Source organism: Eptesicus fuscus, chromosome 22, assembly GCF_027574615.1.
Source record: "Eptesicus fuscus isolate TK198812 chromosome 22, DD_ASM_mEF_20220401, whole genome shotgun sequence".
Lineage (NCBI taxonomy): Eukaryota > Metazoa > Chordata > Mammalia > Chiroptera > Vespertilionidae > Eptesicus > Eptesicus fuscus.
The window spans coordinates 43235827-43293682 of NC_072494.1; the positions used below are offsets into that span (position 1 = coordinate 43235827).

Below are 57856 nucleotides of genomic sequence, written 5' to 3' on the forward strand. Positions count from 1 at the left end.
GCTGGAAGCGGGTCCTGGCGCTTCCCCAGATGCCCTGCATCACATTTCTGAGCCTGGAACCTGTGTGGGGTGCCCCTCCCTGGTGCCCGTGGTGGATTTGTGCCTCCAACATCCGAGAGCTGCTAAGGACACCATGCAGGGAGGTGGGCTCGGGGAAGGGCAGCAGTGACCTGGGACTCCATAGGGAAGAACTGAGTCAGTCTCTTGACCCAAAGCCAACAGGTGAGAGCTTGGTGTCAGGCTCTTCCGGGAGCATTCCAGTGACGCGGGGACCCTCCTCATTCTGCGGGACAAGGTGGAGCAGCTGCGCCAGCGCGCAGGTCATGGCAGCTCAGCAGTGGGGCCTCCCAGCCAACTCCCCGAGCCCTGGTCTTCAGACCCCAGGCCTTGTGCAGCCCCAGCAGAGAGACTGGCCACTGTGCCCCCGCTGGTGACGGGACTCGGTGGTGGGACGGGGCCTGGTGTGGGCAGCAGGTGGGAATGTGGAGTCAGTCCGCTGGTCTGTGCCATAGACTCTGTGGTACTTCTCACCTATGTCCCCCTCCCCACCATCCCGGGCTGGCCACGCCCACACTCGCTCAAACAAAGGTTTCCATGGCGCCCAAGGTCACACCTTGGCTCTCTGCCACCTCCTGCACCTCAGCTCCAAGCCTGGGGCCCCTCAGCCCTTTGCTTGGCCAACCACCAGCTTACTTCAAACGCAAGGAAAACAGGAAGATTGTTGTAAACTTCTGTTTTAGCTACAAGTCTCCAGGGAAAATATGAGGAAAAAAAGAAAGTCTCCTGACCACATCCTCGTCCCATCACATCCCATTTCCCCTGTCGGCGTGGGCGTGTGATCCCCAGCCAGGAACCACGCGGCACGGCTGGTGGCCATCTGTCCCGGAGCCTCGCGGCCCCAGATGGCGCTGCCTCTCTGCTTTCTGGGAACAATCTCCTCTGTCTCACGAAGGGAGGCAGAAATGGCCCGGGGAGGAGGGTAATGAACCCCCACCCAGGGGACCCCCAGAAACACGCCCTTTATCTGTCAGAACCACCCTGCCCTTCCCCATCAGGGCTGGCTTGTTCCTCTTGGTTTCAAAATGTGTGTGTGTGAGTGTGTGTGTGTTTGTGCATGTGTGTGTACATGTGTATGTGTGCACATGTGTGTACATGTGTGTGAGTGTGATAGTGGATGTGTGTGAGTGAATGTATGTGACTTTGTGTGTGTGTGCACGTGTGTACATATGTGTGAGTGTGTGTGTATGTGTACGTGTGTGTGTGCATGTGTGTGGGGGGGGATTTTTCAAGGGCAAGAACTACTTCCTCCTCTTCCCATGGTCGCAGGCCTAGGCCCGCCCAAGGACGATAGACTTTGGGCCCTGCACCCAGTGGTGACAAGCGCTTGCTGATGAGTCACCAGCTTTCTCGCCATCCCTCCCAGACACTCTGGTCACCACGGTGTGCCTGGCTCCCTGTCAGTGCCCCAGTCGGTTCTGTGAAGCCCATCCTACATGGACCCAAGCACAGGCGCTTGTGAGCAAGGAACTGGGGGAAAGGCAGGACAGGACGAGGCGTGGCCAGTGCCTAGGACGGTCCATGTAGATAGAGCCTGGAACTGGCCTTCGGGAGACTGGCTGGCAGGTGAGTCATTTAACCTTCAGGACCCTGAGGTTCCTGGTGGTGCATATTGAACCCTGAGCCACTGTGACACGAAGAAGGTCTCATCTCGTCATTGTCATCGCTCAGTGGTTAGCACAGGATCTCAGCCATGAGCAGCAGCAGGCACTGGGGTGGGGGTGGCGGGTAAAGCACAGATTGCCAGCTGCACCATCCAGCTTCTCATTTGGTGGGTCTGTGTGAGGCCCAAGAATTTTCACTGTAACAAACTGCCTGGTGATGCCCATGCTGAGGGCCAGGAGGCAGAGTCCCAGGGCTGCTGAATGCTGATAAGCAGGATCCTGGGAAACATCTGTGCACGTGGAGGAAGGGCAGCAGGCACCCAGGAATATCTGTGTACGTGGGGAAAGGAAAGAAGGAACCCAGGAATCATCTGCCCCTAAGCGAAGGACAGCAGGGACCAGGGAACATCTGTGCCCATGGGAGAAGGAGAGCAGGGACCCGGAACATCTGTGCACATGGAGGAAGGTCAGCAGTAACCCGGGAACATCTGTCACATGGAGGAAGGACAGCAGGGACCAGGAACATCTGTGCACATGGATGAAGGACAGCAGGGACCTGGAACATCTACCATGTGGGGAAGGACAGCAGGGACCCGGAACATCTGTGCACATGGAGGAAGGACAGCAGGGACCAGGAACATCTGTGCACATGGATGAAGGACAGCAGGGACCCAGAACACCTGTGCACATGGAGGAAGGACAGCAGTAACCCGGGAACACCTGTGCACATGGATGAAGGACAGCAGGGACAAGAAACATCTGTCACATGGGGAGAGGACAGCAGGGAACATCTGTCACGTGGGGAAGGACAGCAGAGACCTCGAACATCTGTGCACATGGAGGAAGGACAGGAGGGACCCGGAACATCTGTCACGTGGGGAATGACAGCAGGGAACATCTGTCAGGTAGGGAAGGACAGCAGAGACCCAGAACATCTGTGCACATGTAGGAAGGACAGCAGGGAACATCTGTCACGTGGGGAAGGACAGCCGGGACCCGAAACACCTGTGCACATGGATGAAGGACAGCAGGGACCCAGGAACTTCTGTCACGTGGGGAAGGACAGCAGGGACCTCGAACATCAGTCACGTGGGGAAGGACAGCAGGGACCTGGGACATCTGTGCACATGTAGGAAGGACAGCAGGGGCCCGGAAACATCTGTCACGTGGGGAAGGACAGCAGGGACCCAGAACACCTGTGCACATGGATGAAGGACAGCAGGGACCCAGGAACTTCTGTCACGTGAGGAAGGACAGCAGGGACCTCGAACATCAGTCATGTGGGGTAGGACAGCAGGGACCAGAAACATCTGTCACATGGGGAAGGACTGCAGGGACCCAGAACATCTGTCACGTGGGGAAGGACAGCAGGGACCAGGGAACATCTGTCACATGAGGGAGGACAGCAGGGACCCTGGAACATCTGTCATATGAGGAAGGACTGCAGGGACCCGGGACATCTGTCATGTGTGTAAGAACAGCAGTGACCAGGAAACTTCTGTCACGTGGGTAAGGAGAGCAGGGACACTGGAACATCTGTCATGTGTGTAAGGACAACAGTGACCAGGGAACTTCTGTCACGTGGGGAAGGACAGCAGGGACACTGGAACATCTCTCATGTGGGGAAGGACAGTAATGACCAGGGAACATCTGTCATGTGTGTAAGAACAGCAGTGACCAGGGAACTTCTGTCACGTGGGGAAGGACAGCAGGGACACTGGAACATCTCTCATGTGGGGAAGGACAGTAATGACCAGGGAACATCTGTCATGTGTGTAAGAACAGCAGTGACCAGGGAACTTCTGTCACGTGGGGAAGGACAGCGGGGACACTGGAACATCTGTGCACATGTCGGAAGGACAGCAGGGGCCCAGGAACATCTGTCATGTGGGGGAAGGAAAGCAGAAACCCAGGAACATCTGTGCATGTGGGGAAGGACAGCAGCAACCTGGGAACATCTGTCACATGGGGAAGAACAGCAGGGACCCAGAACATCTGTGCACATGGAGGAAGGACAGCAGGTGCCCGGGAACATCTGTCAAGTGGGGAAGGACATAGGGAACATCTGTCACGTGGGGAAGGACAGCAGGGACCCGGGCACATCTCTCACGTGGGGGAAGGACAGCAGGGAACATCTGTCACGTGGGGAAGGACAGTAGGGAGTCAGGAACATCTGTCACGTGCGGAAAGGACTGCAGGAACCCGGAACATCTGCCCCTGGGGGAAGGACAGCAGGGGCCCGGGAACATCTGTGCACATGGAGGAAGGACAGCAGGGACCTGGAAACATCTGTCACGTGGGGAAGGACCGCAGAGACCCGAGAACATCTGTCACATGGGGAAGGACCACAGAGACCCAGGAACATCTGTCACGTGGGTAAGGACCACTGAGACCCGGGAACATCTGTCACATGGGGAAGCACCACTGAGACCCGGGAACATCTGTCACGTGGGGAAGCACCACTGAGACCCGGGAACATCTGTCACGTGGGGAAGGACCACAGAGACCCGGGAACATCTGTCATGTGGGGAAGGACCACAGAGACCCGGGAACATCTGTCACGTGGAGAAAGGACCACAGAGACCCGGGAACATCTGTCACGTGGGGAAGGACCACAGAGAACCGAGAACATCTGTCACATGGGGAAGGACAGCAGAGAACATCTGTCACGTGGGGAAGGACCACAGAGACCCGAGAACATCTCTCACGTGGGGAAGCACCACTGAGACCCGGGAACATCTGTCACGTGGGGAAGGACCACAGAGACCCGGGAACATCTGTCACGTGGGAAAGGACCACAGAGATCCGAGAACATCTGTCACGTGGGGAAGGACCACAGAGACCCGGGAACATCTGTCACGTGGGGAAGGACAGCAGGGACCTGGGAACATCTGTCACGTGGGGAAGGACCACAGAGACCCGGGAACATCTGTCACGTGGGGAAGGACAGCAGGGAACATCTGTCACGTGGGGAAGGACAGTAGGGACCCGGGCACATCTGTCACGTGGGGAAAGGACCATAGAGACCCGAGAACATCTGTCACGTGGGGAAGGACCACAGAGACCCGAGAACATCTATCACGTGGGGAAGGACCACAGAGACCCGGGAACATCTGTCACGTGGGGAAGGACAGCAGGGAACATCTGTCACGTGGGGAAGGACAGTAGGGAACATCTGTCACGTGGGGAAGGACCACAGAGACCCGGGAACATCTGTCACGTGGGGAAGGACAGCAGGAAACATCTGTCACGTGGGGAAGGATAGCAGGGACCTGGGAACATCTGTCACGTGGGGAAGGATAGCAGGGACCTGGGAACATCTGTCACGTGGGGAAGGACCACAGAGATCCGAGAACATCTGTCACGTGGGGAAGGACCACAGAGACCCGGGAACATCTGTCACGTGGGGAAGGACAGCAGGGACCTGGGAACATCTGTCACGTGGGGAAGGACCACAGAGACCCGGGAACATCTGTCACGTGGGGAAGCACCACTGAGACCCGGGAACATCTGTCACGTGGGGAAGCACCACTGAGACCCGGGAACATCTGTCACGTGGGGAAGCACCACTAAGACCCGGGAACATCTGTCACGTGGGGAAGCACCACTGAGACCCGGGAACATCTGTCACGTGGGGAAAGGACCATAGAGACCCGAGAACATCTGTCACGTGGGGAAGGACCACAGAGACCTGAGAACATCTATCACGTGGGGAAGGACCACAGAGACCTGGGAACATCTGTCACGTGGGGAAGGACAGCAGGGAACATCTGTCACGTGGGGAAGGACAGTAGGGAACATCTGTCACGTGGGGAAGGACCACAGAGACCCGGGAACATCTGTCACGTGGGGAAGGACAGCAGGAAACATCTGTCACGTGGGGAAGGATAGCAGGGACCTGGGAACATCTGTCACGTAGGGAAGGACCACAGAGACCCGGGAACATCTGTCACGTGGGGAAGGACCACAGAGACCCGGGAACATCTGTCACGTGGGGAAGCACCACTGAGACCCGGGAACATCTGTCACGTGGGGAAAGGACCACAGAGACCCGAAAACATCTGTCACGTGGGGAAGGACCACAGAGACCCGAGAACATCTATCACGTGGGGAAGGACCACAGAGACCCGGGAACATCTGTCACGTGGGGAAGGACAGCAGGGAACATCTGTCACGTGGGGAAGCACAGTAGGGAACATCTGTCACGTGGGGAAGGACCACAGAGACCCGGGAACATCTGTCACGTGGGGAAGGACAGCAGAGAACATCTGTCACATGGGGAAGGACAGTAGGGACCCGGGCACATCTCTCACGTGAGGAAGGACCACAGAGACCCGGGAACATCTGTCACGTGGGGAAGGACCACAGAGACCCGAGAACATCTATCACGTGGGGAAGGACCACAGAGACCCGGGAACATCTGTCACGTGGGGAAGGACAGCAGGGAACATCTGTCACGTGGGGAAGGACAGTAGGGACCCGGGCACATCTCTCACGTGAGGAAGGACCACAGAGACCCGGGAACATCTGTCACGTGGGGAAGGACCACAGAGACCCGAGAACATCTATCACGTGGGGAAGGACCACAGAGACCCGGGAACATCTGTCACGTGGGGAAGGACAGCAGGGAACATCTGTCACGTGGGGAAGGACAGTAGGGAACATCTGTCACGTGGGGAAGGACAGTAGGCAACATCTGTCACGTGGGGAAGGACCACAGAGACCCGGGAACATCTGTCACGTGGGGAAGGACCACAGAGACCCGGGAACATCTGTCACGTGGGGAAGGACAGCAGGGACCTGGGAACATCTTTCACGTGGGGAAGGACCACAGAGACCCGAGAACATCTATCACGTGGGGAAGGACCACAGAGACCCGGGAACATCTGTCACGTGGGGAAGGACCACAGAGACCCGGGAACATCTGTCACGTGGGGAAGGACCACAGAGACCCGGGAACATCTGTCACGTGGGGAAGGACCACAGAGACCCGGGAACATCTGTCACGTGGGGAAGGAACACAGAGACCCGGGAACATCTGTCACGTGGGGAAGGACAGCAGGGAACATCTGTCACGTGGGGAAGGACAGTAGGGACCCGGGCACATCTCTCACGTGAAAAAGGACCATAGAGACCCGGGAACATCTGTCACGTGGGGAAGGACCACAGAGACCCGAGAACATCTATCACGTGGGGAAGGACCACAGAGACCCGAGAACATCTATCACGTGGGGAAGGACCACAGAGACCCGGGAACATCTGTCACGTGGGGAAGGACCACAGAGACCCGGGAACATCTGTCACATGGGGAAGGACAGCAGGGACCTGGGAACATCTATCACGTGGGGAAGGACAACATGGAACATCTGTCACGTGGGGAAGGACAGCAGGCACCCGGGAACATCAGTCACTTGGGCAAGGAAAGCAGGGACCTGGGAACATCTGTCACGTGGGGAAGGACAACATGGAACATCTGTCACGTGGGGAAGGACCACAGAGACCCGGGAACATCTGTCACGTGGGGAAGGACCACAGAGACCCGGGAACATCTGTCACGTGGGGAAAGGACCACAGAGACCCGGGAACATCTGTCACGTGGGGAAGCACCACTGAGACCCGGGAACATCTGTCACGTGGGGAAGGACCACAGAGACCCGGGAACATCTGTCACGTGGGGAAGGTCCACAGAAACCCGGGAACATCTGTCACGTGGGGAAGCACCACTGAGACCCGGGAACATCTGTCACGTGGGGAAAGGACCACAGAGACCCGAGAACATCTGTCACGTGGGGAAGGACCACAGAGACCCGAGAACATCTGTCATGTGGGGAAGCACCACTGAGACCCGGGAACATCTGTCACGTGGGGAAGAACTACAGAGACCCGGGAACATCTGTCACGTGGGGAAGCACCACTGAGACCCGGGAACATCTGTCACGTGGGGAAAGGACCACAGAGACCCGAGAACATCTGTCAAGTGGGGAAGGACCACAGAGACCCGGGAACATCTGTCACGTGGGGAAGCACCACTGAGACCCGGGAACATCTGTCACGTGGGGAAGCACCACAGAGACCCGAGAACATCTGTCACGTGGGGAAGGACCACAGAGACCCGGGAACATCTGTCACCTGGGGAAGCACCACTGAGACCCGGGAACATCTGTCACGTGGGGAAGGACAGCAGGGACCAGGAACATCTGTCACGTGGGGAAGAAAAGCAGGGACTCGGGACATCTGTCACGTGGGGAAGAACAACATGGAACATCTGTCACGTTGGGAAGGACAGCAGGGACCCGGGAACATCTGTCACGTGGGGGAAGGACAGCAGGGACCAGCGAATCATCTGCACCTCGGGGAAGGCATGCAAACCCGTGAAATGGTCTGAGCCTGCCGGTGTGGGTGCTCCTTCCTTGCCGGGCACTGCTGCCGTGGTCAGCGCTGCCAGGCTGGGCTGGAGCAGAGCCTCTCCCCGGCCGAGGAGATGGACGGGTCGGTAGTCAGTGTGTGCGCAGTGCCCTCTGAGAGGACCCGCTTCCCCTGCTCTCTCCTGAGTCTGAAATAAGTTTACAAGCGGAGACAGCATCAGCAGGCTCACTTCCTCCACCCCTACCTTTCCCTCGGCCGAGTCAAGGCAGCCCGTGCTGCCTCCTAGCCAACGCTGACTCAGCAGAGGGAGTGCCCATGGTGGGAAAATGAGACATTTTGGGGGCTAGCAATCTGAACCTGTGCCATTAACCTAATGCACATTCTTGTTAGCCTATCGTCCACTGCCCCTTTGACTGTCTGGTCCTGCAAGACCTGGATGCTCACATGTTAGAGAGGCCATGAACCATCCCCGGACGGAGTTATCAGTGCTGGCGCCAGGCCAGGCCTTTGGTTGTGGTCTCAAGGCCCCAGCACATGGGGCTCTTTAAGAGCTTGCAAAGGCGACCGGAAAACCCTTCCTTGGGAGACAAAGGGCTAGAAAGATATAAACAGGGAACTTCCTGTATGCTCAGGATTTGGAGAGAAACAGGATGAGTCCTGGGCCGGTCCATGTGAAATGTCTGGAAATAAATGGGCTTTTCCTGTGTTACCTGGTAAATTCCGTAGCACCACCTGCCTTCGTCAGGGTCACCGCTTGCTCAGGCACTGATGCAGATGACACCCCGGGACGTTCCTAAAGGACCCACATCATTGTCCGTTGGCCGCAGACCACCCCATCCGCCGGGAATCCCATCTCTGCATGGACCCCAAGGCTTGTGAGAGCCATGCAGTCACTCCTGGAGCGGGCAGGCGAGCGGATTTGGGAGAGAGCTGGTGGATCCACACGTTTGCTGCTCTGAGAGCTGTGGCCACGCAGCACCCACGGTGGGCTCAGGGCTGTGTCCACTCCATGCCAGGCCCTTCAAGGCAAAGGTCCTGGCTGGAGATAACCATGGCGGAAAGCTGTGGCCCTGCCCGCCTCCTCCCTCAGCTGGTAGCTCGGGGTACCCCACCCACTGCCCTTTGATGGGGAGCTTGTGCCGGGGTGCCCACACCTCTCTCCGGTGGGTGTGGGAATCGTTTTCCTCTTCTCTCCACTCTTCTCTCCTACCCACCCCATCTACAGATGGGCACTTTCTTTATTCCTGTGAAAGGTTGTCATCATCGCCCTGGCCAGTGTGCTCAGTGGGGTTGATGGGGGTTTAGGGGCAGTGGGGGGCAGGGATGACAGGGGTTCAGGGCCAGTGGGAGCAGAGACAGTGGGGGGGGGGCAGGGACAGTGGGAGCAGAGACAGTGGGGGGGCAGGGACAGTGGGAGCAGAGACAGTGGGGGGGGGCAGGTGTAGCATGGGGGGCAGGGACAGTGGGGGGCAGGGAAAGCATGGGGCAGGGACAATGGGGGGCAGGGACAGTGGGGGGCAGGGACAGCATGGGGGCAGGGACAATGAAGGGCAGGGACAATGGGGGGGCAGGGACAGTGGGGGGCAGGGACAGCCCTCTGCTGGGACACAGGCTCTGCGGGGACAGCCCTCTGCTGGGACAGCCCTCTGCGGGGACAGCCCTCTGCTGGGACAGCCCTCTGCTGGGACAGTCCTCTGCTGGGACACAGGCTCTGCTGGGACACAGGCTCTGCCACACTCAGGGGCAAGTGTGACCCCTTTGTGGGCGCGGTAGGGCCACTTCCCAGGGAGGAGGAGCGCCCAGGGCCTGGGTAGAGCGGGCCTTCGATTTCCGTCTGTGGCCCTGGAAATGGGGCTTTCATAGGAATGTCACGGGTGGCAGGCTCTACACACAGGGAGGGGGGAGGGGCGGGGCATGAAGCACATGCTTTGAGCCTGGATCCTGGGAAGGTGCTTTCCTCGCAGTGAGCTCCTTCCAGAAGTCATTGCCAGGGAGAGGCCGCCTCACAGGCAGGTCCCCTGCTACACGGGGGAGGGGGGCTTCCCCCACACTAACCATGTGGATCAGGACTCTGCCCCGGGGTGGCATCTGCCCAGGGAACGGGCCGTGCCCTCCTAGTCCCACGTGCGGCGAAGCCTTCTCGCTGTGCAGAGACCCAACCTCAGTCTCAGCAACAGGGCGCCACAGTGGAGGGTGACATGCGGGTGAGGTGTCAGGCAGTGTGGGGACAGATGCTGCTCAACCCCTGTATCCCCACCCCACCAGCCCTGCCCACCGAGCAAGCCAGGCCCCATCCTCCCCGCCCACACCGCCGCCAGGGCTGCCAGAGAGCTTCCCGAACCACGATGTCACTGGGACACCCGTATTCCACCACTGTCCCCCAGATAAACTCGGACTCTCCGGGCACTCGGGGTCCCCCACTCCACGCCCTGTCCCAGGGCTGCTCACTGCTGACCAACTAGCACGGCCTAATCCGTGCCTGTCTGCAGAAGCCACCTGCCCGCCCGCACCCACGCCCTCCACTCTCCCAGCCCTGCCTCCACCCAGTCCCATCTCCTCTGGCCGCTCCTGGCCCGCGCGCTACACGTGTCCCATCAGCCTCCCCGACGCCACGCAGTGACGTCTCAGGTGCCCACACGGACGACGTCTCTGCTACACGGGTGACTTAACAGGAAGAGAGCGCATCTCCAGCCACTGCTGTGAAAACAACAGATTCAGTGGTGTGTGTGGTGCGTGTGTGCGCATGCATGTGTGCATGTGTGTGTGTGTGCGCGTGCGTGTGTGTGTGTGCACCCACACAGGCATCTACACGGACTACTAGGTTTCCCCTTTTATTTTGTGATTCTGTTGTTGAAGTTCTCCACTGACATGTATATTTTCTATTTAGAAAAACCACATTTTTCACGTAACTCAGCACCTATTCCTGGAGCACCCTGCGTGCCGGGCACTGCTCCAGGTGCAGGGGGTTCTCAGAGGCGCTCCCTGCTCCCAGGAGGCCCCAGTCCCTGGGAAAGAAGCCAGCAGGACCCCAAGGGGATGCTGAGCTGTGGCATCGAGATGTGAGGTCCTGGGGACCCCCAGGGGCCGGTGCAGGCTGCTGGGGACACCACGCTGGAGCCCCGATGGGAGGGGCTGTATGGGCAGCGTCTCCTGAAGAAATGTCCGCGCTCTTGGCGGAGGGAGAGCCGTGTGCTGCCTCATGGGGCGGCCGGTCCTGTGTGCGGACAGGGACCAGCTCGCAGGGGCCGGGATGTGCCAGGACGGCATCCTGTGTGCTGAGACCGAAGTCCGCTCTCTGCACAGCAGGGGCCACAGAGGGTGCCCGTGGGAGTGTGGGCAGAGTGTATGGGAGCCCCGGTCTCGGTTCTATAAGGACCCACGTGTCCAGTGAACCCCTGTGCCTGCTGCATGACCTCCCCATGGAGCTCAGGCTCCCCGGGAACCACAGCGGCTGCCTGTCGGGCCCTCTTCCCAGACAGCGGCGTCATTGCCCTAAACGCATTGCCCACGGTTCTCTTCGCGGAGGCCACACTGTCGGGGCGAGGTCGGTGCTCCGGGGGTCGCACTGCTCAGGGACCCGGACCTCATCGTGCAGCATTCCCGTGTGGCTGACCCAGGGAGCAGACGCCCTTCCCAGCCCATGGCAGCCCGCTCTCTGCCCCCTGGACGGACCCTTCCCAGGCAGGGCCCACGCCATGGGCCCCCTTTGTGGGCAGGCTGGGGTGGCTGGGGGTGGCCGGGGCCCTGACAGCGTCCACGGGGCTCCGGTGATAACACCTGAGAGAGGAAAGAGATGGTTTCCGGGGGAGGGGCGAGTGCACAGCTGCGGAGCTGCTGGCGGTCTCTGTAGCTGGTGATCATGATGCTTTATTTCAGCCCAAACAAGACACCCACTAACCCCACCAGCCTGGGTGATGCTCCATCCGGGCAGGAGGCCCGACCACTGAAGGGCTGGTTTACATCTCGCTGCCGAACCCCCGTCTGTGAGGGAAGAAGCTGAGCTGCAGGGGTGGGTTGGGGCTCCTCCATAGACCCCCCACACAGGGAAATGGCCGACGCTGCTCTGTGGTGTCACTGGCCAAGGTCCCGACTGCCCAGAGGAGTCCCAGGTGGATGGAGGGGAGACCGAGCGGCTGTGTGCCTCCTTGCGGTCACTGGAGGCACGAGGAGGACCCTGGCCACGGGCCAGGCTTGGCAGAGGCGAGGTCAGCCTGCTGGGGGGCCGGGCCCCACTGGGGAGAGCCGGTGCGTGTGGGGAGATGCCTGGTCCGGGCAGGGCCTGAGGTCGCGCTGCTCCGGGAGAGGCAGGGAAGGGTGATGGGGTCACAGTTAAAAGTAAAACACTACCTGCCTGAGGTCTGGTTCTGAGCTCAGGAAATACAGGCGTGTTGCTTTGCTGTTAATAATAATAATTGCTTGGGGAGAGCCCTTGCTTGAAGGAAAAGAAGCTCAAAGCAATAGAACTATCTTTAAATTAAACAGCAATGGCACAGACACGTCAGAAAGAGAGACTTTGAGTAAGATCTGCGTGAGTCCACGTTTCGCTGGCAGTAGGGTGCTCGGTTGGGGATTCCACGGTGGCTGAGGGAGACGCCCTCGGGCAAAGGGGAAGTATGCCCCGCCAGCCACCCACAGGGCGTGCCCACAGCCTCGGACACTCAGCAACACTTTTTGCCGCCTGGGCCCCTTGCCCGTTCCCCACCCGGCAGTGGTTCCAGGTGGGGATCAGCCCCTTCGCTCAGCGGGCGGGGAACCAGCAGCCGTGTCTGCTTCCAAGCCACCTCAGGGCCACCCAAGCAGGGCACCCTTGGGCCCAGGCCAAGCAGCCCCAGGCGAAGACAAGTGCGTCGGCGGGTTCTCAGCAAGAGGCGAGCTGGTGACCCGTCAGGGCGGCTCTCTCCCTGCTGGCGGCGTCCTGTGAGGACAGAGGCCCTTGTCACTCATCCTTCATACGGGGACACCACTCCCCACTTCATTCTGGATAACGTTTCCCAGCTTTCAGCTAATACCGGTCACGGGGTGCCTCCGTGACCTCTTCATGTTCTTCGTCTCTTGCACCTGCACACACCCACGCCACGCAGGCCAGGCGTCCCAATCCGCTGATAGACAGCTCCACGTGGGAAGGTGCTCCTCCGTCGGATGGACATGGCGATGGCAGTCTCCTGGAATGTCACGGGCACGGCCGTCTCCCGGGGCTCAGAGCCTGCGGGGGGGTCTCTGTGCCTGTGACGTTGCCTAGGCGTCGGTGAGGTCTTCCTGTTGTCACTGACCGGCCTGCCAGGGACAGAGGGGTGATGAGGGTGATCGCTGCTGGCGGAGGCTGCCCCCTGCGCGCTGGGCCCGCGCAGGAGTCCTGAGGGCTCCGCTCCGAGAAAAGAGCCGCGCTTCGGCCACGCTTTCCCTGGGGCCGTGCCTCTGCGGATCGCCCTCCCGCTGGGGCGCAGATGTGAGCGACCACAGGTCCCACCAAGACCCATCACTCGTCAGACGGACATAAATAGCAAGAGTGACAAACAGAATTAGGAAGCCTGAGTGATAGAGCAGAAATCACACCAACGCCCCTAACGGCTCGCGTGGAGGAACCGGATCCCGAAGGGGACGTGGCCCTGGCACCCACACACCTGCCTGCAGCCGCCCACAGCAGGACGCCATGGGAGCTCCGGAACAATTCTCCGGCCGGCCACTGAATTTCTCCAGACGGCAGGCCTGCTTTCCATTCCGAAATCACCTAACCATCGCTTCCTCTCAAGGCGGTCCGAAGGATCTCTGCTGAAAACGGAAAGAGGGCGCTTACATTCCACTGGCTACGCTTCCGAAGCAAGGGGGCTCGCTAGTCCAGATCCCACAGTCCGCGCATTTGCTTGGCGGTCGGTCGGGCCTACTGTCCAGTCCCCCGCGGCTGTTTTCATCTCTGTGATACCGGCAGACCGCCCTCCGAGGGCATCTTGTGAGCATGTTGCCTGTGGGCCTCCTGTTAGAACCCTGAACACTGGGCGCGTGATGCAGATTAACGCAGTCAGATCAGACGCCTCCCTGGACGCGGGCCTAGGGAGCCACCTGCAGGTGGCACCCATTGCGGGTCCCGGTGTTAGGGACACTCGGGGTGAAGGACCACAGACTGTGGGCCATCTTCATGGCTAGGCACTTTGAACCACCACATTGAACGTCTAAAACATTCATGTTTATTTGAACACTTTCCTGGGTTATTTATGCTGCGCCACAGAGCTGATCTGCGCATGTAGCTGAGCTGACATTATATCCACTTTTAAGAGAAAACATTTGCTAGAGCATTCCAGTCCACGGCTTAGCCATCGCTGTGAGAGCTTCCTGGAGGGCCACCGGGCTGTCGTTCAGCAGACTGCAGGACTGGGGAGCCGCGGTCTTTCCCGAGAAGCCCTGTGTGAGCCTCGAGGTGGATTCCTTCGCTGTCGGTGCCTCCCATCCCACCCCCACTTTTGGAAACTGTTATCCTATATAATAAAGAGGTAAAAAGCAAATTGACCATCACACCCTCGCACAAGATGGCTGCCCCCGTGTGGTCACAAGATGGCCACCCACAAGATGGCCGGCAGGGGAGGGCAGTTAGGGGCAACCAGGCCAGCAAGGAAGGGCAGTTAGGGGTGACCAGGCCGGCAGGGGAGGTAGGGCAGTTGGGAGGGACCAGGCCTGCAGGGGAGGGCAGTTAGAGGCGACCAGGTCAGCTGGGGAGGGAGGGCAGTCAGGGGGGACCAGGCCAGCAGGGGAAGGCAGTTGGGGGCGACCGGGCCTGCAAGGGAGGGAGGGCAGTTGGGGGGTACCGGACCGGCAGGGGAGGGCAGTTAGGGGTGACCGGGCCGGCAGGGGAGGGCAGCTGGGGACAATTGGGCTGGCAGTGGAGTGGTTAGGGGGTGATCAGGCTCGCAGGCAGAAGCAGTTAGGGACAATCAGGTAGGTAGGCAGGAGAGCGGTTGGGAGCCAGCAGTCCCTGATTGTGAGAGGGATGTCCAACTGCCCCTGTGGGATCGGGCCTAAACTGGCAGTCGAACATGCCCCGAGGAGTCCCAGATTGGAGAAGTTGCAGGCTGGGCTGAGGGACCACCCACACCCACCTGCCTCCCACCCCCCAGTGCACGAATCTCGTGCACCATGCCTGTAGTTAAATATAATGAGGAGCGGGTCTTCACCCCAAGTCCCCACCTTCCATGTTCCTGGACCTAGTTTGGGGCCCAGCAAGTTGCTCAGCTTTGGAGGAACTGGGGAGCCTCTGGGGTGGTGAGGCATGGTGCCCGGGGCCGGGTGGGCACGGCTGCCTCACCGCTGCGGGCGCTCCCACTCTGTCCACTGAAGCCAGCAGTTCACCCACTGTCCCAAGGCCGCAGGTCCCACCAGGAAGGGTCTTGCTATTTAATTCGATTTGCTTTAGAAGGCGCACACACAGCAGCAGCTGCGAGAGTGCGTTGGTTAACCTGGTAACTAGTTCACGTGTGAACACGCGCTCCACCCGCTCCTGTGTCCTGGGAGTGTCACCGGGACCACAGACAAGACCCGTGGGGACAGGAAAGGAAGGCTCTGTCCTTAGGACTCTGGTCAGAACTTTGTGTTTTGACCAGGATTTCGAAAACCTTCCACAGAAGAAAGCAGGTATGACCGGCACCAGGAAAGTTACAGCGTCCAAAACCGGACCCAGTTAGGCAAGTGTCAGCGCAGGGCCTGGCGCGGCTAAGCTGGTGAACTAGTCTCCCACGTCTCGCTGGCCAGCAGGTCCCCCGGCCTTGGGCTTCCCTGTCAGAGCGGCCAAGACGCCGCAGACGACACACCGTGCCGGCCTCTTCTCCTCGGTACCCAGTTTAGCTTTCCCAGGGCTGTCTTGCAATTGTCGCATGGACCACGAACAGTTTTTGAGGGAGCGGGGAGGGACCGCTGCTTTGTGGCCAAACCCAGGCACGTGGGAGGAGACCGAGGAGCACGGCAAATGGTTTTCGACGTGAGATTCAGGCCACAGCCTTCCTGGGAGCGGGGACCCTATGACTTGTTTGCAATCATGAGAGTGGACTAGAGGTCTGACTCTGGGAAAAACAAACTGGCAAAGTAAAACTGTGTCATGCAATGGGCCCCTCACTGTGTGGAATCTGGTTGGAGAGGGGGGCGCCCTCACACAGGCCAGAACCCAATATCCGATATCCGTGCGAACCTAGAGCAGAGACCTCTCACCGGCGCCTAAGGAATGCACTCCTGTCGCAGCGTGCTAGGGGCAGGGCGGGTAAGGAGACATTCCCACCCAGGAAGCGTCTAGTCTGTGGGAAGACAGATGAGCTGTAAGGCGATAACGTCACGTGTGACAGACAAGCTGGACACACACCGCGCAGACATCACTCTGCCAGGTCTGTGCTCCCAGACGCACGGAGGAAGGAGGAGCCTCAGGTCACGTTGCAAATGACAGGAACACGGGCAGGAGGGGGCGGGGGGGACACGTGTAATTATCACAATGTACATGAAAAACATTTCTGGATGGTCGAATTACTGATTTTCAGTATTTTGTGCTTTTGCATTTTTCATTCTCTACAAGTTCTTTCCTTTCCGCAGAGGCAAAGCCATTTCGAAAGTTCTGGGGTCCTTGCACCAGTGGTCAGGTCGGGGAGCTTCGGGGGAGGGGTGGCCTTGAGCTGGAGGTCTGAAGTGGAGGGGCTGGCTAAGCCAAGGCAGGGGCGGCCAGGAGGGGGCCTCACTCTGAGTCTCAACTGGGAAGAGGGTGCTGGAGGCTGGCCTTTGGGCAGATTCCCGGAGCCCAGCCCCTCTGAAGGCCGACGGGACTCCCACCACGACAAATCCATTCCCAGTGCTGCCACCAACTTAAACATCTGGGGCAAGCCAGGACAGCTTTGAGCGCATTTTACAAACTCTAAGTCACGACTCGAAGTAGGAGCCGGTCCCTGCCTGGTGGTGGGCAGTGCTGACACGCAGCTGACCACCAGCTCGCGGCGCCATGGCAGGCTCCCAGCTGCCTCTCCCCCCCACGCCTGCTGAGACACGTGCAGGCTCTCTGAGCCCAGAGCTGCTGGGCAGCAGACAGTTACCAGCGGCAGCTGTAGGAAAAGTCAGCCTCGGAGCTCAGTCAAGTTGCATACTGAGTGTGGCCTTCTTTATCTCCAACGAGGACAGCAAACCCCAACCCAAACTCGGTGAGACCCGACAGCCCCGCCCGACTCCTGCCCTGCTGCGGAAAGCTGCACCCCGTCTCCCGGATTGCCAACGTCTGTTCTGAGGACACAAAATGCATTCTTTCCTTAGGATCAGATGGCAGATCTATAATTAATTAAACCCACCACAATATTCCGGCAAAATCGCTTCGCTTTTCTAAAAGGTAAATGTAATTGGCCATTCTGGTATTTGGAAGAGTGCTCTGCCCAAAATCAATTCCTTTAGTTTCTAGAGAATAGAAACCAGAGGCAATCTCATTTTAATTATATCTCTTTATTGCTAACAAAGGAATGATTTATGCAATTAAATTAACTGGCTAGAAAATTATTCTCAGCTGGGCTGTCCTGATTCTTTGCTGTCTGAATCACAGGCTCTCACACTGCGTGTGTAGATTAATTTTTCTGATATGCAAACAATGCCTCTCGTGTCCGCCTTCTCCTTTTTTATTTTATTCAGAAGTTCCCTTTTCTTCTTGCCAACGACATGAATAATATTTGTTGAACTGCTTGGCTCTGACTACATTTTTTTTTTAATGTTAAAAAGATGAAAAAGATCTTTCCTTTCCAGCCTCATTACCCCGGGCAGAGAGGTTGGAGGGCCTTGTCTGCGGTCCTAGGAAAGCAGAAAAGCATGAAGCATGGCAGACGCGTGGGAGCTGCGCCGTGGGGAGCGGTGTAATGAGCAAACGCCTTGGGAACCATCCCTCCTCCTCGCTTCCCTTGTCCCTCCGCCGCCCCCACCCACCCCAGGGCCTCCCTGTCCCGCTACTCCTACAGGTGCGCCCAGGTAAATGCTGGGGCTGTGCCACCACCGGCCAGTCCACCTGTGTGACCTCCGTGAGTGGACTGGATCCGTGAGTGGACACCGGATGAGGTCCCGGGGGAGGGGCTGACGGGGGAACGCAAAGACATCCACTGAGCCGACGGCCAGGAGGGCAACGTTCGGTAGAAATTCTTAGGGCATGAGGTCCGTTCCTGCAGTGGGGAGGGAGACTGGGTGAGGACATCACCTGGGACCGATGGCATTGTTTGGGCCCACGTTATTTCACTCTTTCCAGCTAGGAGGAGGTGAGGAGTTGCAATACGAGGCGGGACGGTAAGTGACGGGAGGAGCGAGGTTTCTTTATCTTCTAAAGCACACCAATAGCAGGAGCTGCCCCCCTGCTCGGCCTTATCTGCGAGGCCAGCATCCTGGGGCCGGGCAGGATGCCAAGTGCTCTTTACCGGCACGGCCTGGTCTGCCGCGTGGAACGCTGCCGTCGGGGGGAGGGGGTGGCAGGTAGGGACAGCACAGGAGCCAGTGGCTGTGACTGACAGCAGGTTGGGCGGCTCTGTCCTCTGGTTCACCCCCACCCCCTGCTGCCCCCACCGTGTCAAACCGCACGTCTACACCAGAAAGCACCATAGGCCCGTGAGCCAAGGCTGTCAGCGGTAGGTGGTACCTAGTTTGCCTTCAAGGACCTCCCAACCCTGGATGGAACTTTTCAGTGGGTTTAATGGACGCAGTAGATTAAACAATTGCAGCTCAGGGGCAGGCTCTGCAGTGGGCTTGAGTCCCGGGGAGAAGACGCGAAGGCGCCACAGGGGGCGTGGACGTTCGCAGACGCGGGCAGACGTGCGGCAGCCTGGGGCTGACACAGAAGCCTGGGACCCTCACCGCTGGGGTGGTGCCCAAGGGCAGACGATGGTGCAGACCCCACGATTCCCGTGGCTTGGACCCCAGAGAAACGCTGCCGTGCGGAAGCAATTCCATGTGCACAGCTGCCGACAGCTGCAAAACAGACACGAGGAGGGAGCAGCCTGAACCGGGCAGGAGGTGGTGAGTGGCGCCAGGACATGCTACACAGCATTGTCCATGGAACGGAGCTCCACGCGGAACCCTCGCCGCCGCGCGGAAATGAAGTGCCCGCCACGAGGGTGCTGGCAGGCCTGCGCCAGGCGCTTCTGGGTGCTGACAAGGCCGTCACCCTCGCGTTGCTCCCATTAAATGAAACCAGCGGCAGGAGTGTGCGCCCCACACCGTGCCCGCACGGTGAGGGGTAGGGGAGCCTCACGTGGACGGTTGTGGGGAGACGCAGCCAGGGCTGAGGTTGGGGAGTGAATGTCTGTTAGATTAGGGAGGCACCCTGTTGCAATGCAGCAGGCGTGTGTCCTGAAGGGAATACCTTTCTCACGGGAAAACAGACGCCGTGCGTCACGTAGGTCACTGACGTCACCGCCGCCAGTCCCAGGACCTGCTGCCCCTCGGCCTCCCTCTCCAGAAGCTGTGCTCGGGACAACCGTGATACAATAACCCAGGAAGGGGAAATCGAGTCAGACTCGCAGCTTTGGCTGAACACTCATCTTTTTATTAACTTTTAAAATAACTTAAGATGCTACTTAGAACCTATTTTGAGTCTAAATTCTTTCTCACACTTTTTCTGAGTTGCTCGGATCACTTTAAAATTGTCAGCTTTGATGTTTCAAATCCTACACCCCTGGAGGCGGTGTGGGCAGCGCCGAATTAACTGAATGAAGTAGGTGGCAGACCCTGAATCTGAACTGGAATTTCATATAAAACTTTTCTCGTCTTTCTAAAAATAGGAAACAGCCCGTTAACCTGAAGTCAGATGCATTAACTTCAGCCTGCGAGACGCACATTTCCATTTCCCGTGCTTCGTCGTGAAATGGATTAGCTCCTTGCAATGTCAGTTGAACTTGAAGTTAGGCATTCGCTCTACACAGGCTCGGCACATACCTGTGCCCCGCACAGCCGTTTCCATTGTGGTAATGAACTTCAGTGTTTACACGTTGAGAAGGCTTTGGGAAAAAATTCTACATTGTGTAATTTATTCTTTAGTCAAAACAGCCAAATAGGGGGTTACATGTGGATATGTTTGGGGACAGAGAGAGATGAGTGAAGCTGTGAAACTGCTGGGCCATATGCTGATGTTTGGTGTGAAAAGGTGAGCATTTGTTGTGGATTAACGTGAACCTGGGTGAGGGGCTGTTACTTGGTCGCAGGAGAGAAATGGCTGCTTCCTGAGTGGCACAGAGGTGGGCAGGTGCGAGGTACACTTCGCCAGGACTGTCAATGTGAGCCGGGCTGGTGGCCCCAGGCAGAGCGGAGAGGTGCGAAGCGGTGCCCTGGTTGGGGGGCTGTTAGTTGAGTGTCATCCATACACCAGAGGGTTGGGAGTTTGATCCCCAGTTGGGAAGCATACGGGAGGCAACTGATTGCTGTTTCTTTTTCCCCTTCCTCTCTCTCTAAAATCAATTAAAAAAACAAAACCTTTTGTTTGATGTAGTCCCATTTGCTAATTTTTGTTCCCCTGGCCCCAGAAGACATATCCAAAAAGACATTGCTAGGAGTGATGTCAAAGAGTTTACTATCTGTTTTCTTCTAGATTTGTGGTTTCATTTCTTACCTGTCTTTAATGCATTTTGAATTTATTTTTGTTCGTTGTGTAAGCACGTAGTCCACGTTCACTTTCTTCCTGTGGCTGCCCCGTTTTTCCAGCACCACTTACTGAAGAGTGTCTCTGCCCCATCGTGTAGCCTTACCTTTGTTGTAGTCTGACCACAGAAGAGAGGACTTATTTCTGGGCTCTACTGATCTGCTTTTATGCCAGAGCCATACTGTTTTGATTACTGTAGCTTTACAATATCGTTTGATATCAAGGAGCATGCTATCTCCCACTTTGTTCTTAAAATTTCTTTGGCTATTTCAGTCTTTTGTGGTTCCACATAAATTTTAGAATCAGCTGTTCTGAGAATGCCACTGGTATTTTAATGCCATTGCTTTGGGTAGTATGGAAATTTTAACAATATAATCCTTCCAATCAATGAGCAAGGGGACAGCCTTCCATTTATTTGTATCTTGTTCAAATTTCCTTCAGTCATACAGGTTTCAGAGAATAAGTCTTTCACCCCTTTGGTTTAATTTATTCCTAGGTATTTTGTGTTTTTTAAAAAAAATACATATTTTATTGATTTCAGAGAGGTAAGGAGAGGGAGGGAGAAACATCTATACATTCAAAAGGCTAAGCAACCATCCAACCGTCCGGTAGGTATGACGCGCACTGACCACCAGGGAGCAGACGCTCAACGCAGGAGCTGCCAAGCCGCGGTGACTTGGCAGCAGTGGTTCTGGAGTGACGCACCAGGAGGAGGGAGCCCGATTCCAGGGTGCGTCACCCGAGAACCAACCTCTCGCAAGAACCACCCTCTCGCAATCCGGGACTCCTCGGGGGATGTCGGACAGCCGGTTTCAGCCCAATCCCTGCAGGCCAAGCCAAGGGTCCCCACCTGTCGGAGGGACCCAGCTCACTCCACAGACACCCTTCAAGCCATGGTGCTGCCCTAGGTGTGGCTGGCTGGGAAAGGACCACAGGAGGTTGGTTCCAGGGCGTGTCTGGCCTGGCTTGCCCAGTCCCGCCCCGCCAGCCACCTCCTAATTAATTTCCTTTCAATATGCACAAATCTGTGCACCGGGGCACTAGTCAATGATAAGAGATAATCACTGATCAGCTGCCTCCTGCACGCCCTCCGCTGGGGATTAAGCTCAGAACCCAAGCATGTGCCCTGACCGAGAATCAAACTGTGACCTCCTGGTTCATAGGTCAATGCTCAACCACTAAGCCACACCAGCCAGGCTATTTTATGCTTTTTGACAGAACTGTAAATGGAATTGTTTTATTAACGTGTCCTTCTGATAGTTCCTTACTGGTGTACAGGAATGCAACTGACCTCTGTGCACTGTTGAGACAGGAAGGGCTGGGCCAAGTCATGAACAGCTGCATAGCTTTATTATGAGTTAGGAAACGTCCATATTAAATGCATTATCCTACAAACAATAACCTATGAGTGTACACAAAATGACTATGAGCTAACGTTATTTAGTACTTCTGATGCTTCCATTAAATTCAACTTCCAGTTACAAACATTAAACTATACAAGCTATGTACAAACCCCCTGCCACAGGTGCATCAGGTGGGCAGCGTGGCCATCCTCTTCCTCAGCTCAGCTGCCTTCCCCTCCAGCTCAGCACAGCCCTCCTCGGCCGCCTTCCCAATGCCTTCATGGTACTTCTCCAGAGCCCCTTTCAAGGTCAGAAATATTTCCTAAGTGGAAAGTGAGATGGAATGAGTCTATGCAACCATCTAACTGAAAATGAGTTACAAGAATCATGGTCTGATTCCTATTTATTAATATCATGTGCACGCATATGCGCGTGTCTGCTCTCAATAAAATCCCTCTACAAGCCAGACAGACACGTCAACAAGTCTGCTCCTCAGAACAACGAGCCTGGCCTGTCACCACGGCCTGGGTTCTGAGACATGAGGACTTAACTGTCAAGGAAACTTTCACTTCGCTGTTCTCCATGGCAAACACCAGGCACACACCTAGATGGCTGTGGCAGCTAGAGCCTCCGCGCTGGAGCCGCCATCACTGAAGGCCTGTACAGAGACTCACGACGAGCCCACAGGGCTGGGAAATGCCCCAGGGCCTCATCTGGTCAGGCTGCTCCACCAGCAAGAATGAGTTTTCACACAAACCCACATGCATGTGCTGAACATAAAGAAACATGAAAGCAAGTTTTCAGCCTGAAGATAATTTCTTCCATCTCATACTTAGCCAATGTATTTTTGATCTTTTATTACTTATTTATTTTTTGAATTCTCAAACCTTGTGCTGGGGCCCTGACCAGAGTATGCTGGAGGTTCTAGGCCCCTCGCCATTCACATGCGTACAGGCAAGGACACAGCAGCATTACTAGGTTAAAGGCCCCTTGGCCCTACACATGCGCAAGGGCAATGCCTCAGCAGTAGCACTATCTGTACTGCGCAAGCGCACCCTCCTGTAACCTGCTTATGTTAATGTAGCACGAGTCACTACTTGGCACGAGGCCTCTGTGTGTGTATCAGGTGCCCCTGACCGGCCAGTTGTTGGCTGCTTTGTTCACAATAAAGCATGTCCCACCTACCTGCTGTCACTCATGTGTTCTTCCAATTTCCTGCACCCAAGGGGGTCCAGTCCCTGGCTGAGGAACTTGCCCCCAACACCTTGACATAAGAATGAGTAAGATTCTGAAAGGTTAGAGGAGGGGTCAACCTCTCCTCTGGAGAACTGACGAAATCTTCAAAATGAGGGTGGCATAACTGACGTTTGAAGCTGGTGAGATTACCTGAATCAATTTCTCATCAACACTCACCTGGGACTTCAGTTTCTCCCTCTCCGTGGTATCTTTTAGTTGCTGAATGGCAAATTTAACTTTTTGGATTTCCTGGTTAATGGTGGTTATTCGCTCATACACAGCACCTCTTTTTTCTTGAACTTTATTGCAATCTCTAGAGAAAATGGAGACAGCCAATTATAATTCCTCTTTAGCATCTAAAAGGCAAACATTTAACTCTGAGTTCAATTCCAAAGTGAACATGTGTATCTGACACACCTCAGCCTTGTCTCAGGAATAAAAGCGAACAGGTGACGACCCCAGTGTGGGGCTACACGCGTGCTGGGCGCCCACAAGCCACATGGGTCTGAGGTCCCAGTCCCCGTCCAGCGTGTGCCTCGCATCCACTGGTAGGAATGTGAGTCAGGGCAATTCCACTGTGAGGCAGCTTGGCCACAAACCTAACGCCCAGGCTCTGCCCTTTGTTGCATCCACAGGAGGAAGAAAGCAAAGGAAATGGTCCCCCGACCCCTAATATGCCTTTGAGAGGCTCCACAGTGACACCAGACATCCCTGACATCCCTCTCAACTACTCTTAGCACCTCAGCAAGGACGGGAAGGAGACTGAACCAAGGGCCCAGCACACAGCTGACAGCTACCACGAATGCTAACACGGCAGCTCTTCTCTGAGCACAAGACCCACGGTGCTGCCAGGCTGCGACAGGCCGGTGCACTGGGAGGTGGGCCAGCTGGCCGACAGAGGAGAGCACTGAAAAATTATGCAAATCACAGAACTGTGACCCTGGAAAGAAACCCAGTGCAGCAACATCTCCAAATCTGGACATGGCCCCTAGGACCCCTAGCTGTCTCGTCCTTTCCCGCCCTCCCTGGGGAACGCCTTTCTGGAATTGTACGGGTTTTGGAATCCCAGCGCCCTGCCCGGACTGCTCCGTACTCAATGACTGTGCGCTTGTACTGCTTGACGTCCTCGTGCTTCTTGTTGATTTTGAACTGGGCTGTGGCGAGTTTTTCCTTCTTCACATTCATCAGTCTGCGCAAGGAATTCTCTTCTGTCTTCAGTTTCTTCAGCTCTGACTCCCCGCTCTCAATCTGGTCCTCCAAGTTCAGGTTCTGTGTTATGAGATGGACTTCAGATCAATGCGACCAAGTAGGGTTTACAGACAGAATGAACGACTCTTTCTAGAAGAACTGCGCTCAGACATGATCTGAAAGGCGAGGGGGCTGTTTCAGCCCTGCACCTGCCGAAGCACGCAGACTGCACAGAGACACCAGAAGGCAGGGACAGAGAGCGCGCAACATCCAGGGGCTTCCCGTGCCGCTTTCTCAGCAGAACTGGAACAGAGGCGCGTACAAGCCCAGCTGAGAGGCGGAGGAGGAGCAGGGAGGAGGGTGGCCCAGAACTGAGAGAAGCAGGGACCTCCCCCTGCTCTGCGGCTGCCGAGGGCAGACAGGCGAGCACGCGGTGGGGAACCAATACCTCGGGCCATCTCCTGCGCTAACCTCTACTTCCTCACTTGAGAAATCCCTCACAAATGCAAGGGGCGTGGCCTGGGGACAGGCAGGGTGAGGATGAGGAAGGTGAGAAAAGAGAAGGGTGCTCAGGTTTCTAGCCAGAGAAGCTGAATGCTGGTGCTGGCCCTCCGCCTGCAGGGCAGACACTGTCACTGACTTTCGTCTCTAGATCCCAGGGCTCACTAGGTCACCTGGAGGAGCACTTCCAACAACTGTGAACACGAGTTTAAAACTCCCACTACTTTTCTCTGAAACCCAGAGCAAAAGCGAGGTCAGTGACGCCCCATCCCCGTCCCTGGGGAGAGCTCTGCCCCAGCGCACAGCCCCGCCCGGCACTCAGGGACCTGCTTCTTTAGGACACGGTACCGGAGAGGAGGCCAATCCCAGGCACCGACACCGTAATTCCAGGGAGGACACAACTCACCTCCTTTAAGACACCGGCCAGCTTCTCCCTGTTCTCCGCCAGGTCCTGTATTTTCTTCTGATACAGCTGCACCTCCAGCTGACAGGAGGGCAGGCCGTCCACCGAGTCGCGGTACACCTCGTACTTCTCCATCACTTCTTGCTGGAGAGAAAACGCAGAAACCGGGTGAGAGCCTCGTCGGGACACGGCAGTGACGTCAGTGCTCGCTGGGCAGTGATGCTGCCGCGGAGCAGCAGAGCGCACTCGGACCCGGCCGGACGGCACAGTCACGTCGCATCTGCGCCCAGGGGCGCGGACAGAGAAAAACTACCTTCATTCACCAGCCCTCCCACTGAAGCACCTCCCAAGGTTTCTCCAATGATCTGAAAAGACTCCATTTCTGCCATCACTCCCACTACCGATTCCTCCCAGGCAACTGCCTCCCCAGTTATAATCTTAGTCCTTCGTGTAAAGATGACTACTCCAGCTCATTTTTAAAAAGACTAATTCCTCTTCTAAAACCAGAAATGAGCACTGCTGACCACAACCACCCTAACAACGAGGGCTTCTCTCCTGCCCCAGCCCCTTCTCAGCCAGTGGTCGTCATCAGCAAACTGCTGACCCCTCTCCCTGCTCGTTTTTCCGTGGCCTTTCGAGCTAACAGCACCTTGCACGTCGTGGACATAACCCATCACCTGTCACATGCACTACAGGTATGTCCCCTAGCTGCACTGCTCTCTACAGCTTTTGGGTTTCCTATCTTAATTTTAAAAATCCATCCCAGACCAAGATTGTATAAGTGTTCTCTTAAAATTTCTAAAATTGCTGAATTTTTGAATTCAAAATTTCAATCCAGTTAAAATGTATTTTTGTAAGTGCTGCAGGTGTAGACCCGACTCCCTCTGCTTCTAAGTGAATGGACATTGAATGAGAACTGTTTGCTAAATAATCCCCTCTTCTCTCAAAACATTCAGATCTCTGTGGGGCTCTCGTTCTACTCTGTAACCTTTGTCTATTCCTGTGTGGTAATTCTCAATACTCAGGAATTACCTGCGGAACAACCACAGAGATGAACCTGAGTGTCTTCCATAGTTTATAAAACTTGCCGCATAAAAGATGCTCAATCGTCCACCCGCTTCTACTGAGTCCCACCCGACCCACCTCTCCCCCGGGAACCAGGACCTTTAAACCAAGTCCCACCACGCCCAGCACTCCCCTCTTCAGTCACTGTGGTGTCTTGGCTCAGGTCAAACCCAGCACCCTGAGCCCGCGACCTCTGCCTATTTTTCCATCACCTCAGGCCACTCTCCTTCTAGGCCTCAGGCTTTGTTCCCAGAACACACCCACAACCTCGGGAACTTTGCATATTCTGTTCCCTCTGCCCAACGCAAATTTACTAGGATCACCCCTGTTCCTCCTTCAGATGTCCACCTCAATTCCTCCCCTTCCCCCACACCCATTTCCACAGCTAAGGCAGGCTCCCTCATTACACTACTTCAAAGCACCGTCTGCTACTTTTTTGTTTCTCTTCGTGGTGATTTTTAAAAAAGACTTTATTACCTGGAGTTTTACATTCACAGCAAAATTGAACGGAAGGCACAGAGACTTTCCATATATCTTCTGCCCCGACATGCAGACCCTACGCTTCTTCAAAGTACATATTAAAACCTGTTATCATATAATCTATAATAAAAGCGTAATATGCTAATTAGACCGGAGGACCTTCCGGATGAAGCTGGGGCTGCGAGGGAAGCCCAGGTCCCGGGTGCCTGCCAGCAGCTGGATAAAAGCTCGGGTCCCAGGTGCCTGCCGGGGGCCGGAGGGTAGCCCTCATCCCGGGTGCCTGCCGGCAGCCGGAGGAAAGCCTGGGTCCCGAGTGCCAGAGGGAGGTCGGTGCCAGCAGCGGGGGAAGGCCTGCTCTTGCACGAATGTCGCGCATCGGGCCTCTAGTTGGTTGTAAACCTGTTGAATACCTTTCTCCCTTAAAATAAAGTACCTCAGTCTCATGAGGGTCACCCAGGGCAAAGCCTAAAAAACATGTTGCCTAAGTGAACAAATGCCTTCAAATTCTATGTTTTACCCCAAACCCACTCTGAGAAGAGCCACAAATTAGAGATTCGAGTCAAACGCTTAAGAGGGAGAGATGGATAGGTAACCAAGAAACCAGATAATTAACAAATGATTAAACAACAGTTGCCAAAAAGACAGAAACTCGTTAAAATAAAAAGGAGCCTGGCTGGCATGGCTCAGTGGATGAGCGTCGACCTATGAACCTGGAGGTCATAGTTTGATTCCCGGTCAGGACGCATGCTCAGCTTTCAGTCTGGGCTCCCCAGTAGCGACGTGCAGGAGGCAGCCGATCCATGGTTCTCTTTCATCATTGATGTCTCTCTCTCTCCCTCTCCCTTTTCTCTCTGAAATCAATAAAAAACATGTAAAATAACATTTAAAAAAATAAAAATAAAATAAAAAGCAAACTTACCCTAGAATTTTTAAGCTTCTGGACTGTATCTTTCATTTTTTCTTTATAATTCTTTAACTTCTCTGGGGAATCCACAATTTTTGTTTTCAAACTCTCTTGTACTTCTTTCAAAGAAACTACTGATAATTTTAGTTCATTCTGTGGAGAAGACATTTTAATATATTAGATGCAACATGAAGTTGGAGATGTCCCATTACAATAACAGGAAAAAACAAGGAACTTGGGTCCATATTTGTGGCAGTGGGGGTGAAATTAAGTGATGGCCAGTGTTTCCTGCCTTGAGGCTCACATTCATGTCCAGGCCCCAGGCCGAGCTCGTCCCTCAGTCCCTCTCGGACTCATGTGGAGTGCCCTGGCCCTCCAGTGTCCAATGGCACCCTGCAAGCCAGGCACACAGGTCCTGTGCTGGGCCATGACCAGTGTGGTCCTCCTGAGGGTCACCACCTCCCCTGGAAACCCTCCCCACCTGCTCCAATCCCTCCAACAGCAGGACACAGGCTCACACGCCACATTGTCCTTGTGCATTTCAACTGTTTCTCAACTGACAGAACAACATGGGCGTGTGACCAGTTAGTTACTTGTGATCTCCCAGGACCCAAGCAAAGTCACAGCACTGAGACGATGCTATGACAAAAGTTCAATTTGTTTCATTTTAAGGGAAAAGACACAGGAGACATTTTGACTATAACACACCCAGTTAAACACCCCTCCACACAAGCTCCCCAACCCCAATGCTGCTGAAGTGAGAGGTGCTCACCAAATGCTTGGTTCTCTCTAAAATATCGGACTTCTTTTGGGCATTTCTCTCTTGCAGCAATACCTGAGGAAAAAGCAAACAACTCTTTCATAATGACTCAAGGCAGATTTAGAGCCCCTCAGCGCTCTTATAAAACAGGGGTAAGGAAAGTTGGTGGATTAGACCAGTACCCTCACGCCCTCAGTCCACACTCTCAAACCCCACCCACCCCACCCCCTGCCAGAAGCGCCCACGGCTCCCTTACTGAGGAGCTCAATCCAACAGCTGCTCAGCATTTGCGGCCGCCGCGGCAGCCCAGACGGGAGGAAAGTAGGGCTGTGGTGCCGAAGTGATAGGCTCTCGTGGAGATGAGAGTTTTAGGGTTCCCCAAGTCTCAGGCTGCTGCCCCCTAACTGCACTGGCATCCTGGGCAGCGCAGCAAACCCTCCGGTGCTTCCGTCTGTCCAGGGTCTGCACATGTACTCCCGCCCCCATCTGCAGACGCTCTTCTCAGAATCAAGGTCTCCCAGGACACACACCGTTTTCTGCCGGAAGTCCTGGTTCAGCAGCTGCTGCAGCTCCTGGATCTCGTCAGAAAGCTGCTGGAACTCGGCCTGCTCCTCTGCTGGAACAGAACTGAGCAGAGCGGCGCCGTTAGCCCACATGGCGCCAGGTCTGGACTGCGGGCCAGACGGAAGGCTCGGCCTCATGGCACTTCCCTGGGAACACCCTCCGCCTTCGTGTCTGAGATGGACCAGCTGCCTCCAGGACACGCTCCCTCCACTTCCCCCCATCAGGTCTTCCTCCTTGGGGACCATCTCCGTGGGTACCATCTGCGCACCCCACCCTCTGACCCTGATTGAGAAAACGGACCCGGAGCCCCCTGCCCTGCCCGCGCAGCTGCTCACTGGGCCCGACAGCGCCTGCTCTGGCCCTCCCAGGCCTCCCTAACTGACCCTCACATGCCCAGTCTCCTCCACAGGAAGGTTCTCAGGGTGAGGCTCTGAAACATGGTCTAGAATTGTTCCTTTAATTCTGTTCCCTACTCCCAGTGAGTCTGACAAGCTCTCGTTTCCAGCCACCAGCGTGCATCCCGTCAGTCCCCTTCTACCCCTGCGGTCCACATTCTACTCCGTTCCCCAGGGAGCGGGTTCTCTGCATGTTAGAGCCCCGTGTGGCTGTGACGGACACAGACGTGCTTTGCTGCATGTGCTGCCGATACTCCCCCAGTCTGGCCCTGTCGCTTGATCTGCTGCGCTAAACCCACCACGTGAAACTTGAACATCTGCCTCCTGTGCTGTCTTTCAGCTACTGCTGTCCCTGAAGGCAATTTACAGGCAGGCCTGATACACTCAGACGCAGCACGTTAGCAGGGATAAAAGTCCGTCAGTTCCAAATCAGAATACACAAGGCCGAGGAACCCTAACTCGTGAACGATTCTCCTCCTGACTGGCCTGAGTCAACAAAACGCCCCTCTGCTGAAGGAGAATGCTGACAACTGGCCCACTGCGCTGCTGCTCTCCCGTGCAAGCTAAACACTTCCGGGGCAGCTCCAGAGAGTAAGGTATCACTTGGCATGTGTCCAGCTAATGCACTAACAGCAGGAAAAAAACAAAAGATGTATTACATCCTAAGAGTGAGATAAAAGAAAAGGTAAACTTAAAACAGTGTGATTAGGTAAGAGACTTGAGATCTACTGTAAGGCTGTCAAATGCTACTTACAATCTATTTTGCATGTTTGAAGTGGCATTTATTTTATTTGTAAATCTGCTACTTACTCGAGTTTCTCCAACTTCATTATCGCCTCCTGGTGAGCCACATTTAGCTGCTGCATTTTGTCCACAGAAGATTTCTATTAAAGCATATTAAAGCAAGTTTAGTAACTTCACATTAGCTTCCAACATAACCAGCAGCATGCTCACACACCAGCTGCCAGGGCAGACGGCAAACACTCACTCCATACACCTTGCACCTTTCACAGGAACAAGCATGTGGGACGGAACCAGCCCCTGTGACAGTGCATCAGGGGTTCTGGGCTGCTCCACCCGGAAGTGGTGGTGCGAGCCGGCGCTCTGTGCGGCGCCAGGAACGGCAGCTGAGATGACAGTGCCTGGACGCCAGCAGCCGGTCGCCCTGAGGAGTCAGTGCTGATCTAAACCACAACCCAGCTTGTTCCAGTGCTTGCACAGTGGCAGCAGCCATTCGGGTGGTGGCCAGGGGAGTGTCACAGGGGTCTTTGTAGAAATGACAGATGTCTGAGCTGTGCCTCAGAAATGAGAAGAAATGAGCCAAGCCAAGGTGTATGCGCGCTGGCACACACACGTAGGCTTGGGGAGCGTGGTGTGGTTTGTGCGAGGACGTCTTCATTGGTGCTCAGTGTGGCGGGAGCTGAGTTCTGAGTGGCTGGCTCGGGTGCTTTTCCAAGAGTGTGTGCCCACAGCTGCGGACAGAGGGGAACAGCCCTTCCAAATTCTCGGAGCTGCTATGAATGTGCTTATGTGTGACGGTTTACTGGGCTGCATGCTGCCATGCGGTGCTGGGCCAGCATGAGAAACAAGCAGCATGCAGTCAGGCCGACACTGAGGAGCAAGCACGCATCCCCAGCCTCGGTGATTTAAGGGCACTGCTAACATCCACAGCAGCCCGGGGGCTCGTCACTCCGCTCCTCCCTGACACTTCCTAAAGTAGGAAGAAGCCTCAGCCATAGGATGCCACAGCCCAGCCTCTCCCTGACGGCACCCAACAGCCAAGGGCGCCTCACTAAGATGCCCTCCAGTCACTAAGCTGCACCCTCACATCAACACAACGCTCTTGGTTCCACAACACTCAGTCACCCGGGAAACGGGTTCAAAGCAGATTACTAGTTTATGAACAAGGCTACTGGTCTGGCACGTGACCCAGAACCCGTCCCATCTTACGTATTGCCACAGAAACTCCATGTACGTGTCCCGGCACGCTTCCCTGAAGTGGATGAAGTTGATGATCCCACTCAAAAACCGACTGGTCCGATTGGCCTCTAAAACAGAAAGCGGGCTCCTTAAGTAACCCTTTGAAACAACATCGAAGTGGACACTACCCTCTCCCACATGCACTCTGCTCGCAGGGCACAGACTAGAGCTGTGTGTGCTGGAACTGGCCCCGGTGCACAGAGTTCGCCCTGACTTAAAGATCGGAATTAGCTTTGCATTAATAACTTAAGAAAATGTTAAAGGCAAACCACTTTTGGCCACAGAAGACGGCAGAACCAGCTTTCCGCTCCCGTCTGAACCAACCAGAAAGCCAGGCCCAATGGCTGCAGCAGCCCCAAGAGGGGCCCTGCGGCGGGAGCCCTGCCCACGCGCCAGCCCACCGCCACCGCAGTGTCCCGGCTGCGCCCAGGGCGGAGGGGCACAGACTCAGCCTCTGCTGAGCCATCAAAGTAGAGTTAGAGTACGGCGAGACCAAGGCAACCCCAGAATGTACACTGGTCTCTCCAAACTAAACTCCATCGCCCGACTTACACTCCATTTGTTCAAGAAGGGAGAGAGAAGCGCCAGCAGTATAAGGAGAGAAAAAAAGTTTTAAAAAGACCTGAATCAAACTTTTATGATTTATAACTAGAATATGTAAAATGAAAAATCCACTCAGTGGGGTTAAGAGCAGACCTACAGAGGAAAGGACCAGTGAAATGAAGACAACAGGAAAGCCAGAGTCGAGCGTGAACAGAGCACCGTGCGCTGAGGGACACCCCCAAACAACACAATGAGTGAGTAACGGGAGCCCCACAAAGAGGAGGGGCAGAGGGACTTTTATAAAATAGCTGAACACTCTCCACATTTGATAGAACTACAAGTATATCCAAGGAAGTAAGCAAATCTAAGGGAGGGGGCGGGAGGGGACAGACAAGTCCCCAAAAGGCACACTGTGATAAACTGCCGAAAACCTGTGGCAGCCTTCAGCAGCCAGGTGGCAGGAGAGTTCGTCCAGGCTGAGGAGCAAGGGGCCGGGATCACTGACCTTCACAGAGAACAGCTGACAATGCCCTGGCCCCACCGGCCACAGGGAACTGGAGCTGGGAACCCTGCAGGATGTGGGACCTCAGCAGGGCTGCACACATCCCAGTGAAAGGCTGGATTAGGGAATCTCTCTCCCACCAGTGCAGGGAGATGACAAGTTACTGGCACCTCTTCCCTGTCTTTGCTGAGACAATCAACTCCTCTGAGAAGTCTAACTGTGACCACGGCCACATGGGTTTTAGTGGAAGCAAACTCTGTATGTGTTTCTAGAACCATCAAAATTAGGAGCTAAGATAAAAAGTGGGCTTTAGACAATGAAAACCCTGGAAGAACTTCCAGCAAAATGAATCTCAGGAGGGATGTGGCCTTGATCCAGGAAGCTGAAGACGAGTTTAAACTTATAATCCAAAATGCACATGGGCACCTGTGTGCACGCACACACACGCACAGAAAACACCTCTCCCCAGTCTGTGGGTGCAGCTGAAGCAGGGCTAAGGGGAAGTTTATGGCACTAAGCACCTTTATTAGAAAAGAAGAAACGTCTCAAACAGCCTCAGCTTCTGCCTTAAAAAAATAAACGCCAGGGGGACGGGGGACGGGGGGGCCAAACCCAAAGCAAGCATGAAAAATAACACTAAGCGCAAAACCCAATAAAATGCAAAACAGAAAAACAATTCAGAAAAAGCATTGAAAGGAAAAGCTTTTTCTTTGAAAGACCAACAAAATGGAACACCCTCGAGTCAGAGGGGTCAGGGAGACGTAAGAGTGGAGAGAGAAACTGCTCACGTCCCAAGATTCCAGAGACAGGTGTAATGATGCGGGAGACAGGAGCAACGCTGTGTTAATACCTCTGCCAGCCTAAGTGGGAGAAGGAAGTCCCTGGAGAATGGAGACCAGCAGAGGAGCCTTTATTTATTAGAGGCTGAATTCTTAATCTGAAACCTTCCCCTAGATTTCTTACAAATGGTGACTTTTATGTAGTGTAAAGTACATGTCAATCAACGAAACAAAAGCCAGGAGAGTCAGAGGACAAAAACAAGCTGTGAACAGCACAGCGGGCTCTTGCGCCGGAGCCCCTGTGTGTGCGCATCAGGCAGAGGCGAGGGCACCTGAAGGCAGGACAAGCGAAGCTTCTGACATAACAGCGTGACTATTCGTGCTTTACTGAGACATTCCGCCCCAGTAACAGGACTCGTACATTTACAGCTGATAAAACGGAGCCCACTATGCCATATCGCCGCTTGCCTACTACTTGTATTCAGACTCTCAAACATACAGAACATTTTTCAAATGTAAGGAATTCAGAACAACTACTCAGAAAAACAGCTTTTCTGTGGCTCTGTAAAGGACAGCATTCCAATATTAGGATTAAAAAAAAGCATCCTTCTGAATGAGATCCTCCTTCCTTTGGGTTTCACGTTTATTCGTGGGAAGGTGTTGCGAGACCCTCACTCACTTGGGTACAGAATGTCGGCCGTCTCAAAGTCATTCACCCGGCAGATGGGCAGAAACGAGTTCCTGGAAGACAGTGGAGAAAATACTGAAGTGTGCTGTCGATCACACACAAGGGACAGAAACAGCTTCTTTTCAACGACATTTCTAGATACATTCTGAACGTCAAAGGACCACGGCAGACATCCCCTGTGGGACTGAACTTGCCTTTTCTGTACATCGCCTGAGTGCCCGTGCCCAGGCCCAGTGGGAGATACAAATAAACAGCGCACACTCACGGAGGTACTAGGACTCTTAAGAACACAACGCCTCCAACAATTTTATATTCACACCCCCTTGAAACTTCGATTCAAAGTGCACAGGTGGAGGCAGTGAGTCATGCTCACTGAAAGTCTACAATTTAAAATATATATGGGATGGAGAGGAAGAGGGTAGACATTCCTATCCAAAGAAAATCATGTCACTAAGAGAGCTTAATGTAACGTGGATAGGGTTAGACTAAGAAAATAAAATGACTCTACTCACAGATGAATGAACAGGTTGCTGACGGGTAAGAAGCCTTCCATCAAATGTGGGTACATGACGTCCGAATTCACTGGCATCTAAAGGGGAAAACCAGAAAATCTAAGTTACACATTAACCTGACGAAATGAGAAAAGTCGTCAAGAAACCTCAACCAGAGTAAGACCAAATTACATTAACTTACCACTAAAGGAAAACAACAACCAACAATACAGACCCTAGAGCTGTGGTTAACATTAACAGCGCGGCTCACAGAGGGTGTGCAAGAGCGGTTCTCAACGCAGGGGGGAGGAAGGGCGCTGGTCCCGGCTTCTAAGTAGCAGCGCGACTACGCGAGCTTTCACACACGCACTCTTAACCGTAGAATAAGCCAGGGCGGAGCGTGGGCCTGTGTCAGACACAGAGCGAAGGCTCGGCGAGGTTTCAGTGGCAAAGCCTTAGATTTGAAGCACCGTGCTGTGATGCGGGGTCATGTGCACCTTCAGACGGCGCTCCTGCTAGAAATCCCTGATGTGCTGAGCTCAGCCACCTCCCTCAGCTGCCTCCACCTCGGGGTGTCCTTTCTCCTGACGCGGCTCCTTCTGAGAACAGCGACTTGGAGCGCCTGCCTGGGAACCTGCCCATCTGAGGCGCTGGGCCTCTCACTGGGTTCTGTCTGACTAAAGCGGTCAATATAAACCATCATCATGCCTGAGATGCCTTTCTAGGTGACATTTTATACCAGCCTTTCATTTGGTTACAAATAAAGCGAAGAACTTCCTGAGCCTGTGAGGCGCCGACCCACCATGTAGAAGTGCTCCAGGCGCGTGCCGTACACGATCTGCAAGGCCCTCAGGTAGATCATGTGCAGGACCTCGGGCTGCGGGAGAAGCACCTGTTAGTGCTGGGTCACTGCCGTCCTCACCGCCCCACAGCCACCACATGCAAAGGACAAGACTGACGTCTGGGGCGGAGGGCGGGCTAAAAGGGGTCAGGGGGAAAATGGGGACATCGGTAATACGTTCAACAATCAAAATACAATTTTTTAAAAGACTGAAAAATTTCTCTTTTTCACTTAAAATATTTCCCTTCAAAGAGTTAATTTTCCCAAATGTGAAAATGCCTTATATACTTACCATTTGCTCATAAGTAGTGAGGGGTTGGTAAGATGGGCTGCCTGAGCTCATAGACACAATGAGAGCAATTCGACCCAAATCCTACCCAAGCAACCCCCACTAGGCCAGAGGGGCCAGTCTTCCCAAGGGAGGCCCTGGGTGTTAAGGTTTCCTTAGATGTCAGAGTTACGCGAGCACTGAGAGCAAGGTCTAAGTGGAACAGGGCGGGCAGGGATTTTTAAAGCGCCGTCTCCGAGATCAGCCGTCCCCAAATGCTGGCCTGCAGAGCTGTCCTATCCCCATGTAGCTGCATCCATCCTGAGAGCCTCCCTTTCATTTTAAACAATTAAAGGGGCACCAAGACCAGAAAGCTGCGCTCCACACCATGAACTAGGCCTCCTGTGCCGTCACTTCACAGGCAGCACACCCAGGAGACTTTGGGATCACTGCGGCGCACAGTTCGTTCATTCCCGCACTGAATAACTGCGGACAGAAGGAACAAGTCACGCCCCCTTGGGACACAATGCAGGAAAGGTAGCCAGTGAGCTTCCCGCGGGCCGTTTCCCAGCAAGTCCTGTGCTGGAGGCCCGAGGACACCCTCAGAGCACCACTCCAGCAACAGAAACCGGAACCGACTTGGCTGTCCACGCTTCAGAAGCGCGCTCTCTTTGAACTGAATTCCTAGTGGAATGGAGACGTCACCCCACATGTAAACTTGTTATTTTAAAACGACACGAGGAGCATCTCTGTGGCTTAAAACGACTGGTCTGCACCAAGTACTGGGCACAGGCCCTTCTCCACACCCGAGACCCAGCGTTTAGTCTGTTCTCACTGCGTCCACCCACCTGCACAGTCCCGTCTCACCTTTGGATTGGGATAAAGATCACTCTTGGAGAGGTTTTTACCATCAGCCCCGGTGAGGATTTTGTTCCGAACATGAGTCACAATCTCAGCGACATTGTATCTGGGGAAAGACAAGGTCTCCATCCTGGGAGTCTCCGGCTAGTCTGGAGGAAGAAGAGCAGATCAGAGACGGGGCGGGACAGCAGCTCTCCCCGTCGGGAAGCTGATGCCCACGGGGAACCAGGAGCCCAGCTGACGTGCACAGGGTGTCCACATGCACAGGGTGTCCACAGCCATCGAACAGCCGGGCAGGGAGCCCAGTCTTTCACAACCACCTGCAGCTCCTAAGTCACTTCTGCTCTGAAGTAAGGAAGCTACTTTCTAATTTCCCCATGCTGTTCTCTTTCATATGGTTGAAGAGATGAGAAACCATGTTTTTCTTCTTTAAATTGGGGGCACAACATCGATCCTGAGAATTAATCCTCAAAGCAAGGTATGTAGGCAGCGCCATCCGCAGAATCATGTGTAAACAGTGGCAACGCTGTCCTCTGACTCCACCTACTCACCACAGCGGTGAGACGCTGACAGGGTTAAGACGCAAGTAGGGACAGAAAAACCTGGAGAAGAACAAAATACTGCGACTGGCAGGAATTCTAACCACCACAGTGGCAACTTTAAGAAAACAAAACAGAAACCACTTCGCCTAGTGTCCTCCTACGGTGACGTGGGCCCGTCCCCAAGCGCAGTGGTCCTCACTGTTGCCCCCACACACACCTGGCAGTGTGGGGAGGCTCTGGCGTGGGGACGGCATGGGGTGCTCCTGCTCCAGCCCTGGGTGCAGACTGCTCAGGAGGCGGAGGTTAGGAAGCCCCGCAGCCAGGCCTTCCCTCCCTCCTCTCCGGTCCCAGCAGGACGCCAAGTGGCAGCATGAGCAGCCACAGAAGCCACCGACAGCCACACTGTTTTCCCACCAAGGACCCCACTCCCAGGGGAGCCGGCGCCCAGCGAGCCCAGGGGAACTGCTCACCGCTGCAAACAAAGGGGAAGGACGGCTCCGGAGCGCCAGCGGGGCTAGGACACCAGGGCCAGACACCACCTCTGCCGCGGGCCGCAGCGTTCGCAGGGCTGAGGCCTTCCCAGCTCCGCGCCCCGTCGGGCACCCACTCGGGACTCAGGAGTCCCCACCGCAGGGGGCGGGGCGGGAACCCCTCCGCAGGCTGCAGGCGCCTGTGCGCGGGACGGTCACCCAGGGCCCCGCTGCCCTGAAGAGGGTGTCCTCATCCCTGTTCGGACGGCCGCCCGGACACAGCCGCGCGGGTGGCCCCACAGGCAGCCAGGTGGCCGCCCACGCCCACAGCCCCTCCCCGGGATCCCGACACCAGGCGGCCCCCCGCTATCCTTCCGTCCGCGGCGCTGGGTGAAGCCAGGCTGACCTCCGTCAGTGCCGTTTGCGGCAGAACCTGCAAGCTCTTCCACCACGTCGGAGGCGAAGCCCGCTGGCAGGGCCCGGCCCCGGGCGGGGGACGGGCTGCTGAGAGGCGCTATGCCCGAAGGCGCCAGGGCTCCCCAAGGAGGCGGGCGGCCGGAACCCCAACCCCCTGCCCGCGCGTCCGCAGCAACTGCCGGGAGGACCTGCGACTGACACTTCGCCGGACCGAGGCGGCTCCCGCGGGAGGAGGACCACGCGCGCCCCGGTTACAACGCGACGTCCGACGCCTGCGGCCCTCACTGTCGCCGACGCCGGCCGCCCACCGCCTCCCGCCTCCCGCCCGCGCTCACCGCTCGGGAGACGACGAGCCCGACCAGCAGCCACGGGCGGAGCCACCCCCACGGCGCTGACCGTTGTCGCAGTTTAAACCCGCCGCCTGGCCCAGGGGCCCCGCCCCTTCCGCCTACTTCCGGCAACGGTCTTGCCGGAGGCCGTGGAGGCTCAAAAGACTGGAGCTGCGCGGGCGGCGCGGGCTCCACACGGAACTTTTCTCAGGGCTCAAGCATCCGGTCGGGCCTGAACTCCGCCGGAAGTGGGCGCCAAGGCTGGGTGCGCGTCGGGGGGCGGGGCCGCTGCGAGCTGGCGGTTGGATTCCTGGGTGCTCACGCATCTGGTTGTCCTTTGCGCTCGGTATCTATATTCATTATGAATGAATAGGTAAACAGATGAATATTTTCACTAGCATTTCGGTGCATAGATATTTACATATAACAGTTTCTATTTTGTGGTAAAGTTGGGGCTGCAGACACCCTGAAAATGCAGCCGTACGGGAAACAGCAAACCCTGGGCACGTTTTGAACGCACGGCGTAGTCACTGGGTGGCGCTGTTGCACTAAGAGGACCTGACCCCGTAGCAGCTTTATTTCGTCTTCTTTTACACAAGTAAACAGAATTACACTGACAGACACGAACACTGCTCCGGGTGCGAACACTGAGTCCTAAGTTCACTGGCTTTGAGGAAGGAAGACGACGCTGGGCCCTGGCCACCTGTGCACCTGCCCGTCCGTCAGCCGGCTCGTCCTCACTCCTGGAACTGAGCTGTGTTTTGCAACTTCCCAGCAGGGGCTTCGGCTGGCACGCGGCACGCAGGTCAGACCACGTGTTCGCTCACAGGACTGTACAGTGTCCCCTCCGGCTCCTCCCTGGACTCCGCCCTCCAGTCGTCAGCCACTGCGTTGGCTGCCATGTGCTTAGGAACTTCCTGTCCATACATGTAAGCAGAACAGCGATGTAACAGGTGTGCATGGCTCGCCTGTTGTAAGCAGAAGCTCTGGGCCAGTGGTCGGCAAACTCTTCAGTCAACAGAGCCAAATATCAACAGTACGACTGAAATTTCTTTTGAGAGCCAAATTTTTTAAACTTCTTCTAACACCACTTCTTCAAAATAGACTCGCCCAGGCCGTTTATTTTGTGGAAGAGCCACACTCAAGGGGCCAGAGAGCCGCATATGGCTCGCGAGCCGCGGTTTGCCGACCACGGCTCTATGCAACAGCACTGGTATACGTATGGAGAAGGTGTTGCCCCTGCCCTGAAGGGCGTGTGCACACGTGTGGCATGAGTGCGTGCACGCAGACAGCACGCTGCACCTGAGCCCGAGCAGCCGGTCTGGGCGGGCGGTGAGGAAGCCCAGTCTGCCCAGCAGTCGGGAGCTGGGTCTCGGGTGCGCACGAAGCCGGGAAGTCCCCCCAGCATTCAGCCTCCACCCAGGCTGGCTTAGCAGGTGTTCCCCACGCGGCAGCGAGCGGGCAGCGGGGCCCCAGCAGCTGCAGCAGGAAGCCGCGCCGAGGGAGGCCTGCGCGGCGCCGAGGCCCGGAGAGGCCGGATGGGGAGAGAAGCCAGGGCGGCCGGTCTGTCCGGGTGCTGTTGCGCGGGTGTGTCCAGCTCTCCTCGGAGGGCTTCTCGGAATCACGTCACGGCACGCGACTGGCCGGCGAGCAGTGTCTGGCGGACTGCGTGGGGACCCTGCAGCTCCATGGCAGAGAGCTCTCCGGGTCTCAGGCGGGGGGACGCACCTGCTGCGGAAGCCGCTCCCCGGCCCCAGCAACGCCGTCCAAACCCCCGGCCTCCAGACGTCCGTCCCGGGCCGGGCGGTGGCTCCCTCCCGGAGGAAACTTCCGAGCATGCTTTGTGCCCTCCCGGCAACCAAGGACCTGGTCCATACAGCGTGCTCTTCTGGGGGTTTCCACGTGACCTGAGCGGGTGCTGCGATAGCCCAGCCCCCAGGAGACACCAGACGGGGCGGCTGAGGACTGCAGGGGCCGCGGCAGACAGGCAGCCGGATCTCTGCGCTGCTCTTCGGGGCCACTCCTTCGGGGTGGCAGAGCCCTCCATGTTTGGGGACCACGCAGAGCACGGAGGCACGTGGTGGCCGTGTGCACCGGCTCCTGGCTCACACTGCGGAGGAGACGGCCTCTGACACCCAGGTGTCGCTCAGGAGCACTCACTCCTCCCGGGAAAGCATGACTTGTTCTCCGTCCCCGGCACCGGGCCGCAGACCTGCGTTCGGGACTGTGTCAGCTCCCGCTCCTGGGCCTGCGCGGACCAGAGGCTGCGGTGGCTGAACAGTTGTGCGCGGTGTCTCAGCCTCCGCCTGGGACAGGGACCGGGGCTGTCCCGCCCCGACGCTGCTATCACAAACCTGAGTGTTCTTAAAGGGCGGGCGGGCTTTATTTTTCCTGCCAGACTGCATAAATAAGTCAGAAGAGTAATTTGGAACTTACCTAATTTACATATATATGCATATAAATATCCTATCCCTCCAAATGAAGTGATACGCTGGCATATATGGTACATATTTTATATCTCTGTGTCCTTTTCCCCTTCATCCCTTGCATTGGGACCTGGTATATTATTAATGCTCAATAAATATTTGTCAAATCAGCCAAAAATGAAATGAAATGAAATTTAAAAAGGCAAATCCACAAACCTCTCAGCAGCGAACAGCAGCGGCTGTACTTTTTCTTCCTCAGAAACAGATCGGCAGCCCAAGCCCGCGCCTTGGAGGTGTCCCTGTGGCCGGGCAGTCGGCCAGCCCCGCCCACGGGACCGGCGAGAGGAGGCAGGGCCCGGGCCGGCCCGCTGCGCGTTGTCTTCCGAGCACCTTGCTCACCACAGACCCAGGTGGCAGAACCGTGTGCTCACGAAACCTCTGGGAACCGATCTCATTCGCTCCGTGTTCTCGATGGCACTTGGGACAGGATGGAACTCTCTGTCCCTTGTTCCTTTTTCCTAGCTCTACCCACTGCTGTGGAAAGGGGGGTCTGATTTTTTAAAAAGAAGAAGAAAGAAAGAAACTTGCCCAACATATTAACAATATTATCGAGAGAAAGACATTATTTCGTCTTATAGAAATGATGCTCTGGAGCAGTGGTCGGCAAACTCATTAGTCCACAGAGCCAAATATCAACAGTACAACAACTGAAATTTCTTTTGCGAGCCAAATTTTTTAAACTTAAACTTCTAACACCACTTCTTCAAAATAGACTCGCCCAGGCTGTGGTATTTTGTGGAAGAGCCACACTCAAGGGGCCAAAGAGCCGCATGTGGCTTACGATCCGCAGTTTGCAGACCACGGCTCTGGAGAGTCAAGAACCAAACAGCCTCCTCTGAACATCATGGCATCAACCTGACATTGGCCATCGGGGCCGGAGCCAGGGCGTTTGCTGGAAGCCTGGATGCCTTGCAGGTGGGTTCCAGGACCTGGGGTTGGGGTGGGAGGGTGAGGGCAGAAACAGGAGAGGAAAGGCGGGGGGTGGGGGAGACCAGAGAGAGGGAGAGGCACACCCCCATCTGGGAAGCAGGAGGGCAATGTTTAACAGCCGATTTTCTGGGGTCAGAGGGCCAAGGTCAAATCTGTCACCTTGTTAAACAAGCAAGATACTAGTCCAGCCGTCAGAGAGTTGTATTAAAAATTAAATAAATTTGTCCACGTAAATGGGTCAGAACATCCAAGTGGTAATCATTTGATAAGTGTTAGCCATTAGCCTCTGAGTCAGCCTCTTTGAGCTGGGAGGACATGTGTGGTGGATCAGCTAACCACGCTTCAGCCAGACGGGCCTCAGTGCTGACGGTTTCCTCCGGCCGCCCAGCTCCCTGCCTCGCACTGTGATGTCATCGCCATCTCTGGAGTCTACACTTCTTTTAAGGAAATAATAGCACAAGCTCCTCCCTTTCCCCAAACCTACATAATTTCCATTTTTTTTGTTTTTGTTTGTTAACCCTCATCTGAGGATATCTTTCCATTGATTTTTAGAGAGAGTGGAAGGGGCGGGGGGCGGGGGGAGAGAGAAACATCCATGTGAGAGAGACATTAATCCGTTGTGTCCGGCTTGTGCCCGACTGGGACTGGGGATGGAACCTGCAACCCAGGTACATGCTCTTGACCAGGAATCGAACCCTCGACCCTCCCGTGCACGGGTCGCCGCTCTGACCACTAAGCCAAACCTGCCGGGGCATTTGTTTATTTCTTGAACCAGGTTCACTAATGGAACATGTTATCTTCCCGTTTAGTTTTCAGTCATATTTTTTATGTAAAATCTGTGTTTCCTTTATTCAAAGTGCCATCAAGCAAATGCTCATAATATTTTCTTGAAAAGCAGGACTGAATATCTGCCCGGTAAACCCATTATTTACTGTGCCGGCCTCCAGGAGATCCTGGGAAACTTGTATGTTTTTAAAATTATATTCCTGTGCTCCGGCTGCTTCGGCAAGCGGCTACCTCGCTGTCTGAATGTCTGTGGTCCCTCGGAAACGGTGCTGGGAGGAGAGGAAAGTGATCCAGAGGAAACTATGCGGAGAAATGAGCCGGAAAAGTGCCCGCCTCCCTCGGGGCCTTCCCCGTGCGCCTGGAGCCCCGCGGAACCGCTCTCGCCGGCACGTGCAGAGGTCCGTGTCCAGGGGCCTCAGGGTGCTCAGGTGGCCGGGGGGACGCCCCCTTTGGTGTTCAGGTGCGGCGGCGCATGTTGTCTGGTCTCCACGTGTTTGTGTTGTTCACAGCTTGCTTCCTCAAGTTGATTTCTGGTTTCATGCCACTGTGCATGGAAGAGGTTGCTGGATGTGATTTCAGTCTGAGGTGGGTTTTTAGTGTCTTAAAATGTGATCTGTCCCAGAGAATGGACCATGAACACTTGATAAAAAGTCTTGTGCAGTTATGGAGTGAAAGGGCCATTAGGTCAATCTCATCTGAAAGGACACTTAAAGCCATCGTCCTTATTAACTCTCCCCCGGATGTCTGTCCACTGATGTGAGTGGGACGTGAGCGCCCCCCAGGACATGCCGTCCGTCTCTCCCTGCGTGTCCACCTGCCATTGCGCTGTGCAGGGGCTCCGATGCCGGGTGCACAGACACATCCCATTGTGGGGCCCTCTCCTCCGATTGGCCCCTTAGGAGCCCTGCGATGTCCTCCTTTGTCCTTTTAGACACTTTCTGTCTGACAGACTCTCTTGTCTGATTTAAGTGTTGCTACTCAGCTTTCTTTTTGTTTCTATTTGCACATAATATCTTCCTCCATCCCTTCACTTTCCGCCTGTGTGTGTCTTTCGATTTGAAGTGAGTCTCTTATAGGCAGCATATACGTGGGTCCTAATTTTTAATCCACGCAGCCTCCCTGTCTCTCTATTTGAGCATTCGGTCCATTCACCTTCACAGCAGGAATCTGACCAAGAGAGACGAAAGGCTCTGCCCCACAGGACCACACACAGGTGTTCACAGCAGGTTAGTCATGCTCCCGGACCCCGGAACCCCCGCTGGCGAGCAGCCCGGGTGAGGGTCCGCACAGCCGAACACACGCGGGAGTCCAAGGGAAACGCGATGCGTGCCATGTCCGGGTTAACCGCATGTGCCGTGGGAAAGAAGCCACACACAAACACTTCGTGTGTGCGGTTCCATTCATATAAAATGGCCAGAAAAGGCCGACGCAGAGACGGAAAGCAGTGCTTGTCTGGGAAATCGTGGAGCGTGGCAATGAGAGAGAACAACAGCTCGTTCGTAGTGATGGTTGTGAAGCTCCATCCTTTTACTAAGCCCATTGAATTGCTCACTTACAGTGGGTGGATTCTACAGAAGTTAAATCAGACTTCCAGAGCCCTGGCTCGTGTGCTCCGTGGTTAGAACAGCGGCTCTCCGGACCCAAGGGTCTTGGGTTCCGTTTGGGTCAAAGGCACGTACCTGGTTGTAGGTTTGATCCCCAGCCCTGGTCAGGATGCATATGGGAGACAACCAATCAATGTCTCTCTCACATCAATCTTTCTCTCTCTCCCCCTTTCCTTCTCTCCCTCCCTCCCACCCTCTCTAAAAAGAAGAAGAAAAGTATACTTCGATAAAGCTATTTTAATGAAGGCTTAGAAAAACCATGAGGAATGGCAAAGGCCGAGCCTGGCTTGTATATTTGGCCACAGGGACTGTCCTTTCTCATCCTCTGACTTAATCAGCCTCCCTTCCCGCAGGAGAAGTTTATGGGAAATTTAAGTGCTTAATTCCCGAGAGGACGTTTGACATTCCTGTTGTCCTCAGAGGAGAAACATCCAAAATAGCAGATGCATGGATTTCATTAATGATGAAAACTGCAGATTTTTTTACAATGTTTGTTTTTCAAGAACAGATTGTCTGTAGTTTCCTTGCCCAGCACCCTCTCTCCCCGCAGACTAAACTAACGGCCCAGCACCCTCTCTCCCCGCAGACTAAACTAACGGCCCAGCACCCTCTCTCCCCACAGACTAAACTAACGGCCCAGCACCCTCTCTCCCCACAGACTAAACTAACGGCATGACCGTCTCAGCCGTTTGGGCGCCAGCAGCAAACACTGCAGCCTGGCAGCCTGAACCAGGACAATGTTTCTCACTGTGGTGGGGCGCTGGGGCGCCCACGATCCAGGCGCCGGCACGCTCACTTCCTGGTGAGAGCGGTCTTTCTGGCTTCCAGGTGCCACCTTCTCTGTCTCACGTGGGAGAGGGGAGCTCTGGTGTCTCTTCCTACAAGGGCACGAGTCAGCCCAAGGCCTCGGGGAGGGGAGGGCCTCGACGTAACTCACCACGCGCCTGGCACTTCCCGTAATCCGTAATTATAAAGTGCACACTTTTCACGCCTATTCTCTCTCTCATCCTTTAACTTTGCTTTTGTATGTCATTTTATTCCTCTCATCTTCCAAGGCCCACTTAGAGTTCCAATCCTCCACTTATTTCTTCAAAAATAATTACTGAGATGAGGTATTCCCAGGCTCCGCAGGCTCTGGGAATGTAAAGCATGTGCAGGAAAGTGTGCCCGTCGGAGGCGAGGGCTGAGGGGGCAGGGAAGGGGCTGGGGCAGGCAGGGCAGGCACCGAGGCCAGCCCACACTGCGGCCCGGGGCACGGTGTGCGTCCTTCATGCCGCTCAGCAGTGCGGCCGGCAGGTGGAGAAGGCGCAGGCGGGGCGTCTGGTGGCTGTGCATCCACGGGGTGGAGGGGGGCTGCGGACCCCAGCGCGCGGGGAGAGTGATGTGAGAGGCTCACTGGGGGTTTGGATTGAGGAGGAAAAGAAGGAAGCACCTTCTCTGCGTTGAGAGAAAAGGGGGAGGGGAATAGAAATAATGTCTCAGGGAGGCTGGAGAGTTGCTGGCGTCCGGGGAGGCAGTGGTGTGAGGACAGGAGACAGATGCCCGCCGCAGGCCTGGCTCCGTGCTGTGGGTCGGAGGTCAAGGCCAGGTCGCTGGCGGGGATGCAGGCGCGGTGGCCTTGGCAGGAGCTGGGTGACCACGGAGGGGCTGTGATCCGGTGACCGTGCAGCGCTGAGCTCACAGCCTCGTTCACAGAAGTGACCTCATTGACCTTCACCTGTGGCCCAGGCGACCGCCGGCTCCTCCTGCTCAGCGGGTGAGGGAGCCCGGCACACACGCAGGAGGCCTGGCCCACAGCGCCGGGGTCCTCCCGCGGGAAGGCTGAGCCTCGGAGAGAGGACCCGCCAGGCCGCCGGGAGGGGTCAGCGCAGAGAGGGACGCAGCAGATGGGGGGCTCCTTCCCCCAATCACAGGCGGCCCTGTCCCCCCTCTGGGCACCTGCAGTGTGAGGACAGTCCCGGCAGGTCTGGGCGCTGCTGCTCTCACCCCTCTGCTCCTCCACCCACTGACCCCCACGAAGGGCCCCCCCAATGAACCCCGTGAAGGGACCCCACAGAGCCCCACGAAGGGATCCCCTCACTGAACCCCACGAAGGGCCCCCCCACTGACCCCCACGAAGGGCCCCCCCACTGAACCCCGTGAAGGGACCCCACAGAGCCCCACGAAGGGATCCACCCACTGACCCCCACGAAGGGCCCCCCCACTGACCCCCACGAAGGGCCCCCCCACTGAACCCCACGAAGGGCCCCCCCACTGAACCCCATGAAGGGACTCCACAGAGCCCCACGAAGGGCCCCCCACTGAGCCCCGCGAAGGGCCCACCCCACGGGGAAGGGCCTGTGGTCTTGGGGTCACATCTGAGAGGACCACCTTCATGGGAAAATGAGGCAAAATGAAAATAGACGGGCAAGTTTACCCGCACCCCAGGGAGGGCAGGCACAGAGCAAGAGCAAAGGGGCGGGGGGCAGCCGGGTGAGGGCCAGGCCCCCACGAGAGAGGCCTTGTGGGCGCCACTGTCCTCCAGGCTCAGGCTCCTCGTCCCGGGCGCTCCGGGAGAGACACTCTCGTCGGAAATTCTTCGTGCTGTTTCCAAGGAGCAAGCGGACGCAAGAGAGAACAGAAAAGAAGATTAATGTTGACTCTGAGTCAGAAACGGACCTTGTGGCATCTGATGGCGAGCTGGCCCTCTGAGGACCCCACCCCGTGCCAGCCCCGCGGAGAGCAAGCCTGGAGGCTCAGATCCCCAGGGGGTCCTAGAGTTAACCCCTCTGCCAAGGAGCCTGCCTCTTTGTTTTTGGTTTTTCTTTGGTTTTTTGTTCGTCCTCGCTGAGGATTTCTTCCATTGATTTTCAGAGAGAGTAGGAGGGAGGGAAGGAGGGGGGAGGAGAGAGAGAGAGAGAGAGAGAGAGAGAGAGAGAGAGACATCGATGTGAGAGAGACACATCCATCGGTTGCCTCCTGCACACACCCCGACCAGGACTGGGGATGGAGTCTGCAGCCGAGGTACGTGCCCTTGACTGGAAATCAAACCCAAGACTCTTTGGTGGGTGGGCCAATGCTCTAACCACTTAGCCACACCAGCCAGGGCTGGACGCCTTCCCAACCTCACCTTCCCTGTGGGGCCCCTCCTGTGGGTCCCCTCACCCCGGCGGGAGTCAGCCTTCTTCCGTTTCCCCGTACGTATCTCCAAAAAACGACTCCACATTCGCTTAGCCACCCTGTGCTGTCCAGCCTAGACGAGCATGGCCGCTCCTTGTTGAGAAGGAAGCTGAGCCCAGAAAAGGGGACGGGCGGCCGGCACGCTGCCTTTCATCTTTCAAATCCGAGGCTGTTAAGCTTTGATGGGTCCAAGCAACCAAATGGCTCTCCGGTGTCCGCGGGATTCGTGAGGATGCTCTCCCCACCAAGCCCGTCGGTTTTCCCAGGCGTCCGCACTCCTGTGTGGAGGCCGACCGCCCAGGCTCCTGTGTTCATTCCCACCCTGCCCCTCCCCCAGCTCCAGTTAAGGTTAGGAAAGATGGTCTCGCCCTGGTCTGTAAGGCTCAGTGGATAGAGCATCGGCTCAAGGCCTGAAGGGTCCAGGGTTCGACTCCCGTCAAGGGCACATACCTCGGTTGCAGGCTCTATCCTTGGCCCCAGTCTGAGCTCGTGCAGGAGGTAGCCAATCGATGTGTCTCTCACACATCGATGTTTCTCTCTCTCTGCCCCCCTCCCTTCCCCTCTCTCTAAAAATCAATGGAAATAACATCCTCGGGTGAAGACTAACCAACAAGAGATGGCCTCATTCTGTCCCCGTTCATTCCTGAGCACTGACCCAGCTGCTTTAGATGAGAAATAGAGGACCGGTTTGTGGATTCCGCCTTCTGGCCCGGGCTGAAGACTGTTTCAGCACGTGGCTCTGAGGAGCAGAGTGGAGCCCTGACGTCTGGGCACGGCGGCCACTGCAGAGCTCTGCATGCCGTCTAAGCTCACCCCGTGCTCGTGTTCGGACAATGCCACTCAGAATCCTGTGAGGATTCCAGCACAGACGAGACGTGCATTTGAGTCGGTGCTGAGCTGGTGTGAATTCGTATAATGGACCATTAAACAGCTTCACCCCTTCATTCTTCCAGATGAGGAACGCGGGCCCAGAACGGAGTGGCCGATCCACGTCACACAGGCAGTGGCAGGTCCAGGATGACACCACGTCTGTGCTTCTCCTTTAACATCGGAAGTATTTTTGCAGCCAGCATCCAGGAGGCTAAACCCCACCTCTCCCTCCCGTCTGCGTGTTCTGAGTTCGTCCCTAGAAACCTGACAAATGCCCTGGGGCAGAGGGGCCCTCGGGGCACTCCGGCCACACGTTTGGCTTCCAGGTGAGCTCCGGCCTGGGCAGACGTGTCTGTAAGTTTTATAGCCAATGTTTTCCCTTCTATGGATGCAGTTGCAGGGATTGTAAATCCAAATGCCCTGGGAACAAGCTACTCATTCTTGCCGTCTCCACCGACCTCCTGTTGCATTGCTGATGCAGCCGAGCGTAGCTACATTGGCACTTTTCTAACACTGATAATATTTTCCAATTTTTTCAAGGTCTTGTGGCCAAGAGCTGAAAAGCAGTGAGGTGAGCAGAAAAAGGCATTTTCCTTCCAAAGACCAGCTGTGAGAGTCTGCGCTGGCACCGGCCACATGAGGGTCCCCATCCCGCCACAGCGCCCTCCAGGGCTTTAGCAGAGGTGACCCTGGGCCCATGTGTGGCCACGAAGCTAACCCGCCATGTGACCTGACAGGCAGCTGCAGTGCCAGCCGCTCCTCTGAGCCTGCGGGCCGACACAGGACTCAGGGGCGGCCCAAGACGCGATGCTAAGGCCACAGCTCTGAACACAGGTGTTCCTCACCGACGTGGCTGGCTTTCCCAGGGTCGGTGCCGGGCTGCGCCGACTTTCCTGCGGCTCAGTCTGCCTCCTGTGTCTCGTCTCTGTTCAGAGCGTCAGTTCTCCGGGGCCAGCAGTGGGCCCTGCACCCCCAGCCCGAGCCACGTCTGCAGACCGTCACCTCTGGGACCTGGCGTCCTGGGCAGCGAGGTCTGCGGGCGATGTCTCAAGCCATTAGTCTGGGAGCTGTGGGTTGCACCTGCCGAGGGCACTTGTCCCGAGCGGGAAGCAGAGCAGGACACACTTAAGGGGGGTGACCGCGGGGACTGCTCAGTGCTCTCCACCTGCAGGCACGCCGGCACCGCCTGGCCGTCACCGAGTATGGGAGAGGGGCGGGGCGGGGCGCGGCTCCTGGAGGACTGCCTGGCAGTTTGGTGAAAAGGAGGTGGCCTGGTGCGCTCTCCCGCGCTCTCCTGGCCTCCTGTACTTCCTGCCCTGGTTTGGTCCGAGGGGCAGGGTTTCCCACCCCTTCCTCCACTCACTTAGCACACAGCAGGCAGATGGCCTCAGCTCCTGCCTTGCCATTCCAGTGAGTACATGGGATCCTACCCACCCAATGATATCCCAGGCTGGCCTGGAACCCAGCAGCTCTCAAACCCAGCTTCACAGGCTCTGGGCTGTGAGTGCCACTGACCAGCCCTCCTATAGGGGGCGCCCTTCCCCTTCCTCCCCTTTTCCAAGGAGAGGACAGGCCCTTGGCACCTGCGACTCCCAGAGGGGCGCTGCGGGGAGGAGCAGAGCATCCCAGCACGGGCAGCGCCTTGCCGGGGAATGCTTCCTCTGATATTCGGTCCCTGCAGGGACCTCCCTGCGGGGCCAGTGCCGGAACAAGGACCTGTTTGTCTCTGTGTCTTGAGCTCCTTACCTAAAACAAGGAGCAGGGGTGGTTCATTTCAACCCGGGGCGATGCTGCTCCCCACCCTCCCCCTCAGGTTCCTAGCAGGGCATTGTAGTCTGGTGTGCTTTCTGTCATGTCACCTTTTAGGGCGATCTGATCTCTGTTGGGCTCCAGGGCCCTGCGGGGAGTCAGGAGCCATTAGGGACGGGCTGGAGATGAAGAGCAGGAGCCCGGAGCCCTGGGCCTGGCCACAGACCGTTTCAAAGCAGAGGCCGCTGTCCAGGGACGCTCTCACCCACATCAAAGCCGCAGAGCCGACTCTGCATGTTGGGGGCCTGGGGCCGCGCCCCGTCCAGGAAAGAGGTGCTTTTATCTCTGCTCTTCCTCACACCGTCCCCATCGGGCCACCCACCGTGTCTCCTGTCTCTTTTCACCCCGAATCTTTGTTTTCATGAAATTACAGAATTTCAGAGACGCCAATCCTTTCTTGTCCACGGAGGAAACGGGGGTGGAGCCCGGAGACAGTGATGATCCATCAGTCGTAGGGCGGATCGGTGACCGAGCAGGAGACGCTGAGAAAATGTAGTGATTGGTGGACAGAACCAAGATGGCTGATCACCTCCCCGGCCAGCCCTGTGCTGGCGGCAAGAGCAGATTTAAAAGACGAACCCGTGGTCGTCCGCCTCCCCGGGCAATAGTGTCGCTGGGCTGGGCTGTAAAGGACTTTACAACAGGCCAGGAGAGCCTCGGGGAGGGCGGCTCCCGGAGAGGAGATGTGGACAGATGTGGATATACAATACTGTACACAAGCACCCCGAAATATGGGCACACCTCGAATAATTACTCATCCCAAAAGTTAAATCCGAAAGAAACATCAGTTGAGCTATCAGCTGTTAAAGTGTGCATACATTTTGGGGGGGACACCCTGCATATAAGATGATCAACTTCAATCCAATTACAATATCATTTCCTTAACGAAAGAAGTCACAGAGGATTTAAGTGGTGGGTAGAGTGAAGACCCATAGTTAAGTTACTGATTGCGCTCCAGATCCACCTGAAGTCCGAGTCCTGTGTCTCAGAGGTGCCACCCAGCACCCTGCAGGCTCACCGGGTCACTTGACGTGTAGTGTGCCACGCCAGCACAGCCAAGGGTTCGGCGAGCCTGAGGGAGGTGGTGAAGGATGGAGAAAAAAAGACAGAGAAAAAGCTGGGTCTAGGTGGATCTTCTGTGCCTGGCTGAGGCCACAGAACAGATCCAGACCGCAAAGCTGATGCTTTATTTACAGTCAGGGGTAAACAAGGTAATTTACAATGTTGTTGTAAGTTTCACTTGTTTTGGCAGCACTTGCTGCCCCTCCCACAGCCCACTAGCTACCCAGGAAGGATCTAGGGAGCAGTCACAAGATCAAGCTTAATTATGCTCAGAGGACTGTGCCCTCCAAGCTGGGACTTGTTTGTGGCTTTGCCAGCAGGTCAGTCCGAGGTCTAACCCTGTAACCGCTCCCTACAGTGCGGCACTCACATTTCCCATCGAACATGTTCCTAAATGATCCAGTGCCTGGCTCATGCACCTTGGAGAGGCTTTCCGAATCGCATCAGATCGCAGAGGCATCGCCCGGGACTCCAGCCTCACGGCAAGTGACGTTCTGGGGCGGAAGCTGCCCCTAAGCGCCCGGGGATGGCCTTGCTCACAGCGGCTCTCGGCTCCCTCGCGGCCACACAGGGGCTGAGGAGCAGCTGGAGACGGGCACGCTGCTCCCTGAGAGGCGGACACAGGCAATAAGCTGTGCCGATCGGCCGCACACTGGGCGGCCGTTCAAGTGCAACGCGCACCTGCTGCGGCCGCTCACCGCCTGGGAATGGGTGTCGTTGTTCTCGTTTTACAGGCGACGAATCAGAGGCTCCAAGAGGTGAGGCAGCACGTGTAGCTACATGGGCACAGGTGGCTCACATTCTCGGCGGGGACACAATCCGCGTGGGCCAGGCATCCCAGAGGGCCCGTGTGGGAGTCACAGCCCCGAGGTCTGGGACCTGCGTGGGCCTGGGAACTGGTGTTCAGGAGAGCGACTCCATGTCAGCAGCCCTGTCCCAGCCGCGCCTTGGAGGGCTCAGAAAGAAGAGGCAGTGGCAGCGGCGCCCTGAGCACACGCGGTTGGGAAACGTCAAAGAATGGCTATTCCTACGAGTGACGGGGGCAGAAGAGAACCCGCCAGCACGTGGACAGGCCCCGGGTGCGTCAGCGTGTCCCGGCAGCCGAGTGCGCGGCGTTCTCGGGGCTGGAGGGGCTGTCAGAGGATGAGGCTGCCGAGGGGCGGGGAGACCAGACCGGAGGTCATTTCTTCGGAAAACATTGGATGAGATTTAAAGCCTAGATCAGTGATGGCGAACCTATGACACGCGTGTCAGCACTGACACGCGTAGCCATTTCTGATGACGCGGCCGCTCAAGGATGAAACATTTGCTGCTCCTGAGGATGAAACATTTGCGAAATAATGTTTTTTCCTCAAAGTAACACACTACCCGAGTTATGCTCAGTTTTTTGGCGAAGTTTGACACCCCAAGCTCAAAAGGTTGCCCATCACTGGCCTAGATATTCGGGTGCATAGCGTGGTTTTCCAGTGGATAAACATTGTTTTCATTTTGCCATTTTGAGGAAAACTATTCCGTAGAGTACACGACTTAATGCACCTAAGATGGAATTTCTCCAGTGTCCTCCCCCAGGCCCCTACCCCGTCTGCCTGGGGAACAGGGAGAGGGTTGAAGATCTCTGGGTCTCCACGGGGCGTGACGAGGAAGATGGACCAGGAGGCAGAGACTGGGTGTCTGCCGGGACCAGGTCTGGCTCTCTGTCCCTGCAGTGGAGGGGCCGGCTGGCTCTCTGTCCCTGCAGTGGAGGGGCTGGGCTGGCTCTCTGTCCCTGCAGTGGAGGGGCCGGGCTGGCTCTCTGTCCCTGCAGTGGAGGGGCCGGGCTGGCTCTCTGTCCCTGCAGGGGAGGGGCTGGGCTGGCTCTCTGTCCCTGCAGGGGAGGGCTTCTGTGACGACACCCTTCAGGTGAGTGGCAGCCACGGAGTGAGTCTGTGAGGCAGATTCCGGGACCCTCATTCCTACTCCCTGGGTAGCTGAGTGGAGGGGTTCCGGGACCCCCAGTCCTACTCCCTGGGTGGCTGTGTGGAGGGGTTCCGGGACCCTCATTCCTACTCCCTGGTGGCTGAGTGGAGGGGTTCCGGGGCCCCCAGTCCTACTCCCTGGGTGGCTGAGTGGAGGGGTTCCGGGACCCCCAGTCCTGCTCCCTGGGTGGCTGAGTGGAGGGGTTCCGGGACCCCCAGTCCTGCTCCCTGGGTGGCTGAGTGGAGGGGTTCCGGGACCCCCAGTCCTGCTCCCTGGGTGGCTGAGTGGAGGGGTGGGCTGGCGTGGCTACATGTAGAACGACAGGAAGTGCTGAGTGTCAGGCAGGGCTTAGTGAAGAGAAGGATGTGAATCCCCCGTCCAGGCGCCCAGATGCTCTGAATTTCATCAACGGAGCCTCGAAGCACCGAGGTGCGTGGAGAACGGACAGACCCCGCGGGGCGGGTTCCTCCTGTCGACTCTGCACGGCTCCAAACCACGGCTCTCCGTCCACGTGGTCAGCGGCTGCAGCGGCCCGCCTCCCCGCTCACCCCCTCTCCGGTGAGATGGCCCCCCTCAGCGTGTGCAGGCTCTGTCTTGTGTGAGGTCACAACAAAGGGCCACCCCTGCCCACACCACCCACGTCGGCTCCCCGTGGCCACACCAGCCTTTCACACCGACCCCGCCTGGCAGGGTCGGTCACCAGGGCACCGCCGACCTCTGTGCCTTCGGTTCGCATCACTGGTAGCAGAGCCCGGTTCAAACCGTCTTGAACAGGAAGAGTCCGTTAATCACATGCAGGAGGTCCCGGGCAGCGGGATGGCTAGTTCTCCACGGAGCCCAGCACCGCCGCCGGGCCCAGGCAGTCTGCTCCCACCACCACTTCCCCACGTGAGCTCTGCCGGGCGTGGGTCCCAGGATGGAGGCATCAGGCAAAACTACGCGAGAAAAACCCCAGGGACACATCACTCAGGAAACATCTCATAGAACATTCTCATCTCACACCCTCACGATGCTAACGAGCAGCTATAGGTGTGTCCAAATATTAATCTAAAATGTGGATTTTGCTTTATCTGATCATTTTCTTTTTACTTTATCAAGATAATTGGCAAAATACTTTAAAAATACCAGAGGAACTGAGATACAAGTCTGAAGGAGTGAACCATATAAGGAGCTAAAAGAAAGACAGCATTACACCACGACAGAAAATGTAACCAAAAAGGCTAAAATCCGTGACTCATGAAATGATTTGGAGGAAAAGACGCCATAAGCATTGTTGAAAATCCAATGGTACTTTTAGAAATATAACTGAATCCATGACCTTGTTGAGTCATCGTGTAGAAGGAACATCTGAAAATCAGCGTAAACACACATAATCAGGCCTGGTTAACCCGCCCACCTGCCCGCGAGCTGGGGCACCGCGGTCCGAGGCCTCACCTGTGCCAGGTCATCCCTGAGGTCACCTGTGCCCGGGTCACCCCTGAGGTCACCTGTGCCCGGGTCATCCCTGAGGTCACCTGTGCCCGGGTCATCCCTGAGGTCACCTGTGCCTGTGCCCGGGTCATTCCTGATGTCAATGGAAGTGACAAGAGAGGGTCCAGCAGGGCAAGGTGTTCTTTGTATTTAAGACTTAAAGGGCCAGGAACCTTTTTAAAGGGCGATTTCAGGGAGCCTGCTCCCCAGGGGTAGGGACTAGACTTATTTTAGTTGAAGTCTGGCGTGGCCCCTCTCAGGGAACCCCGCATGGATGGGTGTTACAGATGCCGATGGAGTCCCTAAGGAAGGTCACACACCTGCGACACGTTTCTTTATGACAGTGAACAGGGCTGAGGAGAAGTATTTTTTGAAAAGACAAACTTGTTTCAGGGACACAAGGTCGTGAGTAGACACTAGATTCTGTGTGAAGCAGGTGGGGAGCAGGCCTGCAGAGGGACTCAGCATGGGGAGCAGGCCTGTAGGGGAACTCAGCGGGAATGGGGGCGGGGGCAAGCAGGCCTGCAGGGGGACTCAGTGTGTGGGGGGGAGAAGCAGGCCTGTAGGGGGACTTAGCATGGAGGGGGGGGGTCCAGGCCTGCAGCGGGACTCAGCGTGGGGGGGAGCAGACCTGCAGTGGGACTCAGCGTTGGGGGGAGCAGGCCTTTAGGGGGACTCAGCATGGGGGGGAGCAGACCTGTAGGGGGACTCAGCGTGGGAAAGGGAGCTGGCCTGAGCGGGACTCAGTGTGGAGGAGGAGGAGAGCAGACCTGCAGTGGGACTCAGCATGGGTGGGGGGAGAGCAGGCCTGCAGGGGGACTCAGTGTGTGTGGGGGGGAGCAGAACTGCAGGGGGACTCAGTGTGGGGGGGGGGGAGCAGGCCTGCAGGGGGACTCAGCGTGGGGGGGAGCAGGCCTGAGCGGGACTCAGCGTGGGAGGGGAGAGCAGACCTGCAGTGGGACTCAGTGTGGGTGGGGGGAGCAGACCTGCAGGGGGACTCAGAGTGTCGGGGGGGAGCAGACCTGCAGGGGGACTCAGTGTGTGTGTGGGGGGGGGCAGGCCTGCAGGGGGACTCAGCGTCGGGAGGAGCAGGCCTGAGCGGGACTCAGCGTGGGAGGGGAGAGCAGACCTGCAGTGGGACTCAGCGTGGGTGGGGGGGGAGCAGACCTGCAGGGGGACTCAGTGTTGGGGGGAGCAGGCCTGAGTGGGACTCAGCATGGATGGGGGGGAGCAGGCCTGAGCGGGAATCAGTGTGGGGCGGGGGAGATCAGGCCTGCAGGGGGACTCAGTGTGTGGGGGGGGAGAGCAGGCCTGCAGGGGGACTCAGTGTGTGGGGGGGGGAGATCAGGCCTGCAGGGGGACTCAGCGTGGGGGAGGGGGAGAGCAGGCCTGCAGGGGGACTCAGCGTGGGGAAGGGGGAGAGCAGGCCTGCAGGGGGACTCAGTGTGGGGGGGGGGAGAGCAGGCCTGCAGGGGACTCGTTCAGTCTCCTGGGACTGAGCCAGGAAGAGCACTGACCTCCACAGGCTCCTTTCTGTGGTGAGCACTCATTTCCATCCGCCCCCAGGCGGTCCTGGCATTCATTGCTCGGACATGGCTTATGACGCTGTTGTTTCTCTAAATATTCAAGGCATAGCAATAAATCTTTTGGAAATTTTCTCAGGAAATTGAGAGAACTAAATTCTCTCTGACTCAGAGATTTGGGAGTGGAGAAGTGAGTTAAAAAAGGAACGCGTGTACATGTGTCCACACTTCCAAAGGGGCCACGTGTGTCTGTGGTGCTGGGGGCCTTGGAGACCCTGCAGTTACTTCTGCTTCGCACATTGGAAGGTGGCGAACATGTATGTGAGGAGCGGCTGGTGCAGCAGGCGCCGTGGCCGCTCACGTGCAGGACGCTGCGGAGGCCTCCCAGGCCCCTGGGCAGTGGGAGCTGCTGTTGCCCAGATGTCACATTCGGAGCCGGCCCTCCCGCACGACTGACGTCCGGCCTGTATTTCAGCAGCCACGCTGCCCGAGACCCAAGCTTCCTGCTTCCTGAGAGTGACACTTCTCTCCGGCTTCACCCGTCTGTCACTCCTCATCCGAGCTCTGTCACCACTAAAGACTGGTTCACGGCCCAGGTCCCTGGACAGAGACCTCCCTGGCCTGACCTCAGGACATCTGGCCCGAGAGCCAGGCTCCCCCTGACCTGCCCAGCTAACCCGGACGGAGGCTTGGCCGCACTCCGAGGTCCTTTGGACTCTGGAATGCTCCTGCACCAGAGCAAACCATGTGCTCCCTCCAAACTGTCCTCCGTGCCGGCGCAGCGGGCCGGGCAGGAGGCGTGGTCCGGCCGGAGGACCACAGGTGGGGTCGGGTCAGAGAAATATACATGTATTTTTGTTCATCCCTCACTGAGCGTATTTTTCTATTGATTTTAGAGAGAGTGAAAGGGATGGGGGGGGGAGAGAGAGAGAGAAACATGGATGTGAGAGAGACACATCGATTGGTTAACTCCCACACATGCCCCGACCAGTGCAGCTGATCAAGCCTGCAACCCAGGTACATGCCCTTGACTGGAAATTGAACCCAAGACCCTTTGGTACATGGGCCAATGCTCTGACCACTGAGCAGCTCCTGGCCAGGGCAAGGGTCCGAGAAAGGTTTTACTGCCAGGTTGTGACTGAAGAATTTGCCTGACATCCCACCAGTGACGAAGCAGGGACCCCTACCTTCTTTTCTTATTGTGTCTTACAGTGTCATCACCAGAACCTGTGTTCACTGGCCTGCTAGAGCAAGCCCTCTGCCGAGTGTCCTCATCGGTCAGCACTGCTCTCCCAGGGACGCCTCGCATGCCGCTCCCTGCGGGCCAGGAGGGGTCCGGGCGCTTCACACAGGTTACCTGGATTAATCCCTGGGGGATCCAAAAACGCAGCTCCCTTCATTAACCACATTTCTGGATAAAGTGGCTGACATCAGAGACTGAACAAGGTCTCATTGCTGGTGAGCGACAAGGGCTGGGATGAAACCCAGCAGCCGAGCCCCAGGCCCTGCTGCTACTCGGCGCTCCACGCACCCTCTCGGGTGAGGGACCCCGAACCCTCAGCGCAGAACACACCCAGCATCTCCTGTGAGCAGCGCAGACAGGCAGGAGCCGACATGGACGACCTCAGACGGGATCATTCCATTCGCTGTAGATTCTAAAATAAATATGCAAAACCGGGTTATCTTGTTTTTAGAGATCCACACACATAGTAAAATGTGTCAAATAAAAAGACGTTTACATGCGATAAAGAATAAGCCGTGATGTGGGGCATCCTGATGGTTTTCTGGGGACGGACAGAGATGTGTCCAGGAACAAACAAAGGGACTCGCAGCTTCCTGTGACGATGTCCACACGACAGCACATGTAAGAATCTCAATCCCGGTCACGTACATGGCGTTTGGTGTTCTTACCTGGACAGCTCCAGGGTCTCACCTGGCCGGTCCCTGGAGGAAGGGCTGCCAGGTGAGGGGAGAGTCCGAGAGACGGGAGTCCGGTGAGCCCGACGATGAT

At 56.4% G+C, this 57856-nt stretch overlaps 1 protein-coding gene across 3 annotated transcripts; it reads right to left on the bottom strand.

The window, feature by feature from the left end:
- Positions 1–21971: 21971 nt before the first annotated feature.
- Positions 21972–38286, bottom strand: NUF2 (NUF2 component of NDC80 kinetochore complex). Of its 3 annotated transcripts, XM_054711637.1 has the most exons (15): positions 37851–37934; positions 36753–37034; positions 36439–36581; positions 35265–35339; positions 34484–34560; positions 33963–34024; positions 31430–31527; positions 30290–30363; positions 29051–29147; positions 28533–28595; positions 27776–27913; positions 25315–25455; positions 24313–24488; positions 23397–23532; positions 21972–22305 (listed from the first exon to the last, which is right to left on the bottom strand). In XM_054711637.1, the coding sequence occupies exons 3-15, from the start codon at positions 36559–36561 to the stop codon at positions 22171–22173; spliced, it is 1395 nt and encodes a 464-aa protein (XP_054567612.1). In that variant the 5' UTR covers positions 36562–36581; positions 36753–37034; positions 37851–37934; the 3' UTR covers positions 21972–22170. The 3 variants fall into 3 exon arrangements, with proteins under 3 accessions (XP_054567612.1, XP_008151318.1, XP_054567613.1); XM_008153096.3 differs by lacking the exons at positions 36753–37034; positions 37851–37934 and adding an exon at positions 38197–38286; XM_054711638.1 differs by lacking the exon at positions 36753–37034 and having other exon boundaries at positions 37851–37939.
- Between the last annotated feature and the right edge of the window lie 19570 nt (positions 38287–57856).

Coding starts and splice junctions, on each gene's coding strand:
- NUF2 (XM_008153096.3), bottom strand. CDS start 36,561: ATGGAGACCTTGTCTTTCCCCAGATACAATGTCGCTGAGATTGTGACT. Junction 30,364..31,429: donor TGGAGTTTCTGTGGCAATAC/GTAAGATGGGAC, acceptor ATGCTTTAATAG/AAATCTTCTGTGGACAAAAT. Junction 24,489..25,314: donor TGGCCGGTGTCTTAAAGGAG/GTGAGTTGTGTC, acceptor CTCATAACACAG/AACCTGAACTTGGAGGACCA.